The sequence below is a fragment of the Desmodus rotundus genome, chromosome 2, assembly GCF_022682495.2.
Source record: "Desmodus rotundus isolate HL8 chromosome 2, HLdesRot8A.1, whole genome shotgun sequence".
NCBI classification, from domain to species: domain Eukaryota; kingdom Metazoa; phylum Chordata; class Mammalia; order Chiroptera; family Phyllostomidae; genus Desmodus; species Desmodus rotundus.
Genome location: NC_071388.1, coordinates 24189694 through 24261782, shown reverse-complemented (window position 1 = coordinate 24261782; position 72089 = coordinate 24189694). Strand labels below are relative to the sequence as shown.

Below are 72089 nucleotides of genomic sequence, written 5' to 3'. Positions count from 1 at the left end.
ATTTTTCAGAAGACCAGAGTGACTATTATAATGGATAAACATACTTAAATAACAGTATAAACTTTTTAAAAACTGTATTAAATGTTATACAGTTGGGAAGAGACTTTGCTTGGGAAGATGGGCTCATAATGTAGTATGTAGGTTTTTGAACCAATATCATCCCCAACAAATTCAATTAAAAAAAAAGATATGTTATACAGTGATTTTTTTTTTCAGTCTCCAAAAAGCTGAGCTAATATTGGGTTGGCCAAAAAGTCCATGTGGTTTTTTCCATAAAGTAAAAGGCATATTTTTCATTTTCACCAATAACTATTGATTTGAATATTTTGAGTATGTTGGCTATCCCCCACATGGTATAACGCTGATCATTCTCTATTAATGTCTCAACCTGATCACTATCAACTGCAAGTGCTCTACCGGACCACGGATCATCGTCCAGCAGAAATCTCCAGCACAAAACTTTGCAAACCACGTTTGACACATTCGATCAGTCACAGCACCTTCTCTATACACTCTGCACAGATCGTTTTTGTGTTTCAGTTGTGTTTTTACCTTTCTTGAAATAAAAAAGCATAATATGCCAAAAATGTTGCATATTTTCTTCCATCTTTAATATTAAAATGGCTACACAAAAAGTCACCAATTTTCATGAGGTTTTTAATGCACACTGATCTGACAGCTGCCACAATACAGTCTAACAAAATTATTTTGAATGAAATTAAAGACAACTAAATGCTACTGGAGCCATCTTACAGAAAAAAACAAATGAACTCTCTGGCCAACAGCATATATTCAACAGGTTGAACTATCTCTCTGTTCAAGTAAACCAGAGGGCACCTCCCAAGATCTTATTTTGCTGGAGCCTATAGGATGGCCCCACCTTGTCCTACTAAGATGAACCAGATAAATAACTCAGTAAAGTCAGTGCCCAAGAAGACACTGGGATCCAGGCACTGTGAACTTCTAGCATATAAACCACAAAAATCCCTGTTGATTTTAGTGTTGCTTTCAGTATTTAAACATTTCCAAATAAATATACAAAATTTTTCTCACTTTTTCTTCAGTACTTGAAAGCTATTTTTTAAAAATCACATTTTGTTTAAATTAATAACTAAGTTATGATGTGCATAAATTTGCTTAATTGAATTCAAAAAGTTCAAAGTCTAGCCCTGGCAGTGTGGCTCACTTGATTGGAGCATCATCAATAGACTAAAAAATTTTGGGTTCAATTCCCAGTTGGGGCACATGAAGGCAACTAATCGATGTTTCTCTCTCACAATGACATTTCCTTCTGCATGTCTGTCTGTCTCTCTCTCCCCCTGGACCCCGTCTTCATATGTCTCTAAAACCAATGAAAAATGTCCTTGGGTGAGGATTAAAAAAATTAAAAGGCTCCAAGTCTAAGTGTATAAAATAAATGAACTAGTGCTGCAACTCTAAAGTATATTTAAACTCAATATTCAAGACATGAAAAATATTTTCCTATCATGTTTTAAACCAATCAAGATAACACCTTGGATTAGAGAAAATAAATATTCACATGACAGTTCCTATTGTGAACTCTTACAGATGGAGGTTATCAACCAGTAGGAACTTAGATTTCTCCACAAAGCAAGGTGAAGAATGCAGCTCCCCAATTTGGGGACAGGATCACCATAAGGACATCAGTCATCATATGCGCCCAACACATCCCATGCCTGCAAAGCACCAGCAATGACCATTACCACACAAAATCCTAGGAGGACCTGGCCATTTATGACAACCACACAGATGTCACCAAGTTCCCCAGTGATTTTGTTCCATGCCTGTTGTATTATACGGTATACATTTCCAACACTGAACCAAGAAAGCCCACTGGTGACACAAATATAAACAGCTGCAATTTGCATGGGTTTTCCATCACAACGTTTCCCAAAAAGTGGGAGATATGCCATAATTTTAGGTAATTGGTAGTTATATATTTATTTTCATGAACATTTAAAAAATAACTAGTACATCGACCTTATATTTTTATTAAAGATCTACAATATTCTTAAATGTCTTAATTCAAATTTAAATTGACATTATATCAATGTATTATATTCTTAAAATTGACCCATTATGTCAGTAATAATGTCATTCTATAGCTGACATTTTGCAAGCTCTCTTGTACCAATCCAGGAGGTGGGTGGAGAAAAAGCAAATCACAATGAGAAAGGCCATTTTTTAGCTGTTTTTTGCCATGCATAAAAAAAGATAGATGGTCTGTAAACTAGAGCTAACAAATCCCTTGCAAGGTTGTTGAGAAGCCTGAACAAAACGTGGTTTTCATAATCCTCTGAGAAGCAGCTTGACCAGTGTTTGTCTTTGGTTCCGTTCAATGGGATACCATTACCTGGCCTTCAGGTTCCAGGATTTTGATGCAGGATGACAAACTAATGACATGTGCATACATGAACTTCAGCACCTGGCTTTCTAGAACTAACAGCTTTCTGCCATTTCCAGCCTTCCCCTTAGCCTTTGCGTTTAGAGTCTCACTAAAGGCCAGGCCTGAAAAATGAGCACAAGGGGGTGCAAACGCAACCATCTCCACCTGTTTTCCCTGCCAGGCAAGGCTAACCTGGGTGGCCTCCAGTCTTCCTTGGCAAAGCTCGCCACAACGTGGGCAACTGGGGAACCCAACCAGGGGTGGGGTGAGAACACTGCATTCGTCCCACGTGGGACCCTAACACATCCGCCCTGTGGGGACGCTGCATTTCTGATCAGAAACTTCGTCACCTCCTCTCCATCCTGGAGTATGACCTCCAGAGAAACAGGAACAGGAGTAGGGCTAAAGCAAGAGATCACATGGAGGGTAGTCAATAAGGGAGTGGGAGGGGGAGAGGGGGGGAAAGGTACAGAGAATAAGTAGCATAGATGATAGGTGGAAAATAGACAGGGGGAGGGTAAAAATAGTGTAGGAAATGTAGAAGCCAAAGAACTTATAAGTATGACCCATGGACATGAACTATAGGGGGGGAATGTGGGAGGGAGGGGGTGGTCAGGATGGAGTGGAGAAGGGGGGGAATGAGACAACTGTAATAGCATAATCAATAAATATATTAAAAAAAAAAAAAGAACTCCTTCAGAGGCGGCCAAAGGCTGCGGATACTGAGGCCTGAGGCGCGGACCCTCCTCTGCCCGGTGCTGTGGGCAAGAGCTCCGCGGGCTGCAGCCGTGTCACTCCCACAAGGCTTTGCGCCCGTGAGCCACAGGTGGAGACCTGCACCCTCCCTGGTTCTAGCGATCTGTGCACGGGTCTTCGCGCGGCTAACTGGAATGATTAGTTCCTCTACGCTTCTGTACGTTAGTAAATAAAAGAGAGGGGAAGAAAGATTCTCTGTGTGTAGTCTGTCCAAATGAAACAGTAGAGCTGTTGGGAAAATCATGAAATTTCTACTGTGCATGGCAGTAAGATCTAACCAATGAGACTCCGAGAGCGTGTTCCGGTTTTTAGAGGTCAGATTCGCCCCCAGAACGTAAATCCTACTTAATCCAGAATTTTTAGAAAAACACGTAAGAAGATACCAGATACCCTTAGTTACATTTCAGCTAGTACGTGGTCCCTTACCAATATGCTGAGATTTCTTCAAGGGCATTTTCTAGTTTAACAATTCCAGGAACACTTTCAACTTTTCAAATATTTTTTACTAAATGCAAGCTATGATGTTTTTCATATTGGATGCCTGGAGTAACTATATTAAAAAATATGTCCTTCACTTGGAATGCAGACTCAAAAATGAATAGCATTGTCAAAAATAATGAGATCTCAGTCTTCTTAACCTCTTTTTTAAAAAGGAGAGGGAGGGAGGGAGGGAAGAAACAGTATTCATCTGGGGAACTTTGGGAATCATGGGTGGATAGGCTTAGATGGAGGGACATATTATAGTTAACTTTTTAGCTAACTATTATCAGAAAGAAGCTTTTGAATAAGGAAGTAAGAATTTGCCCTGCTAGGGAGTGTAGGTAAGAGGGAAAGGGCCTCATGATATAGGTAATTACAATGAAATGTGGCCCCCCAGGTACGCTGGCCTCAGGACCCCAAAACGTGCTACTGTGGAATGAGGTACAAAAATCCTGCCAGCACAGGTATGTCAGCACCAACAGGAGGAAGTTGGACAGACATCTCCAGTCAGTTCTCTAAACAGAGAAAAGGCCAGAAAATGGGGGAGAAACTGTAGAAATTATCCTCAAAATCAGTCCTTTTTCAATGACTAAAAACTCAAAATCTGATAGCAACAGTTTCTTTTTCCTAATACCACCATCTGGAGTGAAATCTGACTCACCCCATCAGTAGCAAGGCCCTCATTATTCTCAACAGGGGATTTTCTTTAGTGTGTCTGAGCTCCCAAAGACCAAGCGAGAATTCTCTGTAGGAATCAACTGAGACACCAGAATAGTGCCGGCTGTGCGGCCCACAGTCAGCTGTAGGGACTCCTAGTCACTGTGCCCCCAGCCCATGGGACAGCAACAGGACAGACTGGAGGGAGGCAAGTGCAAGGAGGACACCTGAACAGAACTGAGAATGGCCAGTTTGAGAGTGAGCCCCACACATGGCACATGTCCTGCTGACATAGCATCCCATCTGAGCGGCAACACCTGGAAGCAAAGAGCAGCACATCATCATCATAAAGTTGTTACAATGCCAGTCCTGCAGCTTTTATAAGAGGAGGTGGAATAATCTTGCAAACACAGCCTGCCCGCCCCAGTCCTACAGTCTGATCTGTTTGCCACCACTCCCCTGGCCCCAAACAGCAGAAGAAAAAGTTAATGTAGGCAAAGCTAAAGCAGGATCGAAGCATGTTGCTATGGCCTTCCTTCTCAGAAGTGTCCATAGAAACAGCAGCCTAGAGATAGAGAAGGGACATGGTGGCAAAGAAACAGCCAGAAGGCAAAGAAGGAATGTTGCGAGTCACGCTCCTCCTGCCCCTCCATTTCTTCTGAGCCATAGCTACACAAATAACTAGCCAGACAGGTATTAGGATACTGAGGGGACAGTTGTTTGGAGCAAAGGGAGAGAGAGTGTTCAAGAGAGACAAGCAAAATTCAAGCTAGCTGGTGACAGTAATAAGGGTAACAGCTAAGTACAGATTGTTTACTCAGTTTAATTAACTGTGCTAAGTGCTTATGTGGACTACATATTTATAAAATTAACAGGAAGATATGTAGAGAAAACATTGCAGAAGGAACAGCATGAGTGAAGGTAGGGAAGAGAAGCTGTTGTCATGTTCAGGAAACAGTGACATGGAAGAAATAATGAAGAAGTAAGAGAAGAGTCAAGCCAGGATAGCATATTCTTCCAGGAAGCCTTCCCTCATGACAATCACCCACTCTGATATTGCATATCTTCCCTTCTACACTTAAAATGCATACTCTGTTGGATGTGCCACTCAGGATAATATTTGACTGGAAGTATCAGACACGCAAAATAACAGACAGATGGCAGTTTATTGCTCTTTCACATTGAAGCCCAGGTGTAAGCTGCTCATGGCAGTGTGGAAATTCCACAAATGCAGAGCCCCAGGCTCCTTCCAGACTCCACTCCTCCATTCCTAGGTGAGGCCCTCATCTGCATGGTCCAATATGGCCTTAGAGCGCCAGTAGTTATAGCCACAGCCAATGAGCAAGAAGACGACATGATAAAGAGAGGCCAAAGGGAGTGGAGCTGACATGTAAAGGGAGGTTCCCAGAAACTGCCACAGAACAGTCTCTCTTACACAGCATTGTCTAGGCTTGGCACTGGCCACACCTAGCTGCAAGGCAGGCCGAGAGATGCATCTTTACTCTGGGCAGCCATGTGCCCACCTAAAAACTAGGAATTCTGTTTCTGAGGAAGAAGGGGAGAATAGATGTTGGAAGACAACTACCAGCCCCTGTCCATAATAATTTATTGATTATCTTGTTTCTAGCACAGTTTCTTTAACTCAACTAGATTACAACTTCCATGACTGTAGGATTGTCTTCCACTCTTTTTTTTTTTTAAATATATTTATTGATTATGCTATTACAGTTGTCCCATTTCCCCCCCCACTCCACTCCATCCTGCCCACCCCCCTCCCTCCCACATTCCCCCCCTATAGTTCATGTCCATAGGTCATACTTATAAGTTCTTTGGCTTCTACATTTCCTACACTATTTTTACCCTCCCCCTGTCTATTTTCCACCTATCATCTATGCTACTTATTCTCTGTACCTTTCCCCCCCTCTCCCCCTCCCACTCCCTTAATGACAACCCTCATGTTCTAGTTGTTTGCCTAGTTTGCTCTCGTTTTTGTTTTATGTGTGGCCGTTAATAACTGTGAGTTTGCTGTCATTTTTACTGTTCCTATTTTTGATCTTCTTTTTCTTAGGTAACTCCCTTTAACATTTCATATAATAAGGGCTTGGTGATGATGAACTTCTTTAACTTGACCTTATCTGAGAAGCACTTTATCTTCCCTTCCATTCTAAATGATAGCTTTGCTGGATACAGTAATCTTGGATGTAGGTCCTTGCGTTTAATCTTGGGTAATGTAATTATGATGTGCCTTGGCGTGTTCCTCCTTGGGTCCAGCTTCTTTGGGACTCTCTGAGCTTCCTGGACTTCCCGGAAGTCTATTTCCTTTGCCAGATTAGGGAAGTTCTCCTTCATTATTTGTTCAAATAAGTTTTCAATTTTTTGTTCTTCCTCTTCTCCTTCTGGCACCCCTATAATTCGGATGTTGGAACGTTTCAAGGCGTCCGGGAGGTTCCTAAGCCTCTCCTCATTTTTCCAAGTTCTTGTTTCTTCATTCTTTTCTGGTTGGATGTTTGTTTCTTCCTTCTGGTCCACACCATTGATTTGAGTCCCAGTTTCCTTCTCATCACTATTGGTTCCCTGTACATTTTCCTTTGTTTCTCTTAGCATAGGCTTCATTTTTTCATCTGTTTTTCGAATAGATTCAACCAAGTCTGTGAGCATATTGATAACCAGTGCTTTGAACTGTGCATCCGAGAGGTTGGCTATCTCTTCGTCGCTTAGTTGTATTTTTTCTGGAGCTTTGAAGTGTTCTGTCATTTGGGCCATTTTTTCTTTTTGTCTTGGTGCGTCTGTTACTTTAAGGGGCGGAGCCTTAGGTGTTCACCAGGGCGGGGTAATGCTGGTCGCAGCGCTGTGACGCTGTACGTGGGGGAGGGGCCGAGCGCTGTACGTGGGGGAGGGGCCGAGCGGGAGCAATGGCGCCGGCCTCACTGTCCTCCGGCTTTCAATCTTTCACTCCGCTACCCACAATCAAACTGGGCCCCTCTGGTGCTGGTTCCCGAGTAAGTGGGCCTGTGCACACTCTAGGCCCCTGTGGGTCTCTCCAACAACCTCTCCTGTGAGGCTGGGAGTCTCTCCCGCTGCCGCCCCAACCCCCACGGGAGTTTTCAATCAGAGGTTTGAGGCTTTATTTCCCTGAGCTGGAGCCCTGGGTTACTCGGTCTGCTTCGCTCCCCGCCCTTCGTCCGGTTTATCTGTGTGCAAATGTGGGGCCGCGGGGTGCTACCCGCTGCTCTGCCAGCCCCGTTCTCTGCCACTCTGAGTCCGGCCCTCTCGGTTTATCTGCACAGATGTGGGGCCGCAGGGTCTGCTAGTGCTCGGACTGCCTGCGCCATTTGTCCCATACTCCGCCAGTCTCAGTCCCGCCACAGCCACGCGAGTCCTCTCCACCCCGGTGCCTGTCTCCGCCCCTCCTACCAGTCTGGATGAATGTTTATTTTCTATTTCCTTGGTGTTGGTCCCCCTTGCCGTTCAATTCTCTGTCAGTTCTGGTTGTGCGAGGAGGCGCAGTGTGTCTACCTACGCCGCCATCTTGGTTCTTGTCTTCCACTCTTTAATGCATTTCATAACATCTCATACTCACCAAGTGCCCAATAAATGATATGAGAAGAATTGATGAATAATAAAACAAGAAAATTCTTTTTTAAATTTTTAATATATATTTATTTTTAGAAAGAGGAAGAGAGGGAGAAAGAAAGGAAGATAAACAGCGATGCGGGAGAGAAACATCAATTGGCCACCTCTTGAACCTGCCCCAACCAGGTACCAAACCTGCAACCTAGGCATGTGCCCTGACCGGGAATTGAACCTGTGACCCTTCACTTCATGGGATGATGCTCAACCAAGCCACACTGGTCAGGGCAACTAGCAAATTCTTAAAACTTTGGTAGTGTATACATAGTACACATATTTTCATGACTACGCTACTACACAAATAGTGTGACCATAGATGATTTCTTTTTCCAGTATGTATCACAAAAAGATAAATACTTTGTAAAAGACATAATCATAACAACATTAGAAACAGAATTTTTTTAGCAAACAAAGCAGACCCTATGTATCCAAAGGAGAGACTTCATCTCCAATACAATCTTCACAGCCCACTGCACATTCTCTTACAATAGCCAATGGTATTGAATCTTCCATCTTGTGAGTGTGTGTTTGGAATTTGGAAGCACAGAAAAGTGATCCATAACCAAGTCTAATGAATAATAAGCTGGATGATCCAGCTGTATTATGTCATTTCAGGGTTTTTTTTAACTATAATGATAAAGTTATATGGTTTAATGATAAACCATCCTAGATTCCTCATATGACTTTAAAATGCCTGCAGAAAGTAATTTCGGGAGTGCAATTCCTAAAATATTTCCAAGAACAGTGAATTAGCTAAATGTCACAATTAGTAGTTACTTATTATGTTTTATTATTTCTGTATGGTAATAATGCAGACATACAGAAGTATATTAGCATGATATAATGTATTTATATGCATGTATACAACTATGTGTACATGTAGATGAATGCATATATATTCAGACATTTATACATACATTTATATATGTATGTATATATATATTTGCATATACACAGTGATGCATGTGTGTGTGTGTCCACTATTATTTGATGAACAGGATCATCCATAATGATAAGCAAATATTTTACCAATCCAGACCTTCATAATGTAAAGCTTAACTGGGCTCCACATTATCACAGATAGTTACTGAAAAGCAAATTAAAACAAACAAAAAGAAGAAGATACTCTGACAGGCAAGTAAATATACAATAACAATATAATCAGTTTCAATCATGTAATAAGGTATTTTCAGAGAAACTGAAGGCATTTTATAGACATCAGTTTTTCTAGGGGAAAACATAGGCCGTATCTCTTCTGCTAGCAATTCTTGGTTGTTTATGCAGTGCTGAGCCATTATCTGATATGTGAAGAATTTTTTATTAACCACAAGGAAAAAAATGAATCAATAATGTTGCTTAGAATGGACACAGCACTTCTAATCTTCCTAGCACTTTACCAACATTGATGAAATAAGCCTCCCACGGTCCCAGGGAGACTAAAAGAGAGAGTCGTGCTCTTTCGCTCAAGGAAGGAGACAGAGATAGGAGATCAAGTCAATCCCCTCAGCGCTGCGGGGAGTTAGGGTCAGGACCAGCACTGAGGTGAGAATGTAGCATGTGGAGAAATCAGCACTACACCCCACAAACTCCAGCCTTGCATGCTGTCTTCAGAGAACAGTGGTCTTGAAACCTGGGCGCCCCACTGTCTAAGGCAGCACGGAGAATGTGTTTTCAAGTCAAATATATCAATCAACACATTGATTTTCTTTAATTATCTCCACAGAGCAGACTTGATTCTGAAGAGCTTATGTGATTTGAAAAATGTATCACCTATTTGTCAGACATGTATAATTTATGAAGTCCCTTTCACTCAAGATCTATAGTCCAAAGCCAGCAATTTGTGAGTTATTAACATGTTATTATAAGACATGCCCTATTAAAATCCACAGATTTTCAGTCTCTTATACAAAAGCAAGAAAGACACTGCTTAAGTTTTCACTAGCACTATTAAGCTCAGGGGATTCTGGTTCCAACACTATCCTGTGAATCCTTTCCAAGGAACTGCTGGTAAGTTAAACAATCCAAAAATTATCCTTACTTTACTAATTAAACAATTTGGTTTAAACAAGCCTGCTTTCGATAGACTTGCACTCTCCTGGAATGTGTTTCAATGACTTCCTTTCCATGCATAGCTCTTGCCAACAGTGATATTAAACTCAACATAAATTCTTAGGAATTTTTATTACCAATATATGCTCCTGAATAGGAGGACAGATAATCTATTTTATAGGAAACTGACTTAAAAATAACTAACAATACATAATTCATGATTCCCTTCATGTTAGGTGTCACTTGCCAATACTAAGTATTATTAAATTTAGATATGTCTCAAGAATGTGGTAAGAAATGTTAATCCGGTAAGATAATTACCTATATAGCTATTATTATCTTATGTATAGCAAAAATGAAGCAAGAATAAATAGGCATATCATTATTCATAAAGAGGTATATGTGGGAGTTAGAGTGTGACGTGATTGATTTAATCTCTAGCGAGAGTTAATAAATACATATCGACCGTATGTCCTAAGAAGTGTGCCCAGCACTGGGGATCCAGCAGAGAATGAGACCAGCACAGACCCCAGGCAAGAGAGTGACAGAAGATGTCCTTGAAGAAACACCTAGAGCTTAGAGCTGAAGAAACACGAGAGATGACAGTAGGCCAGGCAGAACAACCAGCCTCTGAAGACCCCAGTGGGTCTCTTCAGAGGGAGAGAACAGGTAATGTATTAGAGAAATCCAACAGGCAGGGGAGAAGCCTGGGCCCACGCTGCAAGGCTGCAGCCCACCAAGGCTGATTCATTCTGAGGACAACAGAGGCCATAAAGGGTTCTGAGCGTGGGGGTGGCAGAAGCAGCGGAAGGGACTCAGGGATACCAGAAACAAATTATTATGAATGAAAAGACCCTGACAGTCCAGCTCTTTTTCAAAACCTATCTAAAATCTGAGTTTGAGGTGACTTTTTAAAAATTTCTATTTATTTAATCCTCACCAGAGGATATGTTTATTGATTTGAGAGAGAGAGAGAGAGAGAGAAACATTGATGTGAGAGAGAAATATTGATCGGTCGCCTCTTGTACATACCCCGACAGGGATCCAACCCTCAACGCAAGTTGTGCCCTGACCGGGAATGGAACCTGCAACCTTTTGGTGTATAGAATGATGCTCCAGCCAACTGAGCCACCTGGCCAGGGCTGAGGAGATGTTTTTAAATTAAAAAGAAAGACATCACCTTCTCTAAACCACATGAAGTAAACCCAGTCTGCTGGAAGTTGGTTTTCATATTCAATGCTACCACACCTCTCTGAGGTTTACATGAGGTAAAAGGGGTTAATGGGGGAGGGGGGTGACTGTTTTATTGTTAAATATTTCCCATATACCAAAAAGCACAAAGAAACAATAACAAATACCCTCATTCCATCAGCAAGATTTACCCAAGGTTAAAGTCTTATAATATTTGTTTTTGTTTTTGTTTTTGAGAAATATCAATAAAACATTACAGACAGAAACTAATCCCATTGGTATAGTTCACCCCAGAGGTAACCATTATTCCGAAATTCTTGTATATCCTTCTTCTATATTTTATTCTTATTTTTATTATAAATGTGTACATCTATATATAATATAGAGTTTTGTATGTTGTTGAATTTCAAGTAAATGGTTCTTACTGTACGTACAATTCTGCAGCTTGCTTTTTTCACCCAATGTGTTTTTGAGACGTATTTGTACTGATACATATAGTTCCAGTTCATTCACTTTACTGCTGCAGAAATACTGCATGGCCACAGCACAACGCATTAGTCCGTTCTCTGACTGGCGCACATTTAGGCGTTCTTTTTCTTGTGATCACAGACAACACTGTACTGAACATCCTTGCGTTTATCTCTCTCTTGACGCACATGTGTGAGAGCTTCCCTAAGGGACAACAGTTATGGAAGATGTTTTAACATGTTAGAGGAAAGTAGTCAAGTAAATTGAACTAATATTCTGTTAGTAACGATAACAATGACAGTGATACGTTTGGATATTTCAAAGCCACCACTTCCAGGACCTATATTCAAAAATATATGAAATCACTTACATTGAGTTAAAGAATGGGCACGTGGAGGTCAACAAGTTTTCAATTCAGTAGCTGAAGCTCTGTAGGGTCTCATCCAAGCTGAAAATGTGGTTTTAAAAGCTGAGTGTTTCTAATTTAAGATGTATGCCAAGTAGACCTAAATAGCAAGGAAAACTGGGAATAGACGTCCTGAGAGGGGAAAAAAAAATCTTGACGGGTTCAGATTAGGATCTCACTTTTCCAAACCCCTGCGGTTTACTTAACATGAAGAATAGTACAGAATAAGCTACAGACCAATGAGCTTTTCAAAGTCTGATTTTTTTCTTAATTTTTTCTTTCCAAAATCTAACAGTTTAGGGCCAGGCTGGAGTCAGGATTTCCACTCACACCCTACTGCTGCTTTTTTCATCATCACTCATCAACAAGACTCAAACAGCCACCTTGTCAGAACTTGTCCTTTGACTAACTGAACTGAGAATGAAAAGTCCTTCTAAACTGAACAGCAATCTCATGTTGGTGAGTGGCAAGGCTTCAGTGGAAAGAAAATAAGTACAGATCCCTCCTCTCTAATGCTGGCAAAGGGTGAGTCTTAGATCTTGTCTCCTGCCTATAAAGTGCAGAGCAACACTTTCTAACAGTCCAAAGAGTCCCTGCAAATCAAATCCTCAATACTGCCTGTCACTCAGACACACCACCACCATGTCCTTGGAATCAAAGGGATGTTTACATTTTTGATTTATAATGAACTCGGAGGCCATTTAATTTAAAGCCCTTGTTTTGTGGAAATGGGAGCCCAGTGATACTAAATGTTTTGTCCAAGCTCATACAGTAAACTATTGGCACACAAAAACTCCAAATTCTCCATTTCATGTTCTTTTTCCTGCATTATGCAGCTTGTGTATAATGCTAATACATCATGAAAATTACAAATATTCACTCATTTAAATTTTTCATTCATTAGAAGTTGCCAAAATTTTGCAGCAACAGTACTGTGAGGTCATCATTAGAAAGTTCCTGTGGAATATTATATTTTTATTCTTTTTTAATAATTTTTAATATATTTTATTTTTACTTTTATTATATTTTATTGATTGTACTATTACAGTTGTCCCAATTTATCCCCCTTTGCCCACCCCCTACACTCAGCACCTACCACTCCCTCAGGCCATCCCCACACCATTGTTCATGTCCATGGGTCATGAATATGAGTTCTTTAGCTGCTCCATTTCCTATGCTGTCTGTACTTTTCATCCCCCTGGCTATTCTGTAAATACCTGTTAGTACTTCTTAATCCCCTCACCATTCACCCATTCCTCTACACAACCCTCCCATCTGGCAACAATCAAAATCCTCTCTGTATCCATAATTCTGTCTCTGTTCTTCTTATTTGCTTAGTTTGTTTTTTAGACCCAATTATTAATAGATATATATTTATTGTCATTTATTGTTCATAGTTTTGATCTTCTTCTTTTCTTAAATAAGTCCCTTTAACATTTTATATAATAATGGTTTGGTGACGATGAACTCCTTTAGTATTTTTCTTGTCTGGGAAGCTCTTTACATGCACTTGGATTCTAAGTGATAGCTTTGCTGGTTAGAGCAATATTGGCTGTAGGTCCCTGCTTTTCACGACTTTGAATATGTCTTGCCAATCCCTTCTAGCCTGCAAAGTTTCTTCTGAGAAATCAGTGACAGCCATATGAGAACTGCCCTGTAGATAACTAACTGCTTTTCTCTTGCTGCAGTTAAGAGTATCTCTTTATATTTCATCATTGGCATTTTAATGTTGATGTGTCTTGGAGTGGGCCTCTTTGCATCCAACTTGTTTGGGACTCAGTGTTTCCTGGACTTGCATGTCTATCTCCTTCATCAAATTAGGGACGTTTTCTTCCATTACTCTTTCAAATAGATTTCCAGTTTCTTGCTTTTTCTCTTCTCCTTTTGGCACCCCCATGATGCAAATGTTGGAACATTTGAAATTGTTACAGAGGCTGCTTATACTATCCTCATTGAGGGGGGTGGGGGTTCTTTTTCTTATCATTATTCTGATTGGTTGTTTTTTGCTTCCTTATGTTCCAAAGTATTGATTTCATTCTCGGCTTCATCCACTCTACTGTTGTTTCCCTATAAATTGTTCTTTACTCAATTAGTATATCCTTCATTTCTGACTGGATCTTTTTTATGCTGTTGAGGTCCTCACTAATTTCCTTGAGCATCCTTATAACCAGTGTTTTGAACTCTGCATCTGATAGATTGCTTATCTCCATTTTGTTTACTTCTTTTTCTGGAGTTTTGATCTGTTCTTTCATTGGGGCCATGTGTCTTTGTCTCCTCATTTTGGCAGCCTCCCTGTGTTTGTTCCCATGTAGTAGGTAGAGCCTCTGTGACTCCCCGTTTTGGTAGTATGGCCTAATGTAGTAGGTGTAGGTGTCTTGTGGGGTACAGTGGCACAGTCTTTCTTAGCACCCAAGCTGGGTACTCAAGGTGTGTCTTTCTTGTGGGTTGAATACACTCTCCTCTTGTAGTTGAGCCTTGGTTGCTGTTTGCAGGTCAATGGGAGGGATTTTTAGCTTCAAGGACTGGCTGTGACTATTGACCACCAACTTCCACTTTCCATGGAGGATCAGCTGCACAGGGGCAGGGTGGTGGTGCTCTGATGCAGTCTGCAGCTGTGTCTACTAGGTGGTGCAGGCCAAGGTCAGCCTCCACCTGTGTTCTGCTGGGGCCACCCTGCATGAGCTATAAAACAATCTGAGATGGCTGCTATTATGCTGGGCTTGGAGATTCGCAGGTGAAGCCAAGCTGTGAATATAGGCTGGTTGCTGCTAGCATCATGCCTGGGGCCATTTAGCAAGAGGTATGGGGGCTGAGGGCTTATTGAGGCCAGTGGTTGCTTGTTTGATAAGATTTAGGAAGTTGTGAAACAGGAACCAAGACAAGCCATTCATATGGAAAAGTCATGGTTAATAGTTGGAGTGGGCCCGTAAGTTGGGTGGGATAGAGTCTCAGGGGATCTCAAGGGCAGGGTCAACAATGTTAGCCAGGTTGATGGAGTCTCAGATATAGCAGCCATCTGCCAGCTCTGTTTCTCTGTGGGTGGAGAGCTCAGAAAAGGGAAAATGGCCTTTCCCCACCTTTCTGTCTGAGAAAAAGCTGTCCTTTAGCACCCACCTTGATGCCAAACACTTGAGTTTCTCCCTGTATGCCACTGGTGCCTTTTAAGCTGATACCCTGGAGCTGGAGCTCGGAGGGAATGAGTCTGAGTAAACCTATGTGTAGGTTCTTTAAGGTGAACTGCTTGGGACTCCAGAGGTTTCCTCCACCAACTCAATGCCAGCTGGTTTTTGCAGCCAGAAGCCATGGGACTTATCTTCCTGGCATTGGAACCCTGGGCCTGAAGACGTGCTGCGGGACTGGGACTCCTCACTCCTGAGATATCCCTCCCAAATTCTTACCCACCACAGATGTATGTGGGAGCAGCCCATTCCACATCTCGTGGAATCTTCCTACCAGTCTAGATTGATATGGTTTCTTTAATTCCATAGTTGTTAGATTTCCATTTAACCTGATTTCTGATGGTTCTGAGTAATGGTTGTTCTATACTTAGCTGTAATTTTGATGTGGTTGTACAAGGAGGTGAGCCGTGTTTACCTATGCTGCCACCTTAACTGGAAGTCCTCTATCATTTTCAATCATTTGTTCTGCCTCCATGGATTAAATAGTCCCATTGATGTCAGGCTTGACTATGTGACTAGCTTGGGCAAGTCATGAGAGTAGAAGAGAATCATGCCATTTCTAAGCAAAAACTTTAAAAGGTATTACATATGTTCTCCATCTCTCTTTGTTTCTCCCCCTCAGCTATGAGACAAGCATGTCCTAAACAGGGACCATTCCTTCAGCCTGGATCTAGGATGAAGAAGAGACATAGGGAAGGGCTTAACCTCACTCACATTGACACAATGTGAATGAGAACAAACCTTTGCTATTGAAAGCCATGAAGAATTTGGGGGTTTGTTTCTTGTTATTGCAGCATAACCTAGTAAAACCTGACTGATGTAGTTACTAACAAATAGGAAAAACGACAGAAATGCTTGTTTGGTAATTACAAAACAACTCATAAAATTGTAAGTGGAGACCAACCTAATATGTTTTTTCTGTAGATGAAGATGAGCCATAATTCACTTTCTTCCGTTATTCATTCACTTCCACATTGCACAGAACTTCCTTTCCAAGAGCAGTGTGAAAAGCTGGCTGTGGGATCACTAATAGGCACTTTTCACTTTCCTCCGCAAGAACACACGTCTCATATCAAAGGAACTGAGACTGTCAGCATGAAAATGAAATGTCCCATCTCATCACCAATGGTTCCTAGAAAGGAAACTGAAGAGTAGGGACCATAGAGAAACCCAAAATACCAAGAGACAAGCCCCCAGGGGCTGAAGGCTCAAGCCACTTGTCTCTATCCATCCACAACCTAGTAACCCAACAACCACTGTGTCAGAGGCCAGCCTGTAATCTGTGTATGAATCCAGCAATGAAGTCCATCCTGAGCAAGACACTCCAATCCCTCATTCAGCTACAATCTGTTGACTGCCTGTTGTGCGCAAGACACTGTTAGCCCCAACCATATTTACATAAATAAATAAATAAATAAATAAATAAATAAAACAGATAAAGTCCCTGAGCTCAATTAATTTATACTTTAATGGGAGGCAAACAAAACTATAAATAAACAAAGATTTTGTGAAAAACAAGGAAAGGAAATAAGCTGCTACAGTAAGGAATTATAGCATAAATTGTTTTAGATAGTAAAAACCCCTCACAGAACATGACATTTTAGCCAAGATCTAAAGGATAAAATGAATTCAGCCATGCAGAGAAAGAGCTGGAGAAAATGCTTCACGTAATGGGGGTGGGAATCTCAGAGACTCTGGGGCATGAATGAGCATGACATGTTCAGGTAACAAACAGGCTTTTAGGGAAATGGACTTGACATTTGAGTCCTAGGACCAAACTCAGCACCCATATAACCTAGACTAAATGAGAGTCAAGGAGTGGGCTCTAGGGAAACACCTTGCTTGAATGCTTCAAAGCTAAAGGCAGACATATTTTTCAGCATACCTGAAATATCATAGTTCCCCCTGTTCCATGATTGCGCTTTCTGCAGCTTCAGTTACCCATGGTCAACCAAGATGCAAAAATATTGCATGGAAAATTCCAGAAATAAACATTTTATAAGTTTTCAATTGTACACCATTCTGAGTAGTGTGATGAAATCTTGCGTTGTCTGCCCTGACCACTATGGCTCAGTTGGCTGGGTATTGTCCCACAAGGCAAAAGGTTGCCGGTTCGATTCCCAGTCAGGGCACATGCCTAGACTGCAGGTTTGGTCCCTGGATGAGGTATATAGGAGAGGCAACCGATTGATGCTTCTCACTCTCTCTTTCTCCTTCCCTTCCCCTCTCTCTAAAAACATATAAATAAAATCTTTTTTTTAATCTTATGCTGTTCTACTCCAACCCATCCAGGATATGAATCAACATTTTGTCCAGCATATCCTCACTGTAAACAACACACACCCACTAGTCACTTACTAGCCACTGTGGTTATTAGATTGACTGTCACAATACTACAGGACTTGTGTTCACGTAACCCTTCTCATCAGAAGGGCAATACTAGCCTAACGTTGTGTCACAAGGCCTACAGCCCAGGGCTGTCCAACCTTTCGGTGTCCCTGCGTCACACTGGAAGAAATGTCTCAGGCCACACATTAAATACATTATGACATATAATCACAAAAAAGTCTCATAATGTTTTAAGTAAATGTGTGATTTTGTGTTGGGCCACATTCATAGACATCCTGAGCTGCACGTGGCCTGCAGGCTGCAGGCTGGACACCCCTGGCTACGCTATTCACTTCACCTCATGCCAGCCCGTAGGCATTGTACCATCTCACATCATCACAAAGACAAGGAATTCAGTACAAGATGTTTTCAAAGAGTGAGACCACATTCACATTACTTTTATTACAGTATGTTATTATAATTATTCTAGTTTGTGATTAGCCATTATTGTTAATCTTTTACTGTGCCAAATTTATAATTTAACTTTATCATAGGCATGTATATATAGGAAGAACATAGTATATATAGGGTTCAGTACTCACCATGGTTTCAGGCATCCACTGAGTCTTCAAATGTATCCCCACCAGTAAGGGGTCACTACCGTATTGACTGTCCTCCCAAGAGGATGTGGCTTTGCTGATGCTGAATTTGGTTCAAACCTGGGAATTCTAAGTACACAGTCTTGATGTGAGTCCTATGTGTAAGAGACTTGTTGTACAGCAAAAAAATGTGGTTGTTTTCTTCGAACCAGAAGGACCTTATTCTATTCCACGTGGGCATCACATTGGGGAGCTAGCAACGAGGCAAAACCCATCACAGAACATATTGCATCTGTTCTCACCCTCTGTGGCCACCTTTTTCCTGAAAAGTTTCTGGGCCTTGACTATACCAATCAGGACACGTGTGTGCATTTGTGTTTATGTGTTTTCTCCTCTTGTCAGCCCATAACCTACGTGACACCAAAGGCAAACAAGGTGGCTGCAGCCCCTGACTGAGGGACAGAACAAATGAGATGAGGTTGAATTGAGAGGCAGGGACAAGACCATGCAGGACCTCGTAATCATGGGAAGACATTTGAGGTTTATCCTGAAGAATATTGGGAAGACAGTGGAAAGTCAGAAAGTCTTTAGAAGGGCATGTGGCTGATTCATGCTTCATACACATCACCCTGGCTGCTGTGACTGGAGCGGAAGGAGGTGTGGAGACTAATGAGGGGCACAGTTGAAGTGGGCAAGGCAAGAGATTACAGTGACAAAGACCAGCGTGGTAGCAGCAAGTAGGCAGAAGTGGATGGTTTGACAGATATTTGATAGGACTTGGTGATGGACTATGTGGAAGAAGAAAAAAGAGAAAAGTGGAGAACAGTTTCCAAAATTTTTGTTTGAGAGACTGGGTACATAACAGTGCCATTTACTGAAATGACGAAGATTGTTGAGCAAGGAAACAGATTTGGTAGGAGAAAAAAAGAGGAAGTTGAAGCCCACTTTGGCCACACTAGGTTGGTGAAATCTGTCAAATATCTAGGTTGTGCTAAGTGGGCAGCTGGTTATGCAAGTCTAGAGCTCAGGGCATTAACAGGGCTGTGCAAATGGACTAGGGAGTTATCAAGACGGGAATGGTACGAAGAAAACAAGCTCCACATACTGTTAGAAATTATTCTTCTAGAGTCAATAACCGGAAAACCAAGACAAAGGAACTTATGGTTTCTGATTAGAAATTGGGTTTATGAATTTATATAGAAATAGAGTTATGGAATAAAGTTAGTGAGGTCACTAACAGTGCTGGTTGGTACATGACAGCTTGGGTATATAAATCCAATCTCCTACCCACACATATTCTACTACATACAATTTCTTGGATCAGACATAGAGTAAGTAAATGCAATTCTCCACAAATATGTAAACAAGTTTTGCAGTGACCACAGCCTCAAGGTTAAAGATTATATTCCATATGTGATTACAGTAAACCTCTGTAATAAAGGGGGTAATATCCCAAGAGATTTCTTTATGTTCCCAGCAAACAAACCAGCCAGAAATTCAATTTCACAAGGAGAAAAGCAAGTATATATAGATCTAACCTTAACAGGACTTTTAACTCGCCTGGCTAATACACTTCATTCTTTGTGCCTATATGATAACAACTTGTAAATATGCTTCAACCTTGTCCCTTATCTTTGCAGCAAAGGATAAGGAGTAGCTCAGTGCTTTGCATCCTCATATACACTTGTGTCAACAATCTTCTTTCCTCTCAAGATTTCCTATTAAATACAATTTTTCATTCAATTCCATGGCCTACAATGTCAACTACCATGTTAGCTAAGGTTAACTCAAAGTGCCTTGGGCTATGTTCATCTTCTCTGTTCACTACAGACTGGATAAATTCACCTTGAGAGGAAGTACAGGCCCAGAAGGGAAGAGGTGGAGCCAGGCCCCAAGGAACTCCAACGTTAGAGAGCATATGAGAAGGGGAATACAGTAAGGGAGAATGAAAAGAGTGACGTAGGACGCACATTAGGAAAATGTGGTGTCAGGGAAGTTGTTATGGGCACTTGTTGTTTTTGCTGCCCCGTATACTCAGTCCCTTTCTTGTGGTAACAGGACCTCAAATATGCTTTAGGAGAACCACCCTTTCCTCACTCAAATACAGTAGTCCCCAACCTTTTTGGCACCAGGGACTGGTTTCATGGAAGACAATTTTTCCACAGACCAGGGAGTGGGGGGTAGGGGTGGGGAGGAATGGGTTTATAGTCTGCCACCAGATGCAGTTTAATTGTCACCTGTCTCTCACTGATAGGGTTTTGATAAGAGTCTGCAAGCAATTGATTTATTATGGTCCCTGTGCAGTCGAACCTCTCTGCTAGTGATAATCTGTATCTGCAGCCCCTCCCCTGTGCTAGCATCACCACCTCAGCTCCACCACAGATCATTAGGCACTGGATTCTCCTAAGTGCTCAATCTAGATCCCTCGCATGCGCAATTCACAGTAGGGTTCACATTCCTATGATAGCCTAATGCCACCGCTGATCTAACAGGAGGCGGAGCTTAGGTGGTAATTTGAGAGATGGCGAGCAACTGTAAATACATGTGAACTTCACTTACTCTCCCTCCTGCTGTGCGGCCCAGCCTTGTCCCTAACAGGCCACAGACTGGTCTGTGGCCTAGGGGTTGGGGATTCCTGCTCTAATAGCAAGGATTTTGGGTGAAGTTAATTTTCCATTAGGTCCTAGGGGTGGAGAATTTAATGAAGGCCTAGGCTAATCAATGCATTCCACCCCCCTGGCCACAGTGGCTGGTTCAGGGATCAGCAAAGAGTTTAACACAAGACAACAGGACCAATTGGTGTTAATCCCAGGACCACCTGGCTGAGGCATAATTTTTCCTGCTGGATTTGTACATAATTAAATGAAAGACTGGAGTTTATAGCAGCCTCTCCACTATGAGGAGAGAGTATGTATGAGAGTGAAGGAAATGGAACCAAGAAATATATGTAGAGAAAGCAGTCTTAGTAGCATTATCTGAGCTCCTGCATCAGACCATACCAAAAGCCAGCCTCACCGAGAGAGTGATTATACAAGCCGATAAATTATTTGTTTAGCTTGGCCACCTTTGGCATGGGTTTCTCTCACCAGGAATGAAGTTCTAGCCAACAGAGAAGCAAGAGAAGGGACAGCTTCAAGAAGTGCTCAACTTTGGCATATCACTATTGGAGGTATAAACTGTGTCAAAGTTTCCACAGAATTTAGCAACGTAGAGGCCATCAGGAATCTTGACAAGAATCAGCTCAGTGCCCAGGTGGGTTGGACACCAGATTCAAGTGGCCGTGTAGAATATCCTTCATGCACATGTATTGTCAGTCGTGGCTTCTAATTGGTAAAATGAAGCAGAAGAGTCAGAGAACCAGGAGATCTGGACCCCAGATACAGCTCAGCCACTAACCAGCTGGGTGACCATGGACAAGTTGCTCCATTAACCTCCTGAGGTTTAACAGTTTCCTCACCTACCAAGTAATTAGCCCTTCCTTACACTCAGGGGCCCTTTAGCTCAAAAATCCTTAATATTTTCTTATTTTCAGTAAAGCTATTCTGTTACGAAGCTTAATGGAAGAAGAAGTCATCCATCAGCATTCTCATTAGCATTCTCTCCTATGCTGCTAGATTGAATTCTTGGCTTGCTTTTCATTTCACTTCATAGAACCAGTTCACTGAGGGCCCTATCACTGTTGTGGTTGGCTTGTGCAGAGCATTGGGGTGTGCCCCACGGCCCTGGCCCTCCAGACTGAGTCTCTTCTCTGTGATCACCCATACTGACATTGCCCCCACATACCCTCTCTCTTCTGGGGTCTCTATTCCACTTCCACTTGTTGTTGCTCTCACCGTTTACCAGACACAAGACATGGGCTTCACAGTATGTGTCCAGGAGAGTTTCACAGGCCTTTTGATCATCTAAAAGACAAAGGTGTTTGCTGATTAGCTTTTGTTCTGGGCAGAGTCTTTTCTGGAATGTTGACTATGCACTGCTCTTTACTACCTACTATGGGCCAGTGTAGTTGCAAACTACACTTTGGCCGTGAAGCAAAACACGCACAGAAGGTCAACGGCTGTTAATGTGTACCCTCTTATTTATCTCAGTCAGGAGCAGAACAGGAGAGGTTAGTTTTTCAACAGGGTAACATACCGTATATATCAGCACCAACAACGTGTTTTTATTTCCCTGAGTCAGCTTTAAAAATAATGTTGACTTTTATGGTCAATGCATTATAGATCACCATATTTAGGTGAGAACGTATTGGCATGAAAATAAATCAATGAAAATATTAACACATGAGCCTTGTGTTTAAATGAAACTCCTTGCAACTCCACATCTTCCCCTCGTATTTCACCGTAGCGCTCTCTGAGACCTCATCTCTGACGTGTTTTACTGGACATGACGTCAAGGCCTCTTTCATTCTCCATAACTACTGTTTTAATCTGTCTTGCTTATAATGAGGTTCAAAAATATCCACTTGGTTTCTTTTGCCATAAACATACATAAGTGCATTCCATCATTAATAGGACCATCAATTCAAATATATGGTTTATGCATGAACAAAATGTCTCAGAGTTAAAGCTCTGACTGGTATACTGTAACAAATGAAACTCGCTTGTGTCGGAAACCAGCTTCAAATATTGTATTTGTTATCCACAGTTGTTTTAGTCATGAGAAGTTTCTATTGTAAGTATGTGCTTTAGAAAGCAAGCTCATAACTTAAACATTAATGAAAAATGGACTTTAGTGAAAAAGAAAATTCACACTCTTAAGTGTGTCTTCTCTTTCTAATGCTCTTCTGTACTCAGAGGGCACACAGAGCACCAGCGCCTCACAGCCCCCTTCTGAGGGGAACTGCCTATCTTAAAGCCCCTGCAGAAAGAGCAACTCTCAATGTTCATTTGTGTTGTGTGACCCTACTCCCAACTCTGTGATCCCATCACAGTGGCCCCAGGCATAAGGAAGGGCCACCCAGCCAGCCAATATGTGAGAGGCCCACAGCATGCGAGAGGTCTGGCGTTGCAGTCCTACTCGAACAGGAATGATGGTGAATACCTCAGCCAGTCAGAGTCTCCTGGGAAAATTCTACAACTCTCTGTTCAGAGTTAGGCATCTGCAGCAGTGGAAGCCAAAGGATGCCCAGAGGGAAAGTTGAGCCAGGATATGCAAGGGAGAATCAGAAACTGAATGGAAAATCAGTGAAATAGAGAAAGAATAGGCAGAAGAAGGTTGAAGGCATTGGTTGGTGGTAGCAACAAAAAAAAATGTAAGGACTACCTAGGGGTAGTCCTTCACCCTTCCCCATCCCCATATTTAATTCATCACCTAGTCACACTCATTTACTTCTTCAATATCCACTAAATCCACCCATTTCTCTCTCACCGTGCCATCCTCACTGTGCAAAGCCACCATCATGTCCCTCCCAGACTGGAGCAACTGCCTCCTAACCTGTCAAGTGCTCCCTGATCTCCACTCACCAAACAGCATCTCACCCAATCATGCTTGCCTGTTTCTCACATACACACATGCACAAACATTAAACCCTTTAGTAGGACGAAATCAATTGGATCTAAGTAGGGAAGGCTTTCATATACTAACACAGAAGACTATCTTTATGACTTCAAGGTAGAGAAATATTCTAAAACCCAGATACAAAAGCACAAACCATAAAGGAAAATTCATCATTTCAACTATGTTAAAATTAAGAACTTTCATTCTTTTAAATAAAATTATGTATGTCATTAAGCCAGAGAAAGCCACAGAGTAGGAAAAAAATCTTTCCAACATGACTAACTAAAAAGACTTTTATCTGAAATATGAAAGAACTGAAAAATCAATAACAAAAAGACAGACAACTCAATAGGGAAAAAACGAGCAAATAGAAACTAGAAGAATCACTTCACACAAAAGGATCTGGTTCCAGATACAGCAGGGGGCCCTCCCCTCCCCCCATGCAGAAGCAACACAAAAGTATCTGGGGAGGGAGGGCGAACACCTCCTAGGGCAAAAAAAGAATGGGGTCACATGAGAAAATGCACTCTCTTCAATGTGTCTCCTCTTTCTGATGCTCTCTTGTATGCATAGACCATGCTTTCCACCCACCAGGGGCCTGGCCAGTGGGAGATGGGCTGCTGAACAAAGGCCTCCTTCCTCGCTCTGCGAGGACTACTGTTCCCTAGGATTGCATTCCCAATTAAAATGGTCGCACAGTGAGCCTGGACTCTGCTCTGGGTGACTGAGGGGAGGACAACTTCATTCTCCTCCTCCCCTACTGTTGAGTGCCCAGGGCCATTGTGGATTCTTCCCACACCACCACCCCCTTCTTAGCAACACCCTAGCAACAGGAAAGGCTGCGATGCTGGACAGCACATGCATCTGTGTTACCCTTGCAAACGGCATTTTGTGAGCAGGCTGTGCAGGGAACTTGCTGCCTGAGGGTAAGAGTGGATCAAGGATCCAAGGAGGGTCCCGAGACACAAGCCCTCTACTCTGAAAATGCCTTCGGCAACTTATGTCTAGTCCTAGAGCCCCAGACTCTGCTACTGATATCCTCTCTTGTTCCAAACCGAACCAGCTTTCTATATCTCTTCACACAGCACGCAGTTGTGATGCCTTTAAAGGTCTTCGTCTGATACTAAATGAAAGGAAAAGGGAAAAGTTTAATGAAGATCCCCTTTCAGGGTCGTGGGCCCAGAGGCAATGATGGCCTTCTGCAACCACAAGACCACAAGACGGTACAGCTGCAGTTATTTCACTGCATCGTTAATTACAAATTCTGATCTCAAAGTCAGTTTGGGGGGATCACACATTTGTACAGATGGAGTAAAGGATTACTCTTTTTTACCAACGAGTTTTGCAGACAGAGAAACATCCGTGCAGTGCTGCCACCTTCTCTGCTGTGACAATACAATGTCAGAGCAAAGTTTCCCAATCACTCCCCGTGTTTACACCAGTTTGAAGCTGCCAATTATGTCAGATCCTTGTCAATAGAAGACAAAAATGTGCAAGCTGCTGCTTAAATTAATTATTGAAATTAAGTACTCAACTGTCTCTAGACAGTGCTCTAAATCATTTAAAGGATCCAATTTGCTTTCCTTGTGAACAAGTAAAGCCCCCAGGGATCCAGGTATACAGCAGGCACAAGCCCACACTATATATTTATAACAAATTCATTAAAAAGCTATGTCAGTGCCTTTATCTTATGACTCAAGGTATAGTTGAAACATGTGTAAAGGGTCACTATATAGATCTCACTCTTGACAGGTTTTTAAAAAATCCTCTTTATTCTGTTACATCTCTCCTTCCCATTGTCTTCACGCTTTTCGACCTCAGGCTCTGTCTTCCATAACAAAAGCACTGCACCTGTGACTTCAGGGGTGACCTACTCTTATTTCCAAGTCTTTTTTTGGTGTATGATTGGAGGGAGGGGCTAGGTAAGTAAATAAAAAAACAAACAAAAAAGAAATTACGAGGAAACCTGGGAATTTGCCGAGTCTCTACTTTGTAAAAGTAGCCCAGATCAGAGCAGATAGGACTTTCCCAGATCACAGCAGACAGGAACTTCCACAGACCCTCTCTGAACCTCGGTTTGCTCAGCTGTAAAATGGGGAACGCCTGCCGTGCCACCTCACAGGATCCTTTGGAAAATCAGTCACAGTGGCAGATTGCTTTCGCTGACTGCAATGCCATTTCATTGTGTTAACAGAACAGTAACTGTAGACAAGAGACCCATAAGAGGTGGTTTGGCTGGTAGAATTTCTCTATGTTCTCAATGAATTAAATTGCCTCCACAGCTGCTATTCCTGGACTTGGGCCCTATCCCAATTCCTGCTTTCATTTTCTGGAGAAAACTGAACTGTCTGTGGGTCTTCAATGCCACCTGGTGGTCTGTTGGCCAAATAACACCAAGTTATCTAGTGGATTTGGAAAACAGGAAATTCAAAATAATTCAGGCTACTTAAATTCAGTCCCTGATTAAATGTATTTGGGGATCCCATTTTTTTAAAAAAACACTTGTGGAAAAATCAAATAATTAAGTTGTGATGTGAATCATAAATCCCTAATTTATCTCTGCAAATTAAGAAATGTACACATGAATTAACATTTTCAGAATAATTTCTAAAAACAATCTTCTCTTGTCCAAGGGCACTTATGAGACTCCATTAAATAGCTTAATTGTTTAAGAAAAGTCCCCAAATGCAAGTAAAATACTTAAACTGAAATAAATTCATATAGTTAAACACATTTATGATACTATAGTGACCTTTCAAAATGACAATGAGCAATGCCCACTCCTTGGTCCCCAAATTTTTGACCCAATCATTCCTCTACGATTGAAAGGCAATAACATTTTGTTGACACTCAAAATTTAATCATAGTTTTTCCCTTTTCTGCACTCTGGAAATAAGTATCATGAATACTTGTTAAAGAGAGACAACAGTTCTTTCATCTTAGCTATGTCATTTGTCGCTGGGACTTGTGAGAACTTCCGACCATTATAATGATAAAGACCTCCCTGTCCCCTCTGGAAGACGTCCACCCTGATATTCAGCGATCACTGCTGCTCCCGGGATGACTCACCAGAAATAGGCCCAAGCTCTCGGAGATGCACGCTGGGAAGAACTCTGGGTTCAAGGCCAGAAACCATGGTGCCTATTTAAAGTACAGAGTTGGTCTGGATCCCCGCGTCATTGTTTTCCCAAGGCCCATCCCCCCACTGAGCCTATTTAAAAGAAATAAATTCACCCTGGCCTGGTGGCGCAGTTGGTTGAGTGTTGTCCTGTGCACCAAAAGATTGCAGGTCTGATCCCTGGTCAGGGCACGTACCTAGGTTGTGGGCTCAATCCCAGGTCGGGGTAGGTTGGGGTGTGTACGGGAGGCAACTGATTGATGTTTCTCTCTCACTTTCTCCCTCCCTTCCTTTCTCTGAAATCAATAAGCATGTCCTCAGGTGAGGATTAAAAAAAAATTCCAACTCTAAATTGTGTCTAACTCTAAATTTTTAAATCTCTTGAGGAAGCAGTGAGAAAGAGGGGGAGATGCACCCACTTTCTAGAAGCACATCCATCTCTTCTCCCTAGAATCCCACCCATCGTGGCACCTGTCACCCAAACTTGCTTCTAAACCTCCAGCTCCCCTGTCTTTCACTCTGGGTATTTTCCTTTATTCTATGAATAGCTACATAGCCCTTCAACCCTGCATCCCAATGAATGCCTGTAGAAAAGCAGGGGGAAAGTCTGGGGATGACGGAAGCTAAAGAACACCTTCAAGGAGGAGGTGGTGGTCGACATTGCCACAGCTTTTGGCAAGTGCATTAACCCCTTACGGCCTTAGTTTTCCTCCTCCCTCTTCCTTTCTCCCCAATAGCAGCCTTAGTGAGGCACTAGTCTGAACACTGTGTACTTCTCTTACCCTTATGCCCTACGGATGGTCATCCTCTCACTTGAAAAGCTGCCTCTCCACACTAGGTAGGCCTGGAAGTGGGGGGGGGGGGGGAGCCTTAGTCTGCAAGCTGCTGCAACAAAATGCCACCAGCTGGGGGGCTCAACCACGGTATTCGGTATTCGTCCTCTCACAGTTCTGGAGATGGGGAAGCCCAAGATCAAGAACTGTAGGGATTAGTTCCCAGTGAGAATACTTCCTGGCTTGCAGGCCACCTTCTCAATGGGTCCTCACATAAGAGCAGGTGAGACAGAGAGTGTGTGCGCTTTCTGCTTTCCTATATTATAAAGATACTAATTCTGTTGGATTAGGGCCGCATTCATATGACTCCATTTAACCTTAATTACTTCCTTACTCCAAAGGCACACTGGGGGTTCAACCTCTGTATTTGTAGGGGACACAGTTCAGACCATAGCAGAAGGTAATAGCCAGGAAGAAAAGGGACCTTATCCTGTTTGGGGTAGCAAAGCCGCACTTGACCTCTCATCCTCTGACATAAACCAAAGAGCTCTGGTTTCCTGGGCACCACTGTCTCCAGGGCAAGAGGAAGGGGGTGGGGTGAGAGCTAAAATGTGTTGGGGTTCTCCCTTGTGGCAGGCCTGTGGTGTCTGAGCCTCTCTCCTCACTGATTCTCAGAGCGACCTCACCAGAGACTGTCCCGTTCTGCTGGCTGAGAGACAAGGGATCTTCTTCAGACTGTCCCAGTGGTCCTGACAGCAGATTTGAGTGCCTTTCACCATCACAGCGTGCCATGAGGGGTAGACACATGATGCCCAGTAGGGGTGAGCCCGCTGGATCAGAGGGCACAGTGAGCCCTACAGGGGTGTCTTCTCTGACCCTCATCAGTGAAGCTGGGTAATAATGCTTCATCCACAAGGTTGTTCTGAAAATTAAGTAAGATCATGGGTGTGAGCCTGCTGGCCGAGCCAGGGCTCAGCCAGGCTGGCTCCCTCCTCGGCTTCTCTCTGAGAGCCCACACTGAGTTGGGAGGCGGCTTTGCTGGAAATAACTAAGCATCTGCCAGCCTCCAACATGGAAGATTACAGGGAACAAAATGAATGAAAACTACAGTCCTTTTACTTACCCAGCCAAAAAGCCTTGCTCTCCCAGTCGGATGGATTTTAAAGCCAGTCAATGAGGTGTCAAGCCCCTTAGCAGGCTGCAGTACAGACAGCCACTGTCCCCACAACCTCAGAACACCAGTCCCAGCCTTCAAAGCTTCAGGCTTCAGCCCTGGTGCTGGCCTCACCACCCACCCAGCCTCAGGGACACCCTCCACACCTCCAGTGTCCAATCAGTCCTGTTGCTCTCTGCCTTGACAGCATCTCCAACGTCAGGTTCCTCCTCTCCATCCATCCCGCATGGCCTTGCTCGGGGTACTAAGCATCTCACACCTGCACACAGCTACAGCTCCTCTTCTAGTCTGACTGCTCCAGGCCCAGTTCCGTGCTACTGCTGGCTATCTTCCTCAAACACAGCCTCATTCCGTCACTATCCTGCTTAAGGATATCTACCCTCCTTAAGGTGGTATCCTTGACTTTCATCCTTCACGCTGGCTCTCCTGCCATCCCAGGACACACTGAGTCCTTTCCCTCCAGCTCACTGCGTGCCCGCCCTGCCAGGAATGCCCCTCACCCTTCTCTGCCTTGCAGGCTCCTCTTTGTTCTCCCAAGCAGCTCCAATGGCACCTGGTCTAGAAAGTTTTACCCCATCCTCTGAGGGGAGAACTATCGCACCCTGCTGGTTTTCACAGCATTCTGACCATTTTCCACATTATATTGCCATTAGCTGTATTCGTTTCTGTCTTCCTGGCCAGACTGAGATCTTGGAGAGCAAGTTCTGTGTTCTATTCCTTTTGGCCCGACTCAATAGATGCTCAATAAATGTTTGTTGACTGACTGAATGATGTCTCTGTTCCTTTTATTGTGAATAAAGTCTTATATAACATCAGTCAACATTCAATGTATCTGAAAATTACCTATCAAGATTTTTCTCTCTCACCCTGTATGAACTCATCTTTCTGAATGTTAAGCCTTAGAAATGCACTTCTTTCCATCCCTGGAGGCTCCATGCTGATTGGTTGACTGACCCACTGACTTTCCAATGCGACAAAACCTGCATGCGGGCCCACACACAGCTCCCTCGGCTCCGTGGATCTGCCTATTGGATCTGCTTTGTCAGCAGCGATGGGCATGAGGTGGAAGCTGCACCTGGCTTCATGGCTCAGATTTGTTTTCCTGGCTGTCTGGGGTGCTGAGATGGTTAATAAGCAAATCAGCCTCAGTATTCAAAATGCAGTTAGTAAATCCTGAAAGAGATACAAATCAAAATCCTCCAGCAGAGCCTGTAGGCAAAACCTGTGTTTTCCCTAATCCTCCCTAACCCCCAAGGATCACTTTGTTTTCCGCCATGGTAAGTGGGGTTTAGGACCAGATTGGAGGCAATATCGCCCCCTGAGAGTGTAGGGCTGGTGTATCTCCCCTTGGAGATTTCCTGACTCTATGCAAAGGATTCTAGCCAGAGGAGGAGTCACAGCACTGGAGGCTGCATGGGCCCTGTTTAAATGACAGCAGTACCTACCTGCCTCCATGTATACTTGAGCTTCCTAATACAACCCAGCCTGGAGCAGAGAGCATACAAATCAGTGCAGGGCCAGCCCTTTGGACTGGTAAGTCTACAAGCCCTCTTGTTGAAGGCTGCTTTGCCCTTGAGTCGATTCTTTTTCTTCTAGAGCTGATCTCTTTCAAACAAGGCCTCTGGCCAGACTTTGGGAGAGTGTTGAACCATACACATCACACAGAGCTGAGTGCCAGTGCCAGGCAGAGGCTTCCACACGCAGAGGTCATGCTGCTCTGGGGTCTGTTTTGTTTCCTCCCAGGGGAAGCAGAAGCAGGAGCAGCTGTGCTCCCAGAGGGGGCCTCCCAGGAGATGAAGCAGCTGGACACTAATGCTTCAAGGGAACAAGGCCTCTGCCGGCTCCCGGAGGACTACAAGCAAATATACCTTTCCCTGACCTACAGCATCATCTTCGTGCTAGGGCTGCCCCTGAACGGCACTGTCTTGTGGCTCTCCTGGCACCAAAGCAAGCGCTGGAGCTGTGCCACCATCTATCTGGTGAACCTGATGGTGGCTGATCTGCTTTATGTGCTGACACTACCCTTCCTCATTGTCACCTATGCCCTGGGTGACAGGTGGCCCTTTGGGGAACTGCTCTGCAAGCTGGTGCGCTTCCTGTTCTACACCAACCTCTATGGCAGCATCCTGTTGCTGACCTGCATCTCCGTTCACCGCTTCCTGGGTGTGTGCCACCCCCTGACCTCAATGCCCTACCGGACCCGCCGTCACGCCCTGCTGGGCACTGCTGCCACCTGGGCCCTGGTGGTCTTGCTGGTGCTGCCCACACTGGTCTTCTCCCACACAGACTACATCAATGGCCAGGTGGTCTGCTACGACATGACCAATCCGGAGAATTTTGATCAGTTTTTTGTCTACGGTATGGTTCAGATGTTGTCTGGCTTTGTCTTTCCCTCTTTGGTTATCTTGGTGTGCTACTCCCTGATGGTGAGGACCCTGACCAAACCACAGGAGACCCTTGAGAGGGTGGACAATGCAGCCCGGGCCAAGTCCATCCGGACCATCCTGCTGGTGTGCAGCCTCTTCACCCTCTGCTTCGTGCCCTTCCACATCACACGTTCCTTCTACCTCATACTGCGCTTCGTGGCGTTCCAGGACTGCCGGCTCCTGATGGTGGCCAGTTTCACCTACAAGATATGGAGGCCGCTGGTGAGCATGAACAGCTGCCTCAACCCAGTCCTGTATTTCCTGTCAGGTGGGAACAACAGGGTCAGGCTCTTGCAGAAACTGAGGCATAACAAGGTGGGTGAGCACCCAGCTGGAGCCAAGGGTGAAAGACCCAGGGATGGGCAGATCTGGGTACTGTCAAGATGAAGTTTGGGGAAGGGGAGCTTCCAGACAGTGACAATGACTTGTTTGAATACAGCTATGTCACCTAGTGGTGTCCTGCCAGAAAGGACTTTATATTGATGTGAAGAGATTTTAAAAGAAGAGTATGGAGTCACCGCCACAAAGGAAAACTTTATTTTAATGAGAACTGACATTTATCTCTTGTCATTCAGGTCTCTCAGCTTAAATGTCACCTCCTCAGAAGCCACTCCAGCCCACCAGAGCTAATGTTGAACTCTCTACCCATAATCCAGTCACTGCATTTCCCTATCCATTGTCTTGTTAACACTTATTGGTGCCTGGACTTGTTAATTAGTTTATTGACTTATGATTTGTCTCTGCCCCCTAGACTATAGGCTCCTACAGGACAGGAACCCCATCTGTCTGACCGCAGTACCTCTAATGCCAGTCTCTACCGCAGGGCCCAAAACAGATTGAGTGCATAATAGAATGGGGTTGAATGAATAAGTGAAGGAATAAATGGATGGGAGAGTGAATTACTATGTAATTACTATTGATGACTATGTAAGAGCACTTTCCATGGAGGAACTCATGTAATACAACAGTCCTTGGAGGTGGGAGCTATTGTTAGCCCCATTTACAAATAAGGGAACCAAAGCACAGAGCTTTAAGTAACTTGTCCAAGATCACTGAGCTGGAGAACGCCCAGATCACAGTGCTGAATGGAAGCTCTACCCAGGAACTGGCCTCTGAAGTTCACGCTCCTTACGTTGAAGCCAATGGCCCCATCCAAAGGCTGATCAAGAGCCAGCCAAGTTCTGCTTGACAGGATCAGCTCCTTGTTTTAGGTCAGCTCACTTTTTTACATAATTGCTGTTATCTGCAGACCACTGGGTATACAACTGAGCTCTTTTACTGCACTTGTTAACCAGTGTTCCAGGTAAGGTTAGAAAAAGCTCTGCAAGGTTAAGTGGAGATTCAGGGTAAAGTGACTCCGCGAATGATGGTTTTTATCTGACCCTGTCTCGGTTTATGACAGAAAAGTTTGCCACTGTCTTAAATCACATCATTCTCTAAAAAAAAAAAAAAAAAAAAAATTTAAGATCCAAGGTGATCCAAAAAAAAACCTTAAAAAAGCCTCTCATATTAAAACAATAATGATCTCCAAAGAGTTCTCAGATCTAAACATACGTGACTTAAGAATTCATCATAATCTCTCTGTGAAGAGGTGGATAAAACTTTCTCATAAAAACCAAAGTGTAACTCCTCGTTACTACCACACTCTAATGAAAGAAAATGTCTGAGTAAACCATACATATGTCTGAATTATAAAATTTTATTCTAAAAGTGCAGCTTATCACTTTCAAGGGCACACAATAATTAGAACTAGACTAAATGTTGCCCTGCAGAATTCCTTAGATAATTAGTTTAATGAATAAGCAAGGATGTTTTCTAATTAGCAGGTCAGCTGTTCACGCATAAGTACGTACAAGTGCTTCTACAGTAGCTGAGAGCTTAAAACTGTTTGTTCTTCTGAACATTCTCTTAGCTCCTGCTTATCTCCTGCTTATCTTGTTAATGTAGCTTTCCTTGCATAACATACAGGGAAGATTCAGCCAACCTAGAGTCCCAATTATTTATCAGTCCCTGTAAATTAGCAAAGTTTAACACTACCGGAGAACTGGTACACCAGGCTCCCCCAAAGAGCTCTAAGCCATCCCACATCTCATTTAGCCATGACCTCTGATGCCCACCAGCCTGTCAACCCTGGTGTTGGGAAGAAAACGAACCTACAGTCCTCAGGACGCATCAACTTTATCTAAAAAGCAAGAGTTTTAACCCCCAACAAAGTTTCCAGACTTAAGTCTCTGTTATCCTATGCTATTGCTTCTCTGATCCACATAGTGCTAATTTTGCTTCAGTGGAGTCTTCTGACCTTCTTAACAACAAAGTATAAGCATCCATAGGCATCCATTTCTAACTTACTTCTGGATAGTTAGGATCAAAAAGTTTTAACTTAGTTGACATTTTATCCTAGTTTTCAGGGACAGTTATCTCAAGACACAAGAAACAAACTAGACCACTCCCTTTGGGGAAAGGGCCCCTTTGTGGGAGGAGCTTATGTCCAACTTAAGTCAAGAAAATACATTTGGTTCTCCTGTGGCTTTCAGAAACCCATCTATAGAAGCGGACAAGGAAACTAGAAGAAATAAAAGTTCTCCCTGAATCTACCCATGCAATGCCCACCACCCTGGTGAAAGCTGGGATCCCCAAATGTGTTAACCCCATGTCCTGAGATCTTGCATGATCTGCTTGGTTGTTTGGCGGGTTAAAATAAAATTAAAGGTCAGTGAATATTATCATGTTCAAAATACCATGAATGGGGAGCTGTCCAGGATGCAAATACAAAGGCTATAGCCACCTCCAAAAATATCAAGCGTGGTGCCAGCCCTTAAGGAGGGACTATTGGAGAGACAAAACAAACACAAGCCAACGATATGCAATACTGCAACAATATGCAATAACTAACAATTTCAGCAGCTACAGAAGACATCATGTCAGTTATCGATTAATCCAGATGAACAACACAGACAAGACAGGAGTGCTGGGGGAATCTGGGGAGGGGAGCGAGAGCACTTTCAGCTGAGAGAGCCGAAAAAGGTCTGATGAGTCTGCTGAAGGCTGCATGAAATTTCAATTATCAGAATCCCCAAGCAGTGGAGAAAGCAAAAATTTTGTGACAGCTGCTGGATGGTTCCTGAAGGGGAGGAGGTGGAGACAAAACTGGAAGGGTGGGCACCCCCAGACTAAAGAAGAACCCCTCCTCGGGCACAGGGAACCACCAAGGGCATTTGAACAGGAGAGTGATAGGTAACTGAGAAACTTAATCTGGCAGCTGCTGTGTTTAAATGAATTAGAAGAAACAAACAAAATGTGACAGCTCGGTTCTTCAAGGTCTCCTCACTGGTCTTCCTTCTCTTTAAAGACATCCTACATAACACCTCCAGATTTTCTCGAACACAGCGTTTTCCATACATCACAGCCTCCCCAAATTTGTCAGTTTCCTCCCTGTATCATCACTTCTACACAACAACTCTCTCCTGCTGGCATACTAGGCCCATCACTGTCTAGTCTCAAGTGAGCTTTGCAACTCACAGACCTACCACCCTACATGGGCTTCTCTGCCTTGCCTATTTACCACAGTGCCACCATCTACCACTCAACACCCACGCCCAAAATAACCCCTTCTGCAAATGCCTAAGTACTCATCTTCCCGGACCACGAGTTCTGCTCCTTCCAGCTACCTCCACTCTGCACTGACTTACCAACCTGGCCCACTGGGCTTCTCACCTTGGAGATGATGATGGGCTCCTTTATCATTTCAGTCTGTTTTACCTCCCCTACTATTCGATTTTCAGTCTATACAACATGGCATCCTAGCAACATTCTGAACATGGTAGACACTCAGTAAGCAATGGTGCTGCTGACGAAAGAGGAAGATGGTGACCAATGTTTAGAAGTCCATTGTAGTGACCCAAACACACAGATAATGGGCATGAGTAGAACTAAAAAGATTTTAACATATTGGAAAGAATGAAGAGAAATAAAATGATTATTTAGACATGACTAGTAAGGGAGACATAAAAACGATTTTGAGATTCTAAGTCTAAGAAGCAAAAAAGAACAGTAGCACCTAGCACATAGTATGTGTTCAACAGTCACTGGGGAAAGAAAAAGAACGAAAGGGAGTGAAGGAGGAAGGGAGGACGGGAACGAGACTGTGCATTGTGGGGACTCAGACAAGTTCACTGTGAGCTGCTAGTGCGACAAGCTGGAGACCTAGGATGGAGGATCAGAGTCAGCTTAGGCTCAAACTCTGGATTGAGAGTTACCTGTCCAGGCAAATATTCGAAGCTGTAGACAAAAATGGTATCTCTGAGGAAGAACAAAAAAAGAAAGAACAAAGAATGTAATCAGGGAATACAGGAATAGGAGGTGGTAGCAGAAAACAGAGCACTGAAAAATCAAATGGGGGAACCGTTTCAACAGAGAGTAATCAAAGGTGTCACTTGAAAAAGACCAGTCAACAAAGAATGAACAGTTGTCTTTCAGCAAACTCAAATGCCACTTCTTCCAAGAAGCCTCCCCTGACCATCCATTAGAAGGCCCTATTCCCTCTCTGACTCATCATCCATACCTCTTAAGGGGCATCTCCCCTTCTACCGGGTGTGAGCAGCATTACTGAAACCCCCTTATCGCCCCTCCTACAAGACGCAGCAGAGGCTTGAACGTAGGCCCACTCACTGCATCTTTGAGGAATAAGTGAATATAGAGCAAACACTTCTCCTGTGTGTGCTTTTCTGGAATTACCGCCTAAATTCAATTTACAAGTGTGTGCCTATAAAACTAAATCACAGGTGTTTGGGATGTATTTGTTCTAACACCAACTCCAATTTCAGGACACACGATACCTGCAAGCATTCTCACTTTTTAGTCCACATTTCAAAGACAATAAAGAGGAGGAATTTTTCACAAAGTCATTTGCAATTAAGCATAACCTAAGCTTATAAAGTTATGTGTTCTCATTATCTTTTACTTTCTTGTAAACAAGCCAAGTCTCTTTAGTATTTCCATTTCTCAACTTTTTGTTGAGGGTTTTTTGTTTTGTTTTGTTTTGTTTTTTTAATGTATCCAACAGCTTCCAAGGTAATGGCCTCGAGAAGAATTCCATGATAAGAGCAGAACTTATGTTCTTGAAGCAAGCTATAACTGGGCATTTTCATAGCGGTTAAATCATGAACAAAAAGCAAAAATGCCACCCCGAGAAAATTAACAAATCATGGAGTCTGAGAACGTTCTGGTCTGCAAGTAGAAAAACACACTAACAATAAGACCTTTATAAAGCATTAAACCAACAATCAAAGAAACAACTCGAGACCCTTTATGTTCTGTCTTCTTTTATAACCTAGTTTCTTGCAATAGGCTACACTTTTCTTTTTTTTCCAAGTTCTACCTTGAATTTATACTCCAAATCACACTACAAGTCAGCTGCTGCTCACCCACTGCAATTGCCCTCAACAGTGCACCAGTAACTTCCAGTTACAAATTAAATGGACACTGAGACCCTATCCTGCTTGAGCTTTCAAGGCTTTTGCCACTGCCGCCCACACCCTCCCTAACCTGCCCTTCGCTTCCACAGAATGAACCCTCTCCTGCTTCTCTTCGCACCTCCTCCTGCTCCCCGCCCCCACCGTAAGTCTGGGTGGGTGTGCCCCAGGCCTCTGTCCTTGGCACTCTTCTCTCATTCCCACACTCTTCCTACGCAATCTCACTGATGCCTGATGGCCTGGTGGCCCAGAAATCCTCTCATATTCCAAACCTGTGCTTCCAGCCGTACAACAGACCCTTGGGCACTACAAGCCTCACAAAGCCAAAACTGAAGTAATTTTCCTCCCACACCTGCTTTCTGGTTAAATGCACCACCATCCATCCAAGCTGGAAATCTGGGAGTCACCCTTAATTCTAGCCTCTCCCCCCACGTCACAGTGCTGATCACATTGTCAGTTCGACCTCCCAAGCATCACAAGAACTTGTTCTCTCCTTTCCATCTTGATTGCCCCTCCTCAGTTCAAGTTCCCATCATTCTCCTGGGCATCACTGCTTCATCCTATTAACCATGCTCCTGACTCCAGATTTGTTCCCCTCAACCTCCAATTCAATCCTGTCCTCCTTCTTCTAGAGTCATCTTCCTAAATGTAAATCCTATCTTAATCCCCAACATAAAAATCTTCCAAAAGCTCCCATTTGCCTTCAGGATGAAGGGTTAAGATCAAAATGAACATGGAATGAAAGGCCTTCAGCAACGTGCCTCCTATGAAATCTTTCAACCTTTCTCCATGTGCCTCTTCACTCCTTTCATTCACCAGCGGCCCTCAGGATTAGCTCTGGGACCTCCTGTCCTCCCCAGTGTCACCCACGCCTTCTCTGCTTAGGTGAATCATCCTGCTCATCCTTCACAATGCAGCTCAAAGGCTGTCTCTGAACATCATTAGCCACTGCTCTACGACAGTGCTCATCACACTGTATCACAATCACAGGCACTGGTCCTCTGTCCATTCCCCCACCCCCGTCACTGCTGAGGCCCGTAAGGCAGGCGGTCCACATTTCCACATCTCTCAATTACCACCTCTACTAAAGAGCCTTAGGTTCAGTGATTCCAGGAACAAAATGCTAACACAGAAATCTGCACATCTTACAGTGTCAAGCATTATTATAGTATCATGCTTGGTTTTCCCTGTACTACATTTTTTTCATGATGTCAAAGATAAGCTACATCCCGTTTCAGAGATATGATACATCCCGATTTCAGAGATGTTACAATGTGAAATACTGTAGTCTACGAAATATAGCGTAGCGATTTAAGTAAAATAATCATGAAAACTTTATGTACTTTGTCATCAGATTAGAAAAACACTTGAAAAACCCAAGTGCTAGAACACCCAAAACTTCCTAAAATAACTCTTAAATGAAGGCAATACCTGTTATCTTAAAATATTACAACAGTTTCCCTTTGAAATGTATATTAAGAAACTGTTCCATATTCTGGTTGTGGTAGCCAGAACACAAACCTATCACCTACTAAAATCCAAAGAACTACAAAACGCCATGAAAAACAGTTTCCTATGCCCATTAAATACGCCTGTCCTCTTGTGCCCATTCCCTGCCCTCCCAGCCACCAGGCCTGGACTCCAGCTCCACAGGCCCCACAAGAACCCAGAGAGGATACACTTTTCTCCTCTGACACCCCACTTCCTCGGCGGTAACTCTTAAAAGCCATGACCTGTCTACAGGCCCACCTCCCCACTACCTCCATGTTCCTGCTGACAACATAAGGCCCTGTCCTCCTTATTCTAGACATTTCCAAGCATGCTTCGCTTACTTGCCAGAGTGCTCAAAGGAATCTGAAAACTCTCCGAGGAGGGTTCCTATTGTCCAACCTTCAACCAATCCACTAAATGCAGGAACAGATAAATATTTCTCTAGACATAGTGTTTTAGGTCATGCAGGCATGAATATGTATATGGTAATTAGTCACGTCTGTATGTTCTATAAATTAAGAATGTGAGTGAAAAGAGGAACTCTAGTGATATTCTATTTGGCAATCAGGAAATGGAAGTACAGAAAGCTACTACCTAGGGAACCTTCAGAGACAAGCACGAGAGGTGATCCTCTCCAAAACGGCAAACTCCTAAAAAGTGCATGCTAATCCCAAATAGAACGGCTCACAGGGCCACTGATTTTCCTGACACAGCTGATCTGCAGTCAAGCCTAAGGGGGAAAAGCCAGTTTAGGGAGAACTTTACGTGAGGCAGGACAGCTGCTATGACGTGAGACTCACAACGATCGACCGAGAAGACGACACTTGAGTACATGACCATATCCAGGGGTGTCCAAACTTCAGGCATCTCTGGGCCACACTGGAAGAACTGTCTTGGGCCAGACATTAAACACCCAAACACTAATAAAAACTGATGAGCAAACAAAAGGTTTTAAGTAAATTTACAATTTTGTGGTAGGCTGCATTCATAGCCATCCTGGGCCACATGTGGCCCATGGGCCAAGGGTTGGACAAACACCTCAGGGAACTGAGTGATGATAAAAGTGTCCTAAGTTCGTTGTCTGGCCTGCCTGGCGTCAAGAACTTGTATTTCTTACAAGACATCAAAGTTTCCCCCACCAACTTCCAAGCAGCAAATCCCTGCTCAGGCCTCAACAACCTCCCCACCCCCGCCCCCAGGAGGGGACTCCAAGAAAGGCAAAAGGAAGAAGTCAAGGGGTCTGAGGCACAGATGGAGGCTTAACAGAAATCACAGACAACCTGAAGACATCTTAAAGCTGTGCCCCGCTACCGAGATCAAAAAACAAGTGCACGATCTCATTCAGCGCCTACCCCATTCTCTATTGCTTTGTCTTCTATGGTTCCCATCACGTGCAATTTTCTTCCTGTCAATGCGCATTCTATTTCTAACTCAGGGTCCCGTTTAACTCTCACCTGCATTCTCTAAGTTCTTTAGAAAACATTTCCTTTTACCTTCCTCCCTTCTGAACACTAATGCTACTTTCTTCAAACTCAAAGGTGTTTGTGTACGTATCTGTCACACATGTTGGTGTTTGCTTTTACGAAAAGAGCAGCGCTGAATCCTCCGCCTAACAATGCCATCATTCCCTGTCAGTACGCTCTCTAATGAAGCCATTTAATGACTACTTAGTATTTCCCTGTAGGCCTATGATATGATGTACTTAACTAAACTCATTCTTAACAACACGGGTGCTTTCCTATTTTAGGCTATAACCAATCGTGCAATGAAGATACTTTCTTAAAATATGTTTATGTGTGTATCTGATGATTTCCTTATGATAAATTATTAGAAATGGAATTGATAAGCCAAAAGTCATGCAGCCCACCACTATACCCCTTTTAGGTCTCTTACTCTTATTGCCAATTTATCCTTCTAAAAAGTTATTCCAATTTACTCTCCTTTTTATTTATGCATCATTCAAAAAATATTTATTTTGTGCTAGGCACTACTGACACAATCATTAACGTAACAGACACAGTTCTTGCCCTCAAGGAGCTTACAATCTAAAGGAAGAGACAGAGAGCCACACCATCACAAGTTCTTCATCACAGGCTGAGGTAAGCTAAGAAGGGAAAGTACAGGTTTTCTCAAAGATCACAGGAATTAATTTCCATAGGAACAGTGGGTCTGAGCTGGCGCTAAGACTTCCTACTGGAAATCAGATGAAACCAGGTCACAGAGAATCCTGGATAAAATATTCTAAAGCAAAGGGAGTTTGGACAGAGCCCCTGAGATGGGACAGGACCTGACTCATTTGAAAAAAATGTAAGCAGCTCCCTGCAGCTGGGGCACTGAGGGAGTGGAAAGATGAAGGGGCAACCAAAGCACAGAAGCCCTCCAGCAGCAGCAGCAGCAGCAGCAGCAGCAGCACCTGACTTCCTGCACTCTCCTCCCAAAGGGGAGGCTGACACTCACTAGCCATGGGCTAGAACAGTCCCGTGCTATTCAAAACCTAAAGAACTAACAACTGAATAATGACATAAATAGTAAACCAGAAAAATGGATGTAAGTAAACTTAACCTGAAAAGGAATGCACTTTCAAACTGTTCCAGAAATTTTAGGCATACAATGTTATGCCATGTACTTTAAATAATATGAGCAGGTAATTTTACTAGTTTAATAGTTGTTGTCTAAAATGTCTGTGCCCATAGATAGCAAAATTTTTCATAGATAATGAAAAATTTCTTGACTTTAATATGCTAAGACTAAGTCAATTACAAAGTGTTTTAAGTCTGTCAGAGAAATATAACCGTATTTCATTTAATGTGAAAGACATAAATGCTATTTTAAGGTCCTACTTTGGAGAAAAAGCTAATCCCCATAATCTTTCAATGACTGTAATTAGGTAAACTTAGAAGACATCATGTGTTCCTTTTAGTGTTTTTATTTATTCATGTCTGTGCAATTATCATAATTTAAAGGACATTTTTGGTAATTAATTAGATTATAAAAAAACTGTACAGAAAGCTTGTACCACAAATACATATCCGTAAGTACAACAAAGGTGCTCAGTAAGAGAGATAAAGAAGCTCAAAAGGGTCACCGCTCAGCAAACTCTCACCATGAAAAAGAGCAGGACAGAATCTGCTATTTGTGAAAAGGAAGAGACTTCACACAGCTTTCCAATATTCCCTATGGCAAAAGGGAGTGCCTATGAAAATTCCGTAGTTCACTCTACATAAGATATCCCTTCTGCCCCTCAGAAGCTTTTAAAAATATGTTTGCTTTGCGATTAAAGGCCATATCCCTCAGATATACTTTGTAAAAATGATCTCAATACAAGATCCAATGGTTTCCATTATTTACTGTCCTTACTGAAATTCACCTGCATGTTCCAGAGCAATTTTCTCAACTCTACTGTTGATTAGTCTATTCTGAAGTAAAATTCTCCAGCAACACACAAAAGACAGAGGATAAAATAGTCCTCATAAATATACTTTGAAATAGGTGTCCTTAAAATATAAATAACTTTTCAGACCATTATTTTTCCTAATGACTAAACTCTCAATAAAAATTTTAAATGGAGGTTTTCAAATCAATGATGTGTGCAGCCCATTCTCACGGCACAGTCATTTAAACTTCTCATCTGCAAAACACAATACAATACATCATCAAAAACGGGAAGGAAAACACACAAAGCCCCGTCTGGTTTACACGAGGAAAACCACAGGCATTACAAAACACAGGGTGCCAAATGCTCGTAGTTACACATTCTGCTGGAGACTCTTCTAGCTCTTCTTGATCATGAAAGTAACACAAGATCAATGTAGCAAATTTAGAAAATACAAGCAAACAAACAAACAAACCCTCTTGTAACTCTACCACTGAAATAGAACTCTAAAATCTGGAGCGTTTTCTTTCATATTTTTCTACTTTCATATTTTTTCTATTATACACAAGTGATAGGTTTAAGAAATACACATGTCTGCACACATTTTGTTAAAAATAAAATTAGCATATTATATTTGCATTTTTATCTTTTGCTTTTATATTTTCTCTTTACCTTATTTTATCTTTATCTTTTACCATATAGCATGTTCAGTATCTCTGCCTCTAAAAATCCTTCTAAAACATAGTAAATGAATGTGTCATAATATATTTAACCATTTTCCTACTTTGGAACATTTATATTGTTTCCAACTTTTTGACACAATAAATAAGACTGTCATAAGATAGTTAGATCTCGCAATGCTGCTGATTAATTTTTTTAAAGTATTTCTAGAAATAGAAACGCTACGTTAAAAGAGGATTTGAGATAACCAAGAACCCTCCCACCCCCAGAAATAAACAGCCTTGTTCTACTGAATTTTAACCTATTCAAAATTCATAAAACTTAAAATTACATGGTATATATTTAAAAACAAATTTTTAAAGTAAAAAAAATTCAATGTCTAAAAAATAAGAAATAATAGGGAATAGAATCACTATCATGTTGTAGCACACACTCATGGAGAATATCAATTTAACTGAAACCACACACTACATACTTTAATCTGTTCCAAAAGAGTCAAGAGAACATGGAACAGCAAGTTAGGACCAAGAAAAGTTGAAAAGTTATCTCAACTAGTTAAGAAAAAGAAAGTATCAGAAAGAATAGAAGGGCGAGCCCAATGAGGAACTTAGGACAAAGACCTTTGCTCCAATAAATCACAAATACTCCGCATCTCTCTCTCAGAAGGCAATTTAAAGCCGAATTCTTCCCCGCACACTTCACTTTAGCCCTTGATATCCACCTTTGAGAACTTTATGACACAAACAAGAATTACATTAGAGTAGTTCCACAGATAATCATTAGCTCTTGAAATGCAAGCAAAAGACTAATTTCTTAAAAGTACAATCCTAATACCTTGAAATAAAATGCTAATGTTTAAGATTTTCCAAATAAAGACAATTTTTCTCTTTTTCAATACTTACTCAGCATGGGAAAGTTTTATTTCTTCCCTTTGTTTTGCAGAGTAATTTAGGTTCCCACCTAAAACACAAGCAAGCATAGAATCTTTTCAATGTAACTATTGTAACTAAAATTCAAACACACACACGAGCGCGCACACGTACACACACACACACACATCTGCATCAGGTCCTTAAAGTACATAAAGGACTGTGGAGGAAGAGAAGGAAATGGTTTATCTCCTGGAAACCGCCCAAGGGAAGAAAATGGTTTTTCTAAAGAATCTTTATGATACAAATAACCTCCTAAATTTTAGCATTTTTTTGTTTGGACATATGTATTACCTTAAGTTTTCTTAATTAGGATATTATATTAATATTCAGTAATACAGAAAATTTAGAGAAATTAAAGGAAATGACCTAAAATTATTTAAACAGCATGTGTATACATTCATCTAAATACATAATAACAATCTTTAAGGGTACACCAGTTAGAAAAATTGATGAGGGTAACATCAAAATCTTACAAAGAACAAAGAAAAAAGCACAAATCCATGTAGTACACATATATTTGCAGAAGAAAAAAATCTGCGATTTCTCATTCTATATCAAACACTTTCAACTCTAAAATGAAAATATCAGCCATAAATATATTTTTTTAAATATAAGACAATAACATAGGCATGGTTTTAGGTTATTAAAAGTGCTTCTTTATGCTAATATACTTCTTAATGCTAATATAAAAACATCTAAAATTTTGTATTATGAAACTTACACTGAACTGGCCAGAAAGAACATGACAATTTTAATAAATGTGAAGGTCCAAAAAACATAATTATACGTTATATAATGACATGTGTCCATCACTATGAAGAGAATGTCATCATTACTTGAGATAAAGCGCCAGCCTCAAAAAGGGCATGCAGACAATCCGGTGACTCCATAAGATCACCCACTGCAACCTGACTTCTACCTACCTCGGGCACGATTCACCACGTAGAGTAAGACCACAGCTAAAAGTGACACTGGAAGTGAAAACACACGAGAGTCTTTAAAAAGCATGTATTTACTTCTTCCCAATGATTTCTATGTAATCATAATTACAAAGTAAAAGAGACAAATCAAATAAATCTTTATTAACTGGCATTTAAAAATAAAAACACTGTTTACATTATTTTCCATAAAGCACTAAAAATGTTACACACCCCTTTCTCCATGGGCTCCCTAAACACAGGGATAGCCAGGCCGGAAACGCAGAACCTGAGACACCGCAGGAGAGGGGTCATCCCTGCCGCAACTTCCTCTCCCTTGGTAAATGCTGGCCCCGCACAGCACTTCCCCACAGCTCCCGCCAGCCCCTACACTGTTTATGTTTTTACAGAGAGCCAAACAGAAGTAATCCTTGGTGGGGGCACAGGGTAGGTCTGAAAACACCATGTTCATTCTACAAATTAACCAAACATCAGAACGTAGTCATCAGACTCCCAGAAGCCCAGAGTCAGTGGAGACCTCAGAAAGTCAGGTGCCTGGCTTTTTACCTTAACAAGTAAGGCGCATTTAAATTTACTTAAAATTAATATGGCAACAAAAACATTTTTAAATGACTTGGTGTTTAGTTTGGGAACCCAATATACTCACACATGAAACTGTGGCTTGACATTGAACCATACGTTGTGACATCAAAAATAAGACAAAAACACTTTCATGACCCAGTTTTTTAAACTCTTAAAGGACCCATTTTTTAAAAGACAAATAATTTTTTAAAAATTGGATGTGGTTATTTCTAAAATTATGAGATAATAAAATGTATTCAGGATATTCGTAAGCAGTTGTCTGCAAACACCATGCTTCATGTATAGTCACTATTCCCTGACAGCATCATCACGGGAGTTTGCCCTTTTAAATACAGGTTATCGATGTATAAAAGGCATCCGTGCTATATGAGAATGTTTTTCAGATGAGCGCAATTTATGTGTATGGTGAAGACTATCAATGGAAAAATGCTGATTTATTTTTACAGTTTTCAATAGTTTCCTAACGCTTCCTATTTTTAACCAACGAATCACTTCAAATAAAAAATTAAATAACAGGACTAATAATAAAACGAATTTAAAATTGCCTAGTGAATTACCCATGAGCATACCTAAGTCACACATACATCCACACATTCACATTAGGGACATACTCAGGACCCTTCAAATGGTTCCAAAAAGGGAAAATGTTTTTTTAAAAAAAACATAAATTTTTAAAACAATATGAAGCATATTCCACTGCTGCCTTTAAGAATAGGAATCTCCTGAAAAATGCCTGTGGCTCTTCAGAGAACTACAAAGTCACCAGCTGGAAAGCTCTGATGCATAGGCTAAGAATTCGGCAAATCTGAGAACTACACCTTAGAGATTTGGTTTAAAAGAAGGGAAAACAGAACAATAACTATAAAACCTAAAAGCATAAATAAGAACATTCTGCTACATATTAAAAGGAACCAAATAAATGCTGCCACATGGTACACTTACAAGAAACATAGGCAATGAAGAAAACTTCTAAAAACAAGTATCCCCGAGTATCCAGTATCATGCCGGCAATGATGGAAACCACCGCCAGCCCAAGATTCTGAATGGACTGCATGCTAGAATCCAGGAAATATAAAAACACATTTCAATTTCAAAAGTTTTCACAAAGAGAAACAATTCACTATGAAATATTAGCATCCATAAACCACATACTATTCATGTTAGAGACATTTTCCACCAGGGATGACCTGATTCGATTTGGTTTTTACCCCATAACCATTTCCTCTATCAGACTTCATGCTCAAAGGTAAGGGAGCTTGCCTTAAGTACACTATGAACTCAAAACCTTCTTCCTGCTGAATGAAAGAAAGGGCTAAGTGAATACCAGCCCCCTTCTGCCTTTTGGGCCAGAGGCCAGGACTCAACTTCTCACTGAGTTGAGATAAACAGGCGGTGGGGTGATAATGTCAGCACTCACCTCTTATGGGTTAGCTTAACTCCAGCTCTCTTGCTGGAAGTCTGGAGCATTCTCATTGCCACAATAATATCATAAATAGATAACCTGACTTTTCTAGTTATTTCCAAATTCAGAGCTGTCCCAGAAGCCTAAAATGACTAGATTCAGGAGACCTGGAGTTTCATATGATAATTAAGTTGACACAGCAGAGAGAGACACTTTATGATCCACAGTGCAAATACTTACAAGCCATATGCAGTTCCCAGCTGATGTTCAGGAACTACGAACGCCACCATTGGCCACAGTGCGCAGGCAAGCAATGAATAGGAGAGTCCCAGGAGACTCTATAGAAAACAGTACAGAAAAGGGTAAATGTCTTATAATGACCAAAAGCTGATTTTCCTTTGATGCAGATTAGCAAGACTGACATAATAGTTATGAATACTAATGCAAATTTTATTGCAATCAGGTCGATACAGAAAGAATCTGGCCCTCTCCAACAGCTTCCCTCTAGTGATGAAATACGCACACACCACAGTAACCACTTTATATTATATGCATCTGTAACTGCCTGGGCACAGGATGCAATCAAGAACTAGGCAAGAAAACAAAGCTGATTTGCAAAAGGTTATTATCAATATTTTAGGCAAGCTGATTTTCCAACATTTATTAGAAATTACAAGCTAAGCAACCAAGGCAATATCACGTCAATAGTCTATTATCTTACCTCTGGGTCATCAACACCCAACAGGAGAGAAGGGCAGAGAGTAACCACTGCTTGTTAAACATCACCTAATACTGTCTCTACTTTCTTCAATTAAAAAAGGAACCTCACGATTTATGCTAAAGTAAGATTTATACCTATCACATGGGCAAGGATTAAAATAATGCCAATGTCCAACAATGGCAAGAATACAAAAAAACAGACACGTTCTTATATTACCGATAAAGCTATAAATGAGTGGAAAGTTACTGAATATCCACTAAGATGTTAAATGTGCGGAGCCTCCACTACAGCATTCCTGCTTCTATGAGCCGTCCTACGGAGCTCTCACCTGGGGCACTAACACAGCACGGGGCGAAAGCAGGCTCACTGCTGTGCGTACCCACAACACAGAGTCTACTCTTGTATTATTTACTAATTATTGTATTATTTTCCATACCAACAACTGTAAACCTACGTTTGCTCCATCCTGTAGACATGTTCACGATATTCTTTTATTACCAGATAAGGAAGGGAGCACTTTAGCCTGTGGTCTTAAAAATGACATTCTGAAGAGCAGTAATGAAAACTTGATGAATTCATTATCACTTCTGACCTACTCAAAGTCAAAGACAAACTGATGTGAAATCATGCATATTGGGTCGATCGGGTTTTTTTGCCACCTATGATGGAATGACTTCTCTCAATGAAATATGGAAAAATAAATGGAACTAATGAGCATTTTGGCTTTTATAAGACTGCTTTACTTCAAATTCTATTTCAGCATTGAGTTTCCTCTATTAAATAAGCTAAATGAAATTAAAAATACCTTCTGCCTTAGTAATCAATACTTGTATATACCTTAAAAACAGCTACTCTGTAGAAATTGAAATGAAGTCATTGTCTGTCTGCCCCCCCCCACAAAGCACTGCTATCAGAGGAGCCGCTCCCTCCTGACATGCACCCCCCAGAGGCTCAGTGACGTTACCATGGCAATCCAAGGGTTCCACAGCGTAAATGCCAGCAGCACGTGGGAAGCAAGAGTGGTCACCACTGCACACAGAACCCAGATGATGTTCTTCCCTGTCTTATCCACCAGGAGCCCAAATACTGGGGACATGGGAGCTGATATGACGTATACAACACTGCCCAGAGAATGTAAAGGATAGTTAATGAAATGTATCACAGCTCCCCTCCCCCCAAATCCAAAAAGTCTGTAAACCCTTCAGGCAAAGTAAACCCTAGCTCATTTAGTTTAACAATCTTCTAAAATGGTCATCAGTAAACAGAAATATAAAGAGATACACAGTAGTCCACGACTTCTTTGGTTTTCCTTTAAGGCAAAGATGGCCACTTGGGCTCAAGTCGCAGTACAATCTTAGCTTCACACCGTGGATGTTACATCACATACGGCTTACAACATTCGGTCAGAATTAAAGACCCACACTAGGCGCACAACAAACACTGAGAGAATTAATGAAATACCTGTTAATAGCACTGGCTGCCTGGGAAGAAAATCCAAATTTCTCCATAAAGAAAACCCTAAAACGCAGAGAGAGAGAGAGACAGAGATAAGCACATTAGAGAGAATTACTCTGTTTTTTAAAAAATAAAGGCAAAATAAAACTGAATATAAATAAATCTAAATTTAGTCAACTTTTCCTCCTTGATACTGTTTTCCCACCTTATTTGATATTATTCACCTTCAAGTAACTGGCTGAAGCTTTTGTGTTCATATGAATATTGCACTAGCTGAATAAAAAATACTGATGCCTATTTTTCCCCTTTTTACATATACAGAAAACAGTACACAAACATTTTCAGAAAACCAAATGCATTACTGCAGGGAATTAAGAGAGCTTCTTTTCCTAAAAGCAGTACTGAACGGGTTCTTTGCTAAATGACTTGTCTGAAGTTATTTAGAATAACAGCCTGAATTTAACGGTTATAATTACAAACACACGTGTGCTCACACACTACTGTGTAAGCAGCTGCCAAAGAAAAGAAAACAAGAAAGCAAGAGAGGGAGAAGATAAATCCAAGAAAAATTTGATTTGAACCCTGAAGTTGAATCTGGAGGAACTGCAGTCCTAGGAAATAAAAATATGCCCAATTACTATGAGCCAATACACTGTCTCCATTCTCCGTAAGAGGCTTCCTAACCAAGAAATAAAGAGGAAAAGCTTTAAAAATACAAATCTAAAAATGAAGCATTAAAATAAACCAATATTTTGAATCCAAAACTATTATTAGGTATTTCTTTAACAAAATTTTAAAAACAGTTAAACCAACACTAACCCTCAAGCTAAGAAAATCAGTTGTGTCCCAGCACATCAAACAATCCCCGTGTATATATAAACCATAACCAGAGAAGCCGGATTTACAACTAAAAAAGTTACATTTACATCACTGAACTCTCATTATAATTTAGCCAACAGAAGTGGAATGCTAGAGAATACTCACTTCCCAAGTCCAATGAAAGGGAACACGGCAACATAATAGCAGACACAGATGAAAAAGACGAGCCACAGAGGTAAGGAGAAATCTTTCACATCAGTTATCTTAATAACTTCCCCTTAGAGAAGGAAGGGAAAGGGCTATCAGTATAATTCTGCACACCTAAGTCACAATTATTTTTCATTTATCATGTAATTAACCTTTGCAATTCAGTTAAAAAATACTTTCCTCAGTAAATCACTGGAACATAGTTTCTGGGATCATTTACAAAGACATTAGAAAAAGCAAAACCTAAGATAAGTACCTAATGATGAGAAACACTCATTATTTTTACAAATATACAAAGTACAATCAAGGATGTAAATTATGCCAAAAACATAAGGAGAAAAATATACCCCAATATTTAGACAAGCGGAAGTAGATTTGGACATAAAAGATCAAGAAACATGTGTTAAACCTCACTGGAATTCACAACACTGCACTAGGAACTTGCAGAATTGTGCATTATTCCCCAGGGTCCCACTTTTCTTGCATTTGGACTTACCCGTTTTTCCTTCTTCTTTATGAAGAATTCTTTCTGCTCTCTGATCGAAGTACGCAAGGGCCAAGGCACAAATTAGTGAAATAATACATGTTATACCCCCTACAATTTAAAAAAAAATTTTTTTTAAAGAGAGCCCAATTGAAGGTTCCTTAAAACACAGCACATTAAATGCAAAAAACTTAACAACCAAAGGGGTATTATTTAGGCACATATAAAAAAAAGCCCACAATTACTAGATGAGCACAGAAGAAAGGGAGGAGCATATGGTAGACATTCAGCAAACAGCAGTCGCTATTACGGTAACACTTCCCAGGAGAAGGTTGGAGATCAGAAGGAAAAGACTAGAACAAACTAGTCTAGTCTTCTAACGCAGAATACAAACTGAAGAGAGCTGATGACCAGCGAGCGAATTAGTCCGACTTTCTTCATTCAGTCTAATTATTCACAGATGCCAGGGGGAAAAATTATGAAAGCAAATCTGATTCTGTGGTCACCTCACCTTCCTTCTGATTCCTTCGCGAAGCCTGCCACCCTCGCTCCTGCCCTCTGGCAGCCCAAGGGCCCTGCCGTGCCACCCCTCAGCTAGCTTGGGACCTCTTTCCTCCGAGTATTTATTCAGCCTTACTCACTAATGCTGATCTCACATCATTACTGTAAATCAGATAAAGAGTGATTGAAGTTTTCACGAGTCAAGAATTTTAAAAAGCAGCTTAGTAAAATAAATGCATCTTTAATTGGCTGACAAAATGTGGTCCGGTTGAGTAACTGCTGAAATGAGAGACAGACGTAAGTTCTACTTCTGCCACTACCAAACTGGATGATCCTACACACAGAACTTAACCTCTCCGGGCTTAAATTTCCCCAACTGTAAAATAGGAGACTTTGATTCACAATGGCACAGGTCTTTTCTGGCTCTAAAATTCTTCAACATTCTCAAACTCTCCATCATGGAGGGAACTAGGAGGAATACTGAAGAGCAGTTGAGCATAAGAAAGAGGTTTTAAGTAAGGAAAAGGATCTGAGCGGGGAGGGGAGCAGGGGTCTCTAGGTACAAGTCATCTGTTTAGAATTACTGCTCCACTGTCCTCTTTTTACCAGGCTGCATCAAGGAATTATAAGGAATAAAAGATGGCACAGAACATCCAGCCCAACTCACAGGTCTCTCTCTCTAGGGCTCTGCAAGCAGCCCTCTGCACCCGACAGGGCTCAGTTAGATAAATTCACTACTCAGACAGATAAAAAGCATGGGTTCTCATACGCCTCTCAACAACCCACCTGGAAGCCAGCACAGGGGAGCCTTAGCTAAGAGAACTCAGGGCCAGAAGTGACCTGTACTAACAGTTTTGGTCTAACACCCACAATTTTACGGAAAAGAAAACTGAGACACAGAGGTTAACTTCCTTGTCCAGGACGACAGAACTGTTAGAGGCGGGACTAGAACCCAGGCTCCTGCCCCTAACCTAGTGTATTTCCCACCATATCATGTCATCTTTACAAAATCTAAGCTCTAGAGGCATACTAACAGAATTTGACCAAATGGAAACAATTCCCCCTTCAGCTAGTGACTAATACTGGATTGGCCAAAAAGTCCATTAGGTTTTTTTCCATAGGATGGCTCTAGTAGTGCTGAGTTGTCTTTAACTTCACTCGAAACAATTTTGTTAGGTTGTATTGTGATAGCTGTCATATCAGCGTGAATTAAAAAAAACTGATCAAAATTGGTAAATTTTTGTGCAGCCATTTTAATATAGACAGAAAAATGTGCAACATTTTTAGCATATTATGCTTTATTATTTCAAGAAAGGTAAAAAACACAACTGTAACACAAAAAAAGATTTGTGCAGTGCGTGGAGAAGATGCTGTAACTGATCAAACACATCAAAAGTGGTTTGCGAAGTTTCTCGGTACTACTGACATTTTGGCCAAGCAATTCATTGCTATGGGACTATCTTAGGCATTGGAAGGTGTTTAGCAGCACCCCTGGCCTCTACCACTAGAAGCCAATAGTGGAAGATCACCAACATACTCAAAGTATCCAGATCAATAAAGTTATTGGTGAAAATGAAAAATGTGCCTTTTATTGTATGCGGAAAAAACATAACAGACTTTTTGGCCAACCAATATTTCACACCTTACATGTATAAATTCCTGATTGTTTTCACAAACAGTGTGAATGCTCACTATTTCTAATTAGGTCAAAGAATTCATGAACTGTGCAGGCAAAACTATAACCAACATGGTCTAACTCTGATTCCAGTGTCCCTTCCTCTCTGCCACAATACTTCCGATGACATGCTTTCGGAAGACAAAACGTGGAACATCAGGATCACTAACCAATCATAAGTGTGACTCCAAGGGTTGTGTGACCAGCAGAACCTAGCGAAGCTTCAACCACAGAGTACAGCCAGCCCATGAGGTTCATGTTTACTGTGCTTCCCTGAAAAAGAATAGACATATAGGACTGAGATTAAACAAAAGATACATTTTTTTTAAACCCTACAAAGGAAAAAATTGACAAAGATAAAGCCACAGATAAGATTACCACACAAAAAAATGCCAATTTATAGAAAATGCTAGTATTAAAAACAGCACATTACATTTGTAACTTACTAGTAGACAAAAAAAAAATGAAACACACGTTACAAAATTCACAGAGTACCTATGGCAAAATGAACCTTGGTTCAGAAACGGTACAGCTTTCCTGGTACTGACATCTAAAAAAAAATGTGTCCACTGACTGTCCATAAGAAGATGATAAAAGTTATAATGTTCTCATTCATTTATTCATTCATGTAGCAATTATTTGAGCTCTGATGACATGCCAGTCACTGTTCTAGGTTTTGGAAATATAGACCAGAGCCAAAAAAACCTTTCAGCTTTCACAGGTCTTATGTTTTAGTGAGGTAGAACAGCCGTCCCCAACCTTTCTGGCACCAGGGACCAGTTCTTCCAAGGGGGATTGGTGGGGAGGATGGACAGAACTGGGGACAGGAAGCAGAGGTAGGGGTGGGGGGTCGGGGGAGGGGAGGAGTGTGACAGAAGTCAGAGCTCAGGCGAGCTTCCCTCACAGCCTGGTTCCTAATAGGCCACAGGATGCTACCAGTCTGTGGCCTGGGGACCGCTGATGTTAGAAGAGGTAAGATATGTAGTATATATATTAAATAGTGCTTAAAAGTACTTGACAAAATAAGGGAAAAAATAAAGCAGGGAAGGAGAATATAAAGAGGTGGAGACCTCACAAAGAATGTGACTTTGGAGTAAAAACTTGAAGGAAGTTAGCTGTGAGGACATCTGGGGAACAGCATTCCAGACATAAGGAACAGCCAGTGCACAGGCCCCAGGAAGGAGGCTGTCTGGCATGCTCAAGGAATGGCAAGGAGGCAGAGCTGGGACAGTGTAAATAAAGAGGAAAGAGGAAGAGATGAGGTCTCCGGAGAGGAAATGAGGGTGGGGAGCAGGAAGCTACAGGTCACAACAGGATTGTGGCTTTCACTCTATGTAAGAAGGAAAGTCATTAGGGTTTTGCTAGATCAGTGGGGCAATCCAAGCATGCTGTAACAGACCCACTCCAGCTACCACATCCAAACAGGTACGATGGGATGAAGGCAGAAGCAAGGACGCCATTAGGGAGCTACGGCAATAATCCAGAACAGAGACGATGGGTCTCAGACTAGGGTGGCTAGGATGGGAGAGTGAGAAGTGGTGGGAATAGGGACATATTTTGATGGCAAAGCTAATATGATTTACTGAAGAAAAATATGTGGGCCCTGGCAGTTGGTTGGAGTATTGTCCCGAACACCAAAAGGTTGTGGGTTTGATTCCCAGGGGAGGCACACACCTAGGCTACAGGTTCGATCACCGATCGATGTTTCTCTCACGTCTATGTTTCTCTCTCTCTCTCTCAAAATTAATAAAATATCCTTGGGTGAGGATTTAAAAAAACAAACAACAACAACAACAAAGATATGTGGAGTGTGGGGAAAAAACAAAGAAAGAGTTCCAGGTGACACCACAGTTTCTGCCCGATCAACTGGCAGAAGAGAGTTACCCGTAACTGAGGGTGAGAAACTACAGCACGAGCTCCTTTGCGGGACAGAAAGTAGAACATCAGAGCTGCGTTTTGGCCGTGGCAGGTTCCATGTGCCTACCAGATGTCCAAAAGGAAATGTCCAGTAGGAAGTTACAGACGCCAGTACGGAAAGGCCTGGACGAGTGATGTACATTCAGGAGCAAGGACATGCTATCTAACCCTTCAAAACTAGATACGCTCACCAAGGAAACGAGCATGAAAAGAAAAACGCAACTGGCTCATGCCCGAGCTCTGGGCACTGCCACACGCACAGACTGAGAAGATGGAGAGGGAACTAACGAAAGAGGTAGAGAAGCAGCAGACAACAAGGCAAAGGAAAACTCTGAGACTGTAGTGCCCTGGAACCCAAGAGAAGACAAGGAAGGGGGAATGTCAACTGCGTTAAACGCTACTGAGGAATCAAACACTGAAGACTGAGAAATGAGGTGGCTGGCTGAGTGAGCTCCGGCTCACTCCACCTTCTGCTCAGGTCTCCTCACCATTCTAAGAGAAGCCCCTGAGATTCCCTTCTAGACTTGGGGCTCCTCAATACATGGCTGAACTGATTATAACAAGTTTGGGAGCACATGGAAAAGAACCTGAAGATCACTAGTACCTATGGTGGCACCAATGAAAATGGGTCTCAGCCAACTGACCTATGCTTTGAGAAGTTACTAGACAATGAGACCCACAAACTGCCAGACATACCTTGACTTGCACAAGATGCATAATGAAGTGCTCCAAATACCCTTGCAGATACAACGTAGAGAATAGAGAAAACCATACTAGCTATGAGAATTATCAATTACAATAGTATTTAGGTGTGTCCCATCAAAACGGTAAGACTTTTAAAAGTAATAGTAGCCTGTACTATCGAAGCCATATTAAAAAGGATCCTCTCATATTCCACAGATGGGGATGTAAATATCTGAGAGAATAATGTGAAAATATGTCTCAACAGTCGTAAGAATCCCATTTTTAGTCACCTAGCCTAAGGTGACTAGATAATCACCATTTCTAGCCACCTGGCCTAAGGAAGCACAGATGCGGGCAGGTTCTACAGTGCCTCACAGTGCCTCACAACAGCACTGTTCACAATAGTGAGAAATTAGAACCTACGTGTATAAAAACATGTTACAGACTCCCTATAATCTTACATTAAAAACTTTTTATTCAGGATTTCTCCTTCCCTAAGATTATGTTACAAGCATTTTCATGCCATTTATTAGTCTGAAACTTTCATTTTTTAATGGCAATTTTTTTAAAAGCACTCTAGTTGTAGGAGTTCATGAGGAAAAACACTAATGGGGTGTAGCACTGCCCAAACCCCGTACACCCCTTACAGGCTGCATTAGTACAGACACACTGTCGTCCCTGGGTGCCCTCTATCACACCAAACCAGGAACACCACGGTCATTGGTGTTAAATGGGAGGAGTACTGACTAGCCGCCTGTGTACGTCCCGAACGGCGTGAGCACCACTGTCAGGGAGCTGAAATCCATGCCGTGTGGCTTGGACAACCACAGGAAATGAGCAGTCTGACCCAGAACTGAAGAGCTGCCTTCCTAAGCAAAGTGCTGGTGCGCAGGAGGGACGTGAACATTAACTACAGAGGGTAAAAGTGCAATCGGTGAAAACCACTTATGCCGTCAGATTTCATCTCTATGTGAGGTCTGAACATCATCAAGTTCATTGAAGTGGAGGAGCTGCCCCATCCCAGAGTTAACTTCTGATCACTGGGAGTATCAAGCAGAGCCAAGGAGATGACCGAATGTGAAGACTTCATAGCAGGGATGTGTAATGGGTAAGAAGTTAGACATTGAAAAAACCTATTAAGATACATTCCAATGCTCAGATTCTTTGAACTAATGAATGCTCAGTTTGCCATTTTAGACTGTGTCCTAAGTGAAATAAGGTTACAAGTGCCTTAATTACAGGAAGGTAAGTGCTATACTATAATCTAGAGAAATGCATTAAAAATCAATACCTAACTTGTCACACACAAACACTTCATCCAATAATTTTTAGGGGATAACTGTAAGCTTCAGTCTTTTGCTTCCTATTTGGCTTCATTAGGTTTGTCATACTTACAATTCTAGCCATGCTAAGCTGGAGTCCAAACACCAGGTTTAGTTCTTTGCCTTTAAACCAACTCACAGCATATGTATTCTGGGCAACGGCTAAGGACTCCCCGCCAATCCTAAAAATGAGGAAAGGAAGAAAAGTGAAGCTTTTAAAGAAAGGCCAGAGTTAGCAATGCAGCAAGCAGGTTTAAAACCCTGACCCCTCCTATCAAAAGGTGGAGTCTGTCTCCTCCCCTGAACCGAGGTGAGCCTGTGACTGCTTCCACCAATACAATATGGTGAATGTGATGCTGGGTGATCCCAAGCCTGGGTCACAAAAGATGACATCTGTTTTTTCACTCAAACAATCCCACTTGGTGCCCTGAGCCACCGTGATGGAAGTCCCACTGCCCTGAGTTCACCATGCAATGACAAAGCCAAGCCACACGCAGAGGCCACACTTGGGCACTTGAGCCGGAAGTACAAGTCCTCAAGTCATCCCAGCCCAGGTACCGTACATGTGAATCAACCAGCTTTCAGACGACTCCAGCCCATGCAACTTTCCAGCTGAGGCTCCAGACAGCGGGTGCACAGACAGCCCGTCCGTGCTGAATGAACCCTTCCCAACTCCTGACAGGCAAAGTCCACTGCGAAGCTCTGGGGAAGCTAGTATGGTGCAACAGTGACCGTGACAGGCAATGAAAGGGCTCTAGGTCACCACACCACCGTCTATGCTATATAAAATGTTCATGTGAAGGGAGAGCCATACTTTGTGAAAACGTAAAACTCACTTTTCAGGCCAATACCTTCCATATTCAACATTCCCTCCTTCCTGGGTTTTAACTTTCCTTCTGTAGGTTCTACATATTGACCACCCCCCACCCCCGGCCTTCAGTTAGAGCTGCTTCTCCGCCATATGCTAACACTGAGCCTTCTTCGCCTACTCCATCCTAGATCAAAAACAGTTGCCCTCTGTTCTATTAATCCAAGTCCGCGAAGCCACTTCTGACCTCAGTTCCATCTGAATCCTTTTCTATAGAGTACGTCACCTGTGTCTACATGTCTCCGGTACCAGTGAAAAGACTGACTAAGTTATACTCAAGTTAAAGACTGAGTAAGTTCTGTCACCTGTGTCCCCTCAGGCCAGGAAGCCCAAGGCTGCACTCAGAATGAGCTTAGTGAACGACACTGAGATCCATGAACAGCAGTCAGTCTACCGGTAGTTTGCTCATTCAAGCCTTTTCAACACGGCTCAAAAGGACCTGCACATTGGGCTACAGCAAAATGTCCATAAATCCCCAACCTGGAAATCGGTGGTCGACACTGTAACACACTATACTACAAATGAGGTTTAAATCATAGTCTTCAGTATAACAGAAAACACCTAGGAAAAGTGTCATTTCTGGAGAACTATTTAATATTCAAACCCCACAGAGAGTTAACTATGGCCACTCATAATTGTTGCTTCCTTTAAGGGAAAATTAAGACAACTAATAAACAGTCTTATGTATATATGGCTGCATTCCAAAGACTTGAAGTAATTCTCCATCAAGAGACATTAATATATTTTCTGTAAGTCCTTCATAAAATGATAGCTGAACACTAAAACATATTAGGACAAATGAAATTATGCATAACTTACCCAAACACAAACCTGCCAAATTCCATCAGCCAAAAAGCATTAAATATTCCACCAAGAGCAAAAATAACCTATAACATAGAATATAACGTAGAATCAATCAATGAAAAGTAAATTCAAGGTATTCAAAAGAAATAAGTAATTTATGATGAATCACAACTTCTACAGTAATTTTAATATTCTTTGTTAGTAAATCTGTGAAATTAAAACATTAATGTTCATTGTCTCAATTCTTAAAATAGATTATGCCTCATACTACTATATGGGCACTTGTGGGCCCCACTTAATTAAATTAGACATTGATTAAACACATCTCTGCTGGAATTCGACAAGAATTCAAGTTACTATCACTTACTCAACAAATGTTTTTGCCTTCCTTACCTGTCCAATGCAAACAAAGCAGCTAAAAATAATGGTGCCCCATCTGTCGGAGAGGGGGAGAAAGAATACAAGTTAAAAATATGTCCGTCAGTCGGTCAGTCAGCATGTCCTTCAGTAACGTTTTCTATGACCCTCTGCGTTCGCTCCAAGGACAGAGGAATGAAGTGGGGTCTGCCTCTGAAGTCAGCAGCTTTCCCAGGGCTGAGTGCTAACCTGGAGAAGTCTTGACTTCTGAGGGATTCCAGAGGCTTTAGTAATGACATATGTTAGTTGAAATCACTGTCATCTCTGATATAAAACTTAAGTAATCTTCAAGTACCCAGGGTTCTCACTTTAAAATGGACATTCTCCATAAAATTCCTATTAAGACTTCAAGATTAATTTAGAAGACATGCCAGATTAAGTAATTTTAAATGGTTATAATTCTTGATAACTGAAAACTTTTTTTTTGCATGCAGGGTTTTCTTTTTTATTGCAGGGTAAGTTACATTCAGTGAAAATCAAAGATCAGTTTTGCTGGACACAGAACATCTGTCACCTCAGAATGCTGCCCTGCGCTCCCTCACAGTCAATCTCTCCCCCCATCCGGAAGTAACCACCATCCTAATTTTCTTCATTATATGTTCATTTTACCCATTCTAGAATTCCATGTAAATGGAATTATAACAGCATATACTTCTACATGTCTGGTTTCTTCCAACTGCAAAATATTTTTCAGACTCTTCCATGTTGTCACCTGTATCAGACCATGTTAATTCAATTACAAATCTGTTTACCTGAACATTCTACACTTTGAATATCTGATCAATGTTTCCCCAAAGTAGTAAAATGCCGGTATTAGAAGATCCCTTAAAGAGGACAGGAGTAAGCCACACCTCTGGAATCCCTCTCGCCACCCTGTGGAAGGGCCACACCACCTTGCACTGGAAAACTCACTATGGCCCCAAGGCAATTCATGGCCCACCCTGGCAGCTTGAGCAACCAGAGTCTGCAACCACACGAAGTGGAATCTGTCCCCCTGAAAGGCCCAGTAAATTCTATCCCTCTGGATCAAGCAAAGTAAATTTAACTCCTCCTTTATACCTAACTCTTCAAAATTTTGAAAAGTTAGCCCCCAAGTCTAAACACTCAGTTTCTTCTATTCTTTTCCTCCAGACATGGTTGGGAGACCCTTCATCAGTCTGTCCTCTGCCTTCTGGAAATGTTCCCAGTCCACATCCCTCTTGAAGTCTCCACTAACAACATGCATGCAATCTAAGGATAAAAAGTAACAAAGCTTATAGGGTTATTCCTTCCTCAGTATCTAACAGAAGTGGTCACAGAAGCCCAATGCCCACAGAAAAGCAGAAAGAGAAATTCTCGCTGGGGAGAAGCAAATACTACATATGTGCTCATTCCTATACACCCACCTCTCAATCCTCAGAACCACCTTGCAAGACAGGAATTATTATCCATCTTCTACCAATGAGGAAACGGAAGCGCAGGAAGCCAGGAACAAACAGCTAAGAGCTAGGAAGCTGAGCACGTGGCACCGACAGGATTCAGCCCTCGGCCTGCCTGATCCCAAGTGAGGACGTAACTGAGTTACCTTGTGAGTCATGAGTCTCAACCTTACCTGAAACACCAACCTAGTTTCAAAAACCAATTCCAGAGATAATCTTAAAAAAATACTAATGTGGATTATCACAGCTATACAGAATTTTATTCAGTTCTTTCTAAAAATACCTTTAGTTCTGTGTTTTTCTAATGATCAGATTTTACCTATAGGTGAGATTTTTTTCAAGCTTACCGTATTCCAAATACTCGGTCTATCAAAAAGCCGCCAAAGAAACACAAAACTACATTGGGCCAGGAATACCAGGCATACAGCAGCATGAATTTTGTGGTATGCACCTGCATATCCTATATGGAAAGAAAATATAGTCAAACCTCAGTTCTTGAATGTCTCCAATCTCAACCAATTCAGTTCTCGACCAACTAGTTCATGGAAAAAAACGTCTTGGTTGTTTAACAAAATTTCCATTCTCAGCCTGACAACCCTTGCATACTGGGACCTGTATGATCAGTCACTTATGATTTGGTTTTCAAACAAAATCACTTCTCGAAGAGCCTTTTGGAACAAATTAAGTTCGAGAACCAAGGTTCCACTGTACAACTATTTTTTCCAAACAGTTAAGCTTAGTAACTAACATATCAAAACATTTTTGTTCTGTGTAAGGCAAGAGTTTCTTAATCAGGTGTAGTCACCTAGCTGCTCTGGGATTCTCATGGTAGCCATAGCCCCTGCCTCAGAAAACGGTCACACCTGGGAACTTCTTGCGTCCTCAAGCCATTTCAGAGGCTCCGTGGAGCCAGAATCACTCAGATCCGCCGCTATGGAGACCACCTCCACTGCACCCACCTACATATATCCTATATTCTCATTCCCCCTACACTACCTGCACTGGGGCGCTCCACCACACAGAAAAAGATTTAGCCTCCACCCCCCCAACTAACGTGCACCTTCTTTCCCTTTCACTCTAGAACGTGAAGGGCCAACCTATGCATGTCTCCCTGTCCAAAGACAAAGAGACCATCTAAATGCAAAAGACATTGTAACTATCAAATTCATTTTTACAAAACCAGACTAAAAATACCGACATGGAAAATCCTCTGCAAACAGTATCCACATTTAAATAACAAAATAACGCCCTGGCTGGTGTGGCTCAGTGGACTGAGCTCGGGCCTGCAAAACAAAAGGCTGCAGGTTTGATTCCCAATCAGAGCACATGTCTGGGTTGCGGGCTGGGTCCCTGGTGAGGGGCTCATGAGAGGCAACCACACATTGATGTTTCTCTCCCTCTCTTTCTCCTTCCCTTCTCCTCTCTCTAAAAAATAAGTAAGTAATATCTTCAAAAAAATAAAAAACAAAATAACAAGAAAATGTACTTAAGGCAAACGTTATCCTATTGAATCATTTGTCAGATGATTACTCAATGGAAGAATGAAAAACAAACAAAAATCTGCTAATACTTTTTGGAATACAGTGGAAACAGCACATATTTATTTAGCTCAGTTGTGAAACAATATCAAGTTAGAAACAAGTGTTACATATGAATTTTGTGGCCACTCCTTGCCACACTCAGATTTGGTGACTACAGATATTAGAATGGATTCACTGGACAATGTTGACTACACACAACCTGAGAGCTGATAAAGCCTCAACAGCTACACCTCCTCGAAAGAGAACGGAAGTGAAAAATCAACTTACCTGTTTAACCTGCGTCTGAAGGGCAGCAGGATTATCATAGCAAAAATAGCTACCTAGAAAAAGGAAGAACAAATATTATCTAAGTAATAATACTATCCATAAGAGTTTCAAGTTGCAATTACTACTCAAATGGTGATTTTAAATGTTGACACTAGGGGTTCAAGGGCTAACACTGTGGAAACTTTTTTGACCATTTCCTTGTCCACTGTTGTTTTCTAAGTTGTAGCCAAATGACCCAGAGAACACATGCCAAATCATTTACAAATTATTAGTGTGCATATACAGCGAATATTGGGAACATGGATCAAGAAGTTAATCAACAACTGTTCTTCCATTTTACTCTCACGATGCTTCACATGTCTGTTATTGCCTCAGCATCTTCCTGAAGCATGTATTTTCCTTATTTAAAGTTACCAAAACACACGCACGCTAAAAATTTCACAAACACCCTCCGCAATTTCCTAGTAATGTTACCTGAGGTCGCCACTTATCTTAAGAGCAGAGGAATGGAGTTTAACTACTCTGATATTGGAAACAAGAGTTCTGCCCTGGCCAGTATGGCTCAGTAGGCTGGGCACTGTCCAGTAAAGTAAAGGTGGCGGTTTCAATTCCCGGTCAAGGCACATACACAGGTTGCAGGTTCAGTTCACAGTCTGGGCACATAGGAGAGGCAATCAATCAATGTTTCTCTCCCCCTTTTCTCCCTCCCTCCCTGTCTGTCTAAAAATCAATAAGCACTCCTCAAGTGAGGATTAAAAAAAAAAGTTCTAATTCTACAAACAGAATGCCCCAAATCAAATAATTTAGTGAACGCAGTGCCAGATATGAAGAAATACAAAATAGAGTTCTAAAGGATTAAGAAAAAATATAAAAATGTCTGTTGGTGGGCAAGAGAGAAGTGGACAGAAGTTTAACATTCACTCACCAAGATTTATTTTAAAAGTACTGTAACTGACAGATTTTTGGTAGGCTTCAAGTTGATAGTGCCTTCTTTTTTTCACTCTTTGTAAAAGTACACATTAGAAGTTACAAATTCAAAAGAAATGTCATTAGAAGGTATGCATCTGGCTTCTGACACCCAGGCAAGTAAACATAATTTATCAAAAATGATCTGTCTGCTCGAACAGTGGCAATTTTAAGTGTTTTGTGGTGTTCTTTTTTGTTCCTAAACCAGCAACCTGTGGTTCCTGCTTTAATTGCTGCTGTAGGGGGCACCACTGTCCTGACATAAGGCTAATGAATGGGCATCACTTTTCCAAAAAGCGGGAGGGGGGACTCAACAGGACTGGCAAAGAAGCTGAAGCCCAAAGTACCCTCAGTGCCACTTACGTATTCCAGCAGTGCCATAAAGTTATCTACCATAATGTTCCTAAACTTGTTGATTACACCGGTTCTGAAGAGCCCCCTGCAAAGCACATTACTACTTTCGTACCAAACTAATACAGACATCAAATGTTGCTGAATAAGTTAGTTGCTGGAACATAGGAAGATGTTCTAAAAATTATCTCAAGAAATGTCTCCAGTCATCAAGATTTCGTAAGTGAAACCAACCTCCGCCAAGCCAACCACAAGTGCAATCCAGTGTGATTCCTTCGATGTGGCAGAGCGGTAGAGTTTGGGAACGCATCTACCCACTGAAGCTATCAGCAAGACACACTCGTACACTTTCCAAAAGAGTGTGTGAAATTAATGAGACAACCAGCAAAACTGATTTTTTTAAAGTCTTTTTCATGAGTCCAGGAGAAGGGAGGGTGGGCGGAGGTAGTTCAAACTTTCTGAATTCCTTCTGAACCAAGGGCCAGGAGAGGAAACTTAACCACCTAAAGATTCCTCCCTGTCTACGGCTGCAGGGAGTTGCCAGCCTCTGAAACTTCTTGGAGGAAAGAAAGGAGTCGGGAGGGACCAAACTCACTCAGCTCTGTCCCCTTCCCCCCACCTTCCGAACGCCACTGGCTTGAATGGGGCCGCGGGCGGGGGTGGGGGGGGGGGAAGGGAAGCCTGGTGGCACCGGCGTGAGCCGATCTCCAGGCTTGGAGACGGGCAGTCACGGACTCCTAGACGATCCGCCCCACCCGACCCGGCCAGGCGGCTCACCGAAGCCGAGGAAGCACATCAGCAACAGCACCAAAAGCCGGTGCGCCAGGCGACGGGGGTCGCAGAGGGCCGGGAGCGTCCCCGGGGCTTCGGGGACCGCGGGGGCATCTCTACCGGCGTCGTCCGGGCCGTTTGTGAGAAGCCCCCGCGCTTCCTCCTCCTCATCCTCCATGGGGCTGGCGGGAGATGGAGAAGCGAGAGGGGCGGCAACACCAGTACCAGGAAGGATCCTGTAACCCGCAGCCCAGTCAAGGCTGCGGCCACGTGACCACGGTCGCTCACGTGATGTTGGGGCAGGTCACGCCGGGCCGCGCTCACGTGACCACGTGATGGGCAGGGCCGGCAGGGAAGACCGAGATAAGATGTGTTTGTTCCCTGGGCGTGCTGTGTTCCCGGAGCTGAGGTCCTTCGGGTTCCACCCACGGCCTCCCGTCGCTTACCGCGCTGCCCTTTTGAGTCCTGACCTCCCTGCAAGTACACGCATTGCAGACCCGGCGCCTCATCCCCCGGAGAAAGTGCGCGCCTCCCATCCGGCTCAAAGCGATCTCCTCGTGATCCGACCTGCGCTAGGACACCGAAACAGCCAAGGACCTGCGCTAAGGCTCCACTCTTCTGCTCGCAGCATTGCTCTCCGCAGCCTCTTTGGCAGCTCTTAATATTCACAGACTTGATTTAGTACCTTCTGCACAAGTGACCTCAGAGCTCACGGTTTAAGTTGGAGAGATCGACAGAAAATGATACTTTAAAAAAAAAATGAATGGATGGCTGTGATAAGAATAACGACAGAAATAAGCATTAAATTCTGTAGAAAAAGTGAATAGTTTAACCAGCCTTGGGGGAGGGTGACAGTAGACAGGGTGGGGAGCGCTGAAGCCCTTGAAGTGGATATTAGGCTAGGGTTAGTAAGACTGAGCTTGTTAGTCTTGGCTCCTATTTGAGGCGGTTACTGGGGGAGGCCGTTAGGAGGGTTAATAAAGATGCCGGCAGGAAACAGAGCTGGATGTGTGTTTGTATTGATCTCGAGATGAGTGTAGAAAGCTCTAGATCGGATCCGTGAGAAGCCATGCAAGGATTTTGAGCAGATCAGCAAGACGAAAGATTTCTGTTTTTAAAAATTCGATCTGGCAACGTATCCCGACCCCCACTTTCTGGGAATCCCCAACCTTTGCCAAAAGGATGTTGAGGGTGACAAAGCTAGAGACTGAATAACCATGAGGATTATTAAGTATTAGGATAAGGGGCCTATACTAGGGATATAGATATGAAGCAAAGGAGACATAAGTATGTAGGAGGTGAAATGGAGATGACTTTGTAAATAATAGCATATGAGGTCTGCAAAGGAAGGGAGAACTTGAAAATGTCTCCCAGATTCCTAGGGTGTGCCGCAGAATTTTAGCAATTAGTTTATGTGTGCCATGAGATGAAAAAAGTTGAAAATAACTGACCCAGTCTGTGAAATTTTTTAAATGTGTCCTTTGCCAACTGGCACCATGTAAAGATTGGTCAGTAGATGGCGCAGGAGAAACATCTCAGGCGGAAAGTGTTTTGCCTCCAGTTCCGTGCTCCCTTCAGAGCTTTGACTCCTGTGAGCGGTCTCTCCAGTGCTGGCTTCCTGTAGCTCAGGTGGCGTGTTTTTGTTTTTTTTTTTTTAAGGAAAATAATTAAGAAACCTACAGCTTAATAGAATAAATAAGCCTATAAAATACTTAACAGAATTATAATACTTATAATAAAGATTCCTCTGAAATTTAAAGTGCAACGAGGAAAAAGAATGAAAAAAATTAAACTACATTACAATAGCCTGTTGGAAAAACAATAATAGAAATGGAAATATGAGCAAATCCCTACAGAAGCCAGGTAGATCTTACAGTTTGGGAAATAGTAAGGTCTTTCCTGCTCGAACCCTGAAATTTGGATCAATACACACCCATGGCAAGCAGATCAGTGTCAAATCTTGGAAAACTTCCTAGACGCTGGTCCACCTGCTGTCATCTATTGAGGCGCGATTTGTCCGAATGCCACAGCATGGCCAAGTCACTGTGTGGTTCAAGTCGGACACCTAGACCCAGACACATTTTTACCGTCTATTTCATTTTTATCTATCAATCATCTATCTGATCTGCCCAGTTAGATTGCATCCGCGAGTAGGTCAGAAGGGCCGGCCAGAGGGAGGCAGAGACACATCGTACGTAGCTTGAAATGCCGCATCCACCGCTACCATTCCTGATTCACCACAAATTTTTAGTACAAAAAATTTAAATTATCCCTTGAATTAGGTCAAAAACAGCATCGATACGTTGTTAAAAGTTGTTTCTCTCTACCTAATGATATATCCTGAAAAGCACTTATCGGTTCGTATAGACCTTACTCATTCTTATTTTACAAGTATACCTGGAAAGTGCTACATTGTGTGCATGCACTATAGTCTATCCAACCGCACTCCAATATTAACTAAATGTTTTTGGTATTTTTCAATTATAAATCGTGTTGCAATAAATAATCTTGTGCATGCACATGTATTTTTATTGCTGGGTTAAAGGATAAATGCAAATATGGTTTTGTTAGGTATTCTCAAATTTTCCTTCAGAGGGGTTGTAACATTTTGCATCAGGAAAATAACTGTTTTCCAACAACCTCACCAAAAGAATGTATTGTCAAGCTTTTGAATTTTTGCCAGTCAGGATTGGCATATGTGGCATAGATTTACAAGAATAACATGAAGTACCTAATAGTGGATATAATTTTTTTAAGATAGAAGTCACTTGCTTTGGGGTAGATGTATTCAGCTATTTAGCGTTATTTGTCCCCGAATGTTTTCTTTCTCTGTCACTCAGCAGAGGTTGAGGTCCCTCTCACGAAGGCTGCTTGGCCAGTGGGTGTCACTCTAGTGCTGGTTTAAGAGAGAGTTTCTACAACAACCCTCTCCCTTCATATATTTTAGGGCAATAGCTCTTTTAAAATCCCCTCTAGGTGCTCATTACATAAATTAGTCAAAGTTTTCAAGGCACAAGTCTTTTTTGAAAAGCCCAAGACTAATATGCTTAACAGCAAGGAGTTTTTTAAAGGGCTAAAGAAAACGTATTCAGCACTTTCTGATTTAAATAGTGTGGGGTCATTTTGATCCGATTACTAATATTAGCTAAATTAAGAACTAAATTCATGAGCAGTGGGAGCTAAACCATGATCATGTGGCTCCTTGATATATGCAGATATTAACATCGTGGCATTTTTGACCTTGATGAAGGGGTCTTACACAGGCCCGGAGAACTAGACTTAGCGGACCCCTCCCCAGCTGGCACCAATGGCTTTTTCACCTACAACAGCCTCCAAATGTGAAATGCAAACAACTTAGCTTAGCTCTTGCAGCCCCTCCCCTAACACTACTGTTGTAAAACTGATCTTTAAATGAATCCCCAATGCATTTATGCATTAAGAACAATTGGCAAGGATAATCTTAAGGACCAGAGAATCCTAGCATTATTACTGTGTGGAGTAAAGAGAGATTGTAACAAATTGAGGGTATTAAACTATATCTTTAATATTTATTGTTGTTTACTTCAAAAAGCAGGAAATTTTGAATAAAAAAGAAAAGGTTAAGTTGAGAAAAGGTTAAGTTCACAGAGTTGTGTTTATTTGTAACCAGTAGCAGGCATATTTGTTATCAAAATTCACTAGATGTCATAGAGATGATATTTTAATAGGTATTTCATCAATAGAGTCCCAGCAGAAAAGTTACAGTATACTCAAATTAGGATGCATCAAAACAGTTCTGAGAGCCTTAATGAAGACCACAAAAGATTAGCTTTAGTCAAGAAAAACCAAACTCCTCATTTTAGAATAAGCTCAATTTTCAGTAAACATAGCTGTATTAGTAAAACTGACAACAAATAAAACACAGTGATGTCTGGTATCAACAGTTAAATCTCTCCTTATGACAACCCTTAGCCGGGTGTGGCTAAGAAATCATCTCCATTCTGAGTTTCCCTGCACTGTGGCAGTCCTGCCACGTTGCCACCTGCAGGCTCAGTCCTGATCGTGTTGTACAGCCTTTGTGCCAGTGGCAGACAGCCCTGACTTCTTGCTCATGCTCTCATCCCAAGGTCATCTGAAGTGCAGTCTTCATGAGGGAATTCCAGGAGTGTCCTCTTCCTTCCACTCTGCTTGTCAAATCACACATGCCCACAGGACTGGCTGGTCTCATTGTGTTTGTGTGGCGCCGAGGCTTTGGTGTGTACGTCTAATTTAAGCATTCTGAATTTTCTGGCCATGACCTCTCCGTTCTTCCCACAAGCAGTCGTAGAGGGAGAGATTTTTCAAATCTGCTCTGTAAATAATGCACTGTTTTTTAAAGGGAAGAATAAACTGTGGATAGTAAAGGATGACAGTGAGCTCAGAAGAGTTCCCACTTCGTTACCTTCTAGTTCTTGAGCAAGAATTTCTATTTTATATATATAGAAATTATATATATATTATTATCCATTCATCTGTCAACAGACATTTAGGTTGTTTCCATATCTTGGCCACTGTGAATAATGCTGCAATAGAAAATGAGGAAATTTAACTAGGTCCATATGATTCCTTCTAGTTTTAAAATTTTATTACCCAAAATACATAGTTGCTAAACCCCTATTAGTAAAACAGTTTAAGTACACAACCCAAATAGATGCACATTTATTTAGTTTCAAAATGCACACACATACACACACACACAAGAAAATTTTAAAGGATGGATTTTTTTTTAATGAAATAAACATTGTTTTAAATGTCTTTTTCTTTCCAAATGGGAGGACCACAGACTATAGCAAAGGCAGGCCCTCCTGCAGCTGGGCTCGATGCTCACTCAGGGCATAAGACGCAAAGTTCTCCTCTGCACCACTGGGGCCACCAGTGTCTGGTGCAAGCCTCACAGCTGCCAGCACTCTGCACCAAACCCCTAGACAAATGGTGCAGCTTATAATGCAGGAAACAACCTTCCCCTCTCGGTTCCACCTTCCCTCCTCCAGGCTCCTGTATTTTCACATCTCCCCCAGAATATAAAGCCTGCTGGGTCCAGACTGATATTTGTTAAATGTCTGGTTAATTATCAACATCTTAAGTCTATATAGAGAGACTTTGTCAATAAAGATAGTGAATGTGATTCCATTTTTCAGATAGTATTCTTAATCTTAAAATTTTGTGTGTTTGTTTTTTGTTGTTGGGTTTGTTGTTATTGTGTGTGCGTGGTTTTTTCCCCTCATGCTGGGAGAAAAAGGCCTCTCTGCCTAGCTTTCTTGTTCATTTGTACCTGCCATATTATTAGCTGGGTTAACAAATAACACTCATCTCTGTTCTGCCTGTGTTCTGAGACACAGTAGTAGTCGAAGAGATGGAGATCAAATTGAGTTACTACACTAAACTGGCCTATGTATAGAAGGTAGTTACCATGTCAGGCCTATGCTACTATCCTTAAAAACACCAGCTTGCAAGGTTGGTCCTTGGCTGGCATCTGGAAACAGAATTCAGGAGGTTTCCCATCCATTAACTGACAAATGTGGCTCATGGTACCAACCCGAACAAATGATGGGGCTGATACTGAACATCCCCTTTCCCTCGGGAGCCTGGAAGGTGTGTACATTCTACATGAGGAGCGCTGTATGATCTGCCCCCCAGGAAGACTGTGGGCACTGATCCTCTCACGGGCTTCTGTGGTTGGCAACACTTCACATGCATCGTCACAACTCCATGCTGGGAGAACTCAGGGTTCCGTGTGGCTCTATTGGGAAAGGACTGTTAGAAGCTTCCTCCAGACTTCACCCAGTGCACCTGATCCCTTTACCGGGTTTGCTTTGTATCCTTCCTTTGTAATAAATTATAGCCGTGACTACAATTATATGATGAGTTCTATGAATCATTGAACCTGCTTGGGCTTCTCATGCCATGGCCTACTGATACTCCCTGAAATAAACTTACCCCAAATTTCAAACTCCCCTCTGCTGAGGGATTTGAAAAGAAGAGCCTTGGTCAGACTTTTAATTTATTTAGAAAAATAAAAATAAGCCCACACATAGTATCTTAAGAATAATAGCAAGAAACACACCTGCTAGTCGAAGGAAGGCAATACAAATCTGTGACTTTGTTCCATGCAAATATTGTTTTTCCATGACCTTTGGGGCTTACTGTGTAAACACAGGATGAACTCAGTAAGTGCTTACGTGTTTCAAAATACACATTATACAAATAAAAAATGAAAATCCTTTCCAAATTTTTCACAATTTTTTCCAAATGTTCAAACCATCTCTTAAATTAGCACTGGGGAAATTGGGTATTTTTTAAATTATGCTGCCAACTACCTCTTAGATAAATTAGATTCATTTTTTTATCAAAGATTGCTCTAACACTGTCTTGAACTAATTGAATTACACCACCCTAGCTGTAACCACACTGGCATGAGATAATATACATAAAACTAAACAGACCTCAAGGGAATTATGTTGAATGAAAAAAAAAGCCAATCTCACAAGGTAACAAAATGTGTGATTCCATTTATACATCATTTTTTTAAGTTTTCCAGCCTAAATTTATAGCTTGTGCTGGTAAGATGATTTTTCTGTAAAATGGAGAACTTCAAAAGAGTTGGATAACAACGGTGAGCCTCAAAGAAAGATGGTTTCTTTTGAAATTGGTCCTATTATACATCATTCTTGAAATAACAAAATTATAGAGATGAAGAAAAGATTAGTGGTTGCTGGAGGTGGGAACTGGGGGAAGGAGATGAGTATAAAAAATAAAATAAACAGAATATGATTATTAATCAGGACTGTAGAAAGATGAAATTCTATATATCATTTATTTGAAAAATATTTATCATTACACATTTGATCTTTTTCATTTCCAACCATATACGGTTTTCACCTTGGTGATGACCTTGCTGAGTGGAAAACATAATATCTTTAATACATGAGTTAAATCTAGGATGATGTTCAAATGGACTGCAGGTAACTGTTTATGTCAATAATAAATACAGTAGATTACTTTTAAAACCGATACTTTGGACTTTTTATTACAGATGCAATTGCTGACTTACCATAAATCAATGTGCTTAAAGTGCCATATGATATCAAATGTTTAGCTTAACAGCATAAAATTGAGCAGAAACTGTAAAACATGTTTTATAGGTGCTATAAAATCCCGAGGCCGGAGGTCCCGCTTTTTTGCATTACTCTGATCCATCAAGTCCACTGAAAATTCCAGATAGCCAATACACTGGGGAATTGAAAATTGGCTCTCAGAGCTTTATTCATTTCAGTTATTATAACCTCCAGGGACAGCTCTGTTTCCTACTATGAGGAGAGAAGCACAGGCCCCACAGAAAGTTAGAACAATATTTTCTTTACAATGTCCTGTTACTAAACCATCCTGCTGTATCTGGCCTCTCCCACTACAATGCTTGTGGCACCCTTTAGTACCTGAAAAGAGGCTAAGTGATAGGGAAAGCTGGTACTCGTTTTGGGGTTTTTTTTTTCTGTTTTATTTTAGTTCTTTTTTAAAAATTATAATTTATTCATTATGCTAATGCAGTCATCCTGATTTTTACCCTTTTGCCCCCGCTCCACCCAGTAACTCCCACTCCTTCAGGCAATCCCCCCACCGTTGTTCATGTCCATGGGTTATGGTATAAATTCTTTGGCTACTCCATTTCCTATACTGTACTTCACATCCCCATGGCTATTATGTAACTACCTATTTGTACTTCTTAATCCCCTCACCTCTTCACCCATTTCCCCACACCCCTTTCCCATTTGGCAACCATCAAAATGCTCTCTGTATCCATGATTCTGTCTCTGTAGTTCTTGTTTGCTTAGAGGGTTGTTGTTTTTTTTTTTTTCTGGTAACAATATGGGTTTATTTTTTTTTATTGTTGTTAACAGTTGTCCTCATTTTCTCCCCATTACTCTCCCCTGCCCTACCCACCCCCCACCTTCCACTTTCAATCCTTCCCCCCTCCTTTGTCTTTGTCTATGGGTCCTTTATACATGTTCTTTGACTTCATCCTTCCCCTTCTTTCCCCAGTTATCCCCCTCCCAACTCCCCTCTTAGTTTTTTAGATTCAATTGTTGATAGATAGGTATTTATTGCCATTTTATTGTCCATAGTTTTGATCTTCTTTTTCTTAAATAAGTCCCTTTAACATTTCATTTGATAATATTTTGGTGATGATGAATTCCTTTAGTTTTTCTCTTGTCTAGGAAGTTCTTTTTTCTTTTTTAAAGATATTATTTATTTATTTTTAGAGAGGGGAAGGGAGGGAGAGAAACATCAATGTGCGGTTGCCTCTTAAGCACCCCCTATTGGGGACCTGGCCTGCAACCCAGGCCCCTGACTGGGAATCAAACCAGCGACCCTTTGGTTTGCAATCTAGCGCTCAATCCACTGAGCCACACCAGCCAGGGCAGAAGTCCTTTATCTGCTCTTTGATTTTAAATGATAGCTTTGCTGGATAGAGCAATATTGACTGTAGGTCCCAGCTTTTTATGACTTTGAATATTTCTTGCAAAGCCCTTCTAGTCTGCAAAGTTTCTTTTGAGAAATCGGCTGACAATCTTATGGGAACTCCAGCAGATAACCAAATTCTTTTCTCTTGCTGCTTTTCAGATTTTCTCTTTATCTTTAACCTTTGGAATTTTAGTTATGATGTGTCTTGGAAAGGGCCTCTCTGCAAGCATCTTGTTTGGGACTCTCTCTGTTTCCTGGACTTGCATGTCTATTTCCTGCACCAAATTAGGGAAGTTTTCTTTCATTATTTTTTCAAATAGATTTCCTATTTCTTGCTCTTTCTCTTCTCCTTCTAGAACCCCTGTGATGCAAATGTTGGACCTCTTGAAGTTGTCCCAAAGGCTACTTATACTATC

General features: G+C 41.9%; 2 protein-coding genes across 3 annotated transcripts; one reads left to right on the top strand and one right to left on the bottom strand.

The window, feature by feature from the left end:
* The first annotated feature begins 30288 nt into the window (after positions 1-30288).
* Positions 30289-31524, top strand: LOC112309121 (P2Y purinoceptor 3-like). The gene has a single exon (XM_045199495.2). The coding sequence runs from the start codon at positions 30421-30423 to the stop codon at positions 31522-31524; it is 1104 nt and encodes a 367-aa protein (XP_045055430.2). The 5' UTR covers positions 30289-30420.
* Positions 31525-40000: 8476 nt separating this feature from the next.
* On the bottom strand, positions 40001-63468 carry MFSD1 (major facilitator superfamily domain containing 1). 2 transcript variants are annotated; one of them, XM_024563101.4, is made up of 16 exons: positions 63202-63468; positions 61108-61160; positions 59647-59759; positions 57858-57900; positions 57480-57547; positions 55866-55974; positions 52040-52142; positions 49706-49804; positions 49168-49279; positions 48190-48246; positions 47693-47849; positions 46248-46345; positions 45548-45660; positions 44009-44056; positions 43056-43113; positions 40001-41727 (listed from the first exon to the last, which is right to left on the bottom strand). In XM_024563101.4, exons 1-16 carry the CDS (start codon positions 63371-63373, stop codon positions 41724-41726), a joined length of 1407 nt encoding a protein of 468 aa, XP_024418869.2. In that variant the 5' UTR covers positions 63374-63468; the 3' UTR covers positions 40001-41723. The 2 variants fall into 2 exon arrangements, with proteins under 2 accessions (XP_024418869.2, XP_024418862.2); XM_024563094.3 differs by lacking the exon at positions 40001-41727 and having other exon boundaries at positions 43052-43113.
* Between the last annotated feature and the right edge of the window lie 8621 nt (positions 63469-72089).

Bases quoted from the DNA above. Each gene is read 5' to 3' on its own strand.
- LOC112309121 (XM_045199495.2), top strand. From the start codon at position 30,421: ATGCTGCTCTGGGGTCTGTTTTGTTTCCTCCCAGGGGAAGCAGAAGCA.
- MFSD1 (XM_024563101.4), bottom strand. From the start codon at position 63,373: ATGGAGGATGAGGAGGAGGAAGCGCGGGGGCTTCTCACAAACGGCCCG. The intron at 59,760-61,107 runs GTAAGTTGATTT...CTTTCCATATAG, and splicing joins TTCAGACGCAGGTTAAACAG to GATATGCAGGTGCATACCAC. The intron at 55,975-57,479 runs GTAAGTTATGCA...CCTCATTTTTAG, and splicing joins TTTGGCAGGTTTGTGTTTGG to GATTGGCGGGGAGTCCTTAG.